General features: G+C 44.7%; 1 protein-coding gene across 3 annotated transcripts; it reads right to left on the minus strand.

The window, feature by feature from the left end:
• Positions 1–32,093: 32,093 nt before the first annotated feature.
• On the minus strand, positions 32,094–38,328 carry LOC132208606 (uncharacterized). 3 transcript variants are annotated; one of them, XR_009444740.1, is made up of 3 exons: positions 38,245–38,328; positions 38,040–38,134; positions 32,094–33,042 (listed from the first exon to the last, which is right to left on the minus strand). XR_009444740.1 is itself a non-coding variant. In XM_059644075.1 (2 exons), exons 1-2 carry the CDS (start codon positions 35,952–35,954, stop codon positions 32,836–32,838), a joined length of 639 nt encoding a protein of 212 aa, XP_059500058.1. In that variant the 5' UTR covers positions 35,955–36,249; the 3' UTR covers positions 32,094–32,835. The 3 variants fall into 3 exon arrangements, 1 of the variants encoding a protein (XP_059500058.1); XR_009444739.1 differs by lacking the exon at positions 38,245–38,328 and having other exon boundaries at positions 38,040–38,232; XM_059644075.1 differs by lacking the exons at positions 38,040–38,134; positions 38,245–38,328 and adding an exon at positions 35,523–36,249.
• Between the last annotated feature and the right edge of the window lie 33,761 nt (positions 38,329–72,089).

A 72,089-nucleotide genomic window follows, 5' to 3' on the forward strand; every position in this document is an offset into this window, starting at 1 on the left:
AGTCACCTCTCATTCTCCTTCATTCTAAAGAGAAAAGCCCCGGATCTCTCAACCTTTCCTCGTTAGACCTTCCTTCTGTTCCAGGCAACATCCTGGTAAATCTCCTCTGAATCTTTTCCAATGATTCCACATCTTTCCTGTAATGAGGCAAGCAGAACTGGACACAATACTCCAGATGTGGCCGAACCATGCTTTTGTACAGCTGGAGCATAAATTCACGGCTCTTGAACGCAATCCCTCTATTAATGAAAGCTAACACACCAAGTGGCTTCTTAACAACTCTATCCACCTGGGTGGCAGCTCTCAGGGAACTGTGGACATGCACCCCAAGATCCCTCTGCTCCTCCACACTGCCAAGTATCTTTCCGTTAACCCTGTACTCTGCTTTCAAATTTGTCCTTCCAAAATAAATCACCTCACACTTTTCAGGGTTATCTTCCATCTGCCATTTCTCATGCCCAGCTCTGCATCCCTTTGTAACCTAGAACAGCCCTCCACACTATCCACAACTCGACCCACCTTCATAGCGTCTGCGAACTTAATAATCCACCCTTCCACTCCTTCAGCCAAACCATTCACAACAATCACAAATAGAAGAGGACCCAGAACAGATCCTTGTGGTACACCACTCGTAACTAAGCACCATGTTGAATATTTTCCATCCACTACCATCCTTTGTCTTCTAAGGGTCAGCCAATTCTGAATCCAATCTGCCACATTTCCCCCGATCCCATGCCCCCTTACTTTCTGCATGAGCCTACCATGGGGAACATTATCAAATGCCTTCCTTAAATGTATGCTTCCCAATGTGCTCCCCTGAAATGACCCCTGCCAAAATGACCCCTAGAATTTTGTGGCATGCAATTTTGAGCCATCCTCATTTCACACTCTCCTCTCCTCCATTTTCTGCCTCCTGCCCAAATCTTCTGCCCAACATGTTTCACAGCCTCCACGTTTTGCCCCTTTTTCCCTCCCCAGAAATGTGTCCTCCACTTTTTCCCGACCATCACAATATTGTACCCCATCTCCAAATCCTGTGCCTCCCCAAAACAATACTGCACTCCCCCCCCATAAGTAATTTGCCCCGACCTGTCAAATATTGTTCCCTCATATTGTTATTTCCCCCATTTCAGTTGCTCTCCACAATATTGCCCCAAAGCTTGCCCTCCATCCCCATTTTGGGACTCCCCGACTTTGCATTCCCTCTGATATTAATCCACTCAACAAATGTTTGCAACCCCGTTCAAATTCCCCATCTTGATTTTTACCCCACAAATATTTTGCTCTTCACAAAATGTTTCAATGCTCAGTTTGTAACTGCCACCCCGCCATAGAGCTTCTCTCCCCTCCCAGTTCCTCACTGACCACAAATCCACTGTATATAAATGGCCCTCTGCATTTCCTTCTGTGGACAATCCCCCCGCCACCTCATCAAGTTGTTGCCCCCACCCTGGGGGCAGAGGTCACAGGGCATAGGGCGAGAGACTCAGGGGCCTTTTCACTGACTGCCTTACAGTACAGCAAGATCCTGGTCCCCAGGCAGACCCTGCCCCCCTCATTGAGACAGGTTCGTTACCTAAAACCCCCCCTTTCAGTTCAGAGAGAGCAGGCCGGGGTGAAACTCAGGTAGGGCAAGGAGCAGGAAGATCAGAGGATGAGACAAGTGATGGGGAGAGAGGGCCATTGACAGAGAGGGGGAGAGAGAACCCAAGAGAAAAGAGGCACAGATAGGCTAAGGGAGAGACAAGCCATGGGGAGTGAGATGTGGGAACAGACAGAGGAAGAGAGAGGGGTGAGAGAGAGAGAGAGAATAAGTGGCATTGAGAGACAGAAGGAGAGTGAAGTCATGGGGAGAGGGGGACAGATAAAGAGAGAGGGATGCAGAAAGAGAGAGGGAGAGAGGAAAACAGGGAGGATCCCACTCCAATAACTATTCACCCCTCTCCACTGTGGCACAAGGTCCAAATCCACCCTAGGGAGACAGACAGAGAGATACAGGCAGACAGAGTGGCACAGCCCCTGGGAGGGAGAGAGACCAATGGGCAGGCAGGCAGATAAACCCAGGGAGGGAGGGAACGTGAGAGAGAGAGAGAGAGAGAAGGGGGTGAGGGGGAAGGAGAGAAAGATCCCAGGGAGTGAAAAGGTGTAGGACAGAAACAGTGTGAGATGAAAAGCTATGGAGAGAGAAACAGAGGGACAGAGAGACCCCAGAGAGAGATAGAAGGACAGATAAGCGAGAAAGAAACATGGACCGAGAGAGAGTGAAACCTGAGGCTGGGAAACAAAGGACAGACGGAGAAAGATAGAGGAGAGAGACAGAGGAACCGAAAGGGAGAAAGAGACAGAGGGAGTAGAGAGAGAAAGATCCCAGGGAGAGACGTGAAGAGAAAACCCAGGGGCAGAAACAGGGCAGGAGAGACAGAAGAAGAGAAATCCCGTTGAGAACAAGAAAAAGGACACAGAGACAGTGGGAGCGAGCGGGGGGAAATAAACTCAGGGAGAGAAACAAAGTAACTTGAAGTGAGAGAAAACCCAAGGATAGAATGGAAAAGCACATAGAGAGGGAGAAATCCTCGGGAGAGAACAAGAAAGGACGAACAGAGAGAGAGAAATCCTGGGGAGAAAATAGGAAAGGATAGGGAAAGAGAGAGAGATAGAGGGACAGACAGAAATCGAGTGAAAGAAGAGCAGACAGAGAGATACCATCGAGAGTAGGTAATGGAGAGACAGTGAGGAGGGCATGCAGATAGAATGACCGTCAGGCAGGAATGGCAAGATCTCACAGGACAGCGAGAGAGTGAAAGTGTAGAGAGAGGTGAATGGGGAAGGTCAGAGTTTTGAAAGGCTGTACGATGGAACAGTTCCTGAAAATTCCAGGAAGGGAGCAAGTGATTCGAAGGAAGGTTATCAGAGGATCAGGGGAGAGTGGATGGGGGAGATATGAAGGATGTGGGGGAGATGGAGACTTATAGAAAGCTGCGAGAGAGACAAGAAGCTGGGAATATGGAGGCAGAGAGGAAGGCAGTGAAATCTGTGGGATCAGACTGTGCAGCAGCCCCATTTTTGTCCCTTTGTCTCCCCCAAGCCCCAGCCCAGGGCTCACCCCCTTGAGGTCCAAACTCCAGAGACTGCCTGAGCCGCATAATTCATTTTCCCTGTGAGCATGTGAGTGTGGAATTGAACGACAAAGACACGGGATGGTTTATTATGATTCTCTCGGTCTCTCTCTCTCTGGTCCCAGCTCCTGTCTGACGATTCCTCACTGCAGAATGATTTGATTCTCTCTGTCTCTGCATCATCCCGAGTTTCAGCTCCTGAATAAAATCTCCTTGGGGGTGGAGGTAAGACAGAGAGAAATGAAAATGGATTAAAATTTTTAAAAAGCACCGAAAGCACAGCAAAATCTCACCGCTTGCTGCCTTCAGCAACCTGAGACATTGCCCACCCAGCACAGCAAGATCCCACTGCTGAACATGCCTGAACATCCACAATCTCTCACACTCCTCACTCCACCCCAACCCCACCCTCCCCACCCAAACACCAGCACAGCTCCTGATTTTAAACCCAGAGAGCGGGGAACAGGAAGATGTCTCAAACTGCCTCAGGACTGTCCCAGTGTTTCTGTTTGAGGGGAAGGGCAGGAGAGATATTTACTCCAGGGCAGGGATTCACACCCCCCACACATCCCTCATCCCCACTCCCAGAATCTGTGTGCCTTACTTTGTCTGCAAGCTTCAGTGTCAGATATCTCCCTGCCTGCCCCAGCACAGAAAGACAGAGAGAGAGACAGAGGTGCCCTGTTTTTTTTTTGGGTGGGGGTTGTGGGGGAAGAGAGAGAGAAAAACAGACAGCCAGAAATTGATCAAATTAAATTGAAATAAAAATAAAAATAAACAGAAACAAAGGCAATCCCACCACTGGCTGACCTCCAACATTTCCCCACTTTATCAGCAGTTTCCCCTGGGGTTTTGAACCCAGAGAAATGGAAGAGATTTTGACTGGGATCAAGGGGCAGATGCTTTCTGACTGCCCCCAGGGTTTATTTCCTGAGATGCTGGGCAGAGACTCAGTGGTGGGGAGTCACTCCCCAGAGCCTGTCCCTCTCCGTCTCCCCATTCAATGTTTAACCCGTCCCCACCAGCTTGTTCTCTGACACTCCAGTGAGGAGTCGCCAAAGAAATGATCAATGTTCCCCTCTGCCCACTCCCATTCACCAGGCACAAACCCCATGCCCACTCCATCTGGGATTGGTGCTGTTTCCACATGAAATATTAATGATGAACCTTCCAAAGTGTCCAGTCATCTGTCTCTCTCCCTCCCCGTCTCTGCCTCTGTCCCTATCCATGGATCCATCTCTGTTGACTTTCTCCTGCTCGAGAATGATCAATGTCCCTCACTCCCCCCATTTCCTCGATGTTTCAATAGCAATGCCCTCTCCTGCCTCACGTTTCCCATGTGTTCCCATCTCCCTGCTGTGCCTTGTGGCCATTTGCATGTCAATGTCACATTTTGGAGGTTGACGGGGTGACGGGAGGTGGGGTGGGTCTCGGCTGAGGTAGTAGGGGTGAGAGAGAGACAACACACCCTCTCACGACACTCACTATCAGGCTATCAGCAGACTCAGCCCAGGGCCCTGTGGATAGCATTGCATCACATGTGAGGGTGACCTGCAGGCTGCAGTGGTGCACAGTAAGATCCCACCGGCAGCTGTGTGTGGGACTGCTGAGGGATTCCCTCAACACCTTGTCGGAGCCCACCCCTCTTCCATAGGCTGCAATGTGTAAACAGGCCTCTCTCCCACTGAACCCACCAACAAATATTACACTCCCCCATTTCAACTTGGAGCTGGCTCAGACTGAACACGGGAGTTAACCCCTCACCACGAACACCTCCCCAGATCCTGTACCTGGCCCCACTAAACATGCCCACCTCTACCTGCTTCAGCTGTATTCCTTTTCCCTCCAACACTCCCATCTTCACCCCAACCCCACCCCCACACTCCCTGCTGTGCAGGATCCCACAAACAGCAAAATGTGAAAATAGCCACACGTTAATGGAGAAGGTTAAGCTCATTCTGAGCACTGATGTAGAGGGAGTGGGGATGGGATGTCAGACCCTGCAGTTTCTGCTCCCTTGTAATGCTAAGCCCTTCCCCTGTCCTGGAGCCCACACTCCCTCACCCCCACCCCTCCCACATATCAGAATAAGGTCCCAGTCAATGGGAACAATTCACTCCACTCACCCCCAAACCTCGCAGACAGGTCGAGAGGGGCCAGGAGGTGGGATTGGGTCATGGGATAGTGGGGCGAGGTCGTGGGATCCTACTCTTCCTTTCCCACATCCTGGCATCCCCATCCTACCCCAAACTCTCCACTAAAATGACAATAAGTCCCAGCAGAGTTTCTCCCAGATATTCCAAGATGAAATGCAGGAGAGAAAACAGTTTGATGGATGGACGGGAGTATCCAGCTCACCCCTCCCCTCCCCTCCCCTATTACCTTCAGCTCGCCAATACACTTCATTCGAGTGGTGCCTGCACCTTCCATTTATTGCTTGCTGCCTCATGGCCCCATCTGAAACACAGAAATGACTCACAAAGCTTCATAGGATTAGGATTCCTGATCTCCCCCCGCCCTCCCCTCTCCCCATCTTCATATACAACACCCAGAAGTGGCTGAAATTGGAATGAACAAGCAACCACACAGCAAGATCCCAACACAGTCTCACTGCATTCCAGTAGAAACATATCACAAACACAGTTCGAAACTAGAGGCTGCAAAGTTTGAGACAGTCATCCCTCTCCCCTCCATGTCTGTGTATCTCTCCGACTTGTCTCTGTCTCATTCTCTCTATCTCAGGCTGTCATCTTATGCAGGTGTTATGAACAATTTTCTCTGCATTTTAAATATTCAGTGACTGGAAACCCCACCCCCGCCTCCCCCAGCCCTTGTATCTATTCCCCACCTCCCGTACATCTCCACCTCCCCAATCCCACTGCCCTCCGATCTCACTCCCACCCCTGCCTTTCTAAGCTTTTCCTCTCCGTCTCCATCTCCCTTTCCCCCCAACACTGTCTCTGAATTATACCTCTGTGTCTGAAATGTTGTCACCCCTGCCATTTAGTAACCCTGGCCTGTCACACTGCGGCATTGACTGTCTAAAATGGTGGGACGTTCTGGAGAGAGTGGTGGGAGTGGGGAAGGCCTAAACAGGGGAATGGCAATGCCGAGAGGGAAAGGGGGAAGAGATAAAGTAAGAGAGAAAGAAAGAGCCAGAATATGGTCAGAGAGAAAGGGAGGAAGACCCCAGACTGAGGAAGGTGCGTGGAGAAGGAAATGGACAGAGTGAGACAGAGAGACAAAGAAAATGTAATAGCAAAGGCTCTGTAAACAACATTTGGACACTGAGCATCTTGTTGCAATGTAGGCCACACTGCAGGTAATTTGATACACAGCAAGATCCCACAGGCAGCAGTGTGGCTGCAGACAGATTGTGTGTCTCACTGATGCTGGTTAAGGGCTCAATTCTGGCTCTAGGCTGACAGAGAGGGACCAATCCTGCTATTTACAAAATTCAAAATGCTTCCTTCTCTCTCTCTCTCTGTCTCCCCTCCACCTCTGATATCTCTCTCTCACTCTGTCTTGCCCACTTCTTTATGTGTCACTCTCTCTCCCTTCTAAATCTCTGATCTTTCTGTCTTTGTTCCTCTCTCACTGGTTCCATTCCCCCTCCCCTCATTTCGCATCTTTTTTCTCTTTCTCTCTCCCAGATTACATATTGTGCACTGTAATCTTTATCATTTAAAAAGACTGTGACATTGATATTTGAGGATATTCTGTTTGATAAACGGGGGCACTGTTTCCCAGCATTCTGTGCCAGTAATGCTGCAGGCCATTGATACACAGTATGATTCCACAGGTCACCCCTTCCTGCTCCAAAATGTGTTGAAATCACAACTTCAGGCAAGAGGCTATCACTTTCTTCGGGACTCTTCTTTTAAAAAGAAAAACACCCCCTCCATCCCAGGATGTAATTTGGTGGATGGCACTTTCTGGAACAAAGTGATTGGAGCTGGGCAGTGAAGAGATATTGGAGACTCCAGTTCTCTTCCCTACAACATGCCCCCTCCCCCAGATCCTGCCTCCCTTTCCCAGCACAGATACAAAGACACATCTTGTCCCTTTATCCCTCGCACCCTCCAGCTCACTCTTTTTGTCTACGTCTGTGTTTTTGTGAAAAATATCACCTTGTATTGCACAATATTTCTAACTCCCCCATTTCAAATAATGATGGGTCATGTTGCTGTGTGTGAGATGTTTCTATTTGTTTGACAAAAAAAGAACAATGAGAGGAAGCTGGAGGGGGTTCAGGAGAGGAGACAGAGAGAGAAAGACAGAGATGCCCTCGCAGTTACTCAGGGGATTGAAGTAAAATAGCCAAATGATGTTTTATTTATGTGATTATCAATTTTTTTTCATCATGGCCTACACACATCACACTATGACGTGAGAATGGGTCTTAGGAGAGAGTTTCACATTGATGGTTTTAATTTCCTCCGTGGGCAGTCCTGTCTGTCAGACACTCACTGGGAGGAGAATTAATATGTTTGTGTCAAATCCCAAAGCCCCGCTTACTTTAACCCCAGGCTTCAAACTCTGGGGTGCAGCCTGTCCAATAGGTCTCAGGATGATGTCCCCCTTTGGAGAAAGTGCTTGTTCTATGTCTTGTGGGCCCCAAACGCTCCCTATTTGGACATTCAAAAAATAACTGATTCCTTTGGAGAAAAAAAAAGAGACAGCATTAGTTGAAAGGCAAAGCAGAGATAGCACAACAAGATCCTGGGTTTTCCCCTCTGTCACACGGACAATCTCTCGGCAACATATGAACACAAACATATTGGGTGACGAGATAACAAAGTGTGGAGCTGGATGAACACAGCAGGCCAAGCAGCATCTTAGGAGCAGGAAAGATGCCGTTTCGGACCTCAACCCTTCATCAGAATAGGGGGAGGGGAAGAGGATTCTGAAATAAATAAGGAGAGAGGGGGGAGGTGGATCAAAAATGGACAGAGGAGAAGATAGGTGGAGAGGAGACAAACAAGTTAAAGAGGTGGGGATGGAGCCAGTAAAGGTGAGTGTAGCTGGGGAGATAGGGAGGTGAAAGGTCAGTCAGGCAAGGATTGAAAGGTCAAGGGTGCGGGATAAGGTTAGTAGGTCAGAAATGGAGGTGCGACTTGAGGTGGGAGGAGGGGACAGGTGAAAGCAAGATCAGGTTGGGGAGGTGGGGACAAGCTGGCTGATTTTGCAATGCGGTAGGGGGAGGGGAGATTTTGAAGCTTGTGAATTCAGACGACATGTCCATCCTGGGCCTCCTGCAGTGCCATAATGATGCCACCTGAAGGTTGCAGGAACAGCAACTCTTATTCTGCTTGGGAACCCCGCAGCTCAATGGTATCAATGTGGATTTCACAAGCTTCACAATCTCCCCTCCCCCTACTACATCCCAAAACCAGCCCAGCTGGCCCCCGCCTCCCTAAACTGTTCTTCCTCTCACCTATCCCCTCTTCCCACCTCAAGCCGCACGCCCATTTCCTACCTACTAACCTCATCCAGCCCCCGGACCTGTCCATCCTTCCCAGACTGACCTATCTCTTCCCTCCCTCCCCATCTACACTCACCTTTACTGGCTCCATCCCAGCCTCTTTAACTTGTCTGTATCCTTTCAACCTATCTTCTCCTTTATCCATCTTCGTTCCGCCTCCCCCCGCACCCTATTTATCTCAGATCCCTCTTTCCCTCCCCCATTTCTGATGAAGAGACGAGGGCCGAAATATCAGCTTTCCTGCTCCAAAGATGCTGCTGTGTTCATCCAGCTTCATACCTTGTTATCTCGGATTCTCCAGCATCTGCAGTTCCTATTATCTCTGATATCGGGTGACGGGTTGAGCTTCCATGCCAGACATTTGTAAAGCTTTGAACTGCTGTTTTAGCTGATTAAAATAGTCATTGCCTGTAACAATGGCAGTGGGACAATTAAAACACAGCAAGATCCTACATGCAGCAGTGAAGGAGCAAAAAGATAATCTGATTTTTCTTCCCTTCTGTAATGCTGGCTCAGTTTAAATATTTCCTGTGATCCCAGAATCTGACATTACAGTTAATTCACAATCTCAAATACTATCCCTGGCTCTCTGATGAAGGGTCTAGGCCCAAAACGTCAGCTTTTGTGCTCCTGAGATGCTGCTTGGCCTGCTGTGTTCATTCGGCTTCACACTTTATTATCTACTATCCCTGGCTCTCCTGTTTGTCCTGCTCTCTCAATTCTTCAAATCTTTCTCTCACTGTCACATTTTATCACGCTGCCCTCCTCCATAACCCACGTTGAACCTCAGGGCCAGAAAGAGACATGATTCATATGGGCCCCTCATGGGATGCAGTGGGAACAGGCATCAGGCCAATATTGTCCCCCTCTGGAAGTTGTTCTTTTTCAAAGCTTTCCTGGCCCCAGACATTTTGGATCTTCACATTGTAGCTTTCCAAATCAGAAATTCCTGGGGATAAAAGAGAAAAGATTAGTTGAAAGGGAGAGCTGGAGCATTTTGCAGCAAAGTTGCACAAGAGGCCAGGCTTATCTACTACCCCACCTCCATGGCATTACAAAACATCATAGCAACATCAAACTACCAAATAAATCATAAGCTGGTAATATAACAGGTTTAAAATAATAATAAACACACATACACACGCACAATCTCAATCAAACAGGGAGAGCTGCTCACTCTCACAGTGTGTCAGGATAAATCTGACACATTTCTCAGTGAATGGTTTGCAGACTCCACCTCTGACACATTGCAATGTTCCTCAGGCTGCTCATTAGTGAGGCCTCTGTGTGATAGAGATGGTAATTCCCAGGGTTGGAGTCTTTTGTTGGATTTTTCTGGTCATTGAGATGTTAATTCTAGGGCAGCAAAGCTTTACCATTCCTTGTTCTTTGAAACCTTTTTAAAGGTGTGTTAGTTCTGTCAGTGCAGTTTGAAAATATTTAACACAGGTCTCATATCGCACCTAAGAGCCTGACCGCAGACACCCCAAGAGACAGGAATGGAAAGATAGTGGGGATATTTGCTGAGGATCTCTCGGGATTTTCTGCTGTCAGTGTGGCTCCCTGAATCAAACTCTCTTTCTCACTCTCTCTCTCTCCTGCCCCTGTCTCTCCCTGGCCTGCACTCCATGCAGCCATTTCAAATTTGACATTCAAAACTTTGTTTCTTCTCCTCCTCCTGAAAATGTCAGTAGAGTTTGAGAATTTAAAGCATTTATCATATCTCTGCCCCTCAAACACCCACATTTTCCCGTCTCTGCTCCCACTTTGCCCCCAGCACAGGACTGTGGAGAACATGGAGCACTTTATACTGGTTTTGTCAGGGGGTGTAGTCAGTAAGGTTCTGAGCTCAAGGTGTCAGCGTACGTGTGTGTGTGTGTGAGTGCATGTGTGTATCTGCATGTCATACAGTCCGACAGCACAACAACAGATTCTTCGGTCCGACCAGTGCATGCCAAACATAATCCCACACTAACCTAGTCTTACCTGCCTGCTCCTGGCCCAAATGATTTTTAAGTGATGTAATTGTACCCACATACACCACATACAGGTTTGCTGTTCCTCCGAGTGCAATACCATGCTGCTGATCACCCTCCTCACTAAAGCCCAGTATTCACTTAAACCTACGCTTCAACCACCAGCAAAATGGCAGCTCTTCTAGAGCTTGCCTCCCTTTCAGATCTGAGGAAGGATCCGAAATGTAACTGATTTCCCTTCACAGATACTGCCAGACCTGCTGAGCAGCAACTTTTCCAGCAACTTCTGCTTTTGTCCCTTTTGTTTGGTCCTGGGCAGTTGCTGGTGACTGAGCCAACTGCTCCCCAAATCCTTCTCACTCACTTCTCAACAGAGCCTTCTGTTGGATGCCGCTGCACTCTTCGCTGACACTAGCTCTCCTCTGCTTCCCTCCTCAGTCGGAGAGAGTAAAATGACTCTTCCCAGGAATCAAAGTGTGGAGCTGGATGAACACAGCAGGCCAGGTAGCATCTCAGGAGCACAAAAGCTGATGTTTCGGGGTCTAGGCCCAAAATGTCAGCTATTGTGCTCCTGAGATGCAGCTTGGCCTGCTGTGTTCATCCAGCCTCACACTTTGTTATCTTGGATTCTCCAGCATCTGCAGTTCCCATTATCACTTCCCAGGAATCACTTCAGTCACTTCTAAGCAACGCCCATGGTCACAGATACACAAAGGGACTGACTAGGTGTGAATCAGAGGCACACACAGGGGATAAACTGTTGTGTGCAACGTTACACACCTTGCAATATTATGACAGACTTAAAATCAGTAATCATGAGTCGTCCATTCTGTGCTAATCTAGATACACTCTGGAAGAACAGCACAGAACAACAACAACATTACACTACAAAGTGGACTGGAATAATCACACGAACACAGGGACACACAGAACAGAAATTATTTCTTACTTAAAGTAAATATAAATTAAGTCCTGGTATCTTTATGATAACTGTGAGTTGCAGTAATTAATGTGAAGGACGAACATAGTGTTACTTTCATGGCGTAATCTTGAATAGTGTCTGGACTTTTCATTCTGCATGAGCAGATTATTTCCAAACCAAATTCAAAGCATGGACATGAACAGCCCAATGGAATAGGAGATGGAAAGAAGAGTATCACAAATTCACATTGGGCAGAGTGAGACAGAGTCAGAGATAAGCAGAGGAAGACCATGAGAGCCAGAGAAAAGATTAGATTCCCTACAGTGTGGAAACAGGTCCTTCGGCCCAACAAGTCCACACCATCCCTTGCAGCATCCCACCCAGACCCATCCCCCTATAACCCACACACCCCTGAACACTATGGGCAATTTAGCATGGCCGACCCACCTAGCCGACACATCTTTGGACTGTGGGAGGAAACCGGAGCACCTGGAGGAAACGTCCCTGGTGCTGTGAGGCTGCAACACTAACCACTGAGCCAGTGTGCAGCATAGCTATAGAGACACACTCACACACACATATAGACACAGGGACAAAGAGGGAGAAACAGAAACAGAGACATAGATAGATAGAATCAGGGACAGAGAGACGGAGAGGGACAGGGACAGAGACAGAGTCACAAATAGACACAGGGACATGTTACAGAGAGAGACAGGCAGTGATTTTAAAACAATCCAAATGAGCAGGTTTAAACTATTCAGACCATTAGATTGCCTTCCTCAGACACACTGAGCCAAATTCATAAGATTGCAAACATTTTTTTTCCTAACGTGCTCAGCCCCATACAGATTGTAAGTGTTCTTACATGCTACAGCTGCACACATCACATTGCCCACATAATTATTGTAATCAGTGAATCTTACTCCAACCAATACACTGTCTGATTATCAATTCACTAAACTGGATTGTGAACCACAGGGAAATGTGGTTAATGTTGATAACTCTGTATTGCTGTTATAATATAGAATGGCACTTTACAGGGAACAATACAGAAAGCTTACCAAAGACTCACTACTACACTGACTGAATGTATCTCCCCTACAGTCCTCAGGTCTCAATGCCTGGCTCCCATTTTTCAGGTGTTCTGGGGAATTGTCAGAATAACAACTGCAGCCTCGTTCCAGCGAAAGGCCTCACTTACCTCAATCCTAATAATCATACTTGAACCCTCAGCACAATCTCCGGCAGAATCTTCAACACAATCACAACATTATAATCACAGTGACAGAGAGAGAGAGTCATAGAAACTCACAGGTACATAAGAGAGAAACCATGATATCCGAAGGGACAGAGAGATAGGCCTCATTGTATTATCAATACTGTCAATGCAGAAACTCAGTTAATGTTCTGGTGACCCAGGTTCAAATCCTGTCACAGCAGGTGGTGGAATTTAAATTCAATAAATAATCCGAAATTATGAAAGTGTAATTATAGTTTTGAAACCAATTTCAATTGTTGTAAAAACACATCTGGTTCTCTAATGTCCATTACTTAGTCTGGCCTATGTATGACTCCAGACCCACAGAAATGTGGTTGACACTTGACTGCTCTCTGTGTAATCAGGGATTGGCAAGAAATACTGGCCAGAGATGGTGATGTGATTAAAAAACAAACAGAGAAAGAATCAGAGACACCACAGTGAGAGAGGCAGGAGACAAATGCATAAGGGGATGGACAGAAAGAAATACAGTACAGACAAGGTCAGAGACTGAAAAATCACAAACACACACAGGGACGGAGAGATATAGAGTCACAAATGGACACAGGCACGGGGGAAGAGATACAGGCAGTGGAGAAAGGGATAGAGCGACAGAATCACATCATGTCACAGGGACAGAGAGAGACACACACACAGAAAGACACAGAGTCGGAGAGAGGGAGAGAATGATTACACTTGTAATTATATCAGCAATTAAACAGTTTATATAGCGAGGGAGGGAGAGACACAGATTTTCACAGGATTTGAGAGAAAGACAGAGAGAGAGGGTGACACAGATAGGCACGGTGTCAGAGAAAATCACAAATACACACAGAGACAGGCCAAAGAGAATCACAGATAGACACACGGAAAGAGAGAGAGAGAGAGAGAAAGAGAGAGAGAATCATAGAGAGACATAGCCTCAGATTGAGTGAGAGAAACAGATAGAAACAGGATCAGAGAGATAGGCAGAGAGGCACTGTGGCTCAGTGGCTAGCATTGCTGCCTCACAGCGACAGGGACCCAAGTCAATCCCACCCTTGGGTGACTGTGTGAAGTTTGCACATGATCTCCAAGTCTGCGGAACTTCCTTCGGGTGCTCAGTTTTCCTTCCACGGTCCAAAGATGTGCAGGGTAAGTGGATTGGTCGTGCTAAATTGTTCAGCAATGTGTATAACAGGTGGGTTATGGAGGGATGGGTTTGAATGGGAGGCTCTGAAGGTTGGTGTGGCCTTGTTGGGCTGAATGGCCTGTTTCCACTCTGTAGGGAATCTACAAATGAAAGAAACAGATATTCGCAGGGACATAGAGAGATTACTGATATATATAGGGACACAAACAGAACCACAGATAGACACATGAGGCAGAGAGAGATTATCACACTTATGAACTGATCACAGAGACATCGAAGCTACATTCAGCAACATGGAGTGAGATTCACAGAAACAGAGACAAACAGATTCAAAGAGAAATGGCATGAGATAGGTAGAGAGAGAGGCAAAGGTAAGATGAAAATGATGACACTGTTATCACAAGGAGAAATGGAGAATGAGACAGACACTCGCTCCCCTTTACCATGAGTACAGGGGGATAGAGTTGCACATCATCTCAAGGTCCATACAGGGATCACTCAGGATTATACAGCATCTCCTCCCAAAAATGATCTTCCACAACAACACCCACTATTCCAAGATTGACTGCTTTCACCCTTTTGGGAACATGCACATCCCTGTTCTCTGCTCCCAGACACAGAGCACACTGACTCCGAACGATATTCCCATTGCAATGCTGTCACTGGGTCTGAATCCATGAAGTGCCACCCTCACAACACTGTGGGTGAGCTACATCTCATGGACTGTAAAGGGTTCACATCCTGACTGATTGTCACTCATATCCCATGAAGGAAGTAGAAGAATATTGGACGCTGGAGAAGGAGAAAGACACAAAGACAAGGAGACACAGATGCCGAAACCTTACCAATGACTCACTGCTACGCTTTCTGAGTGCATCTCCCCCACAGTCTCACTGTGCCCAGTTCCCACTTTTCAGGAATGCTGGGGAATAGTCAGAATAGCAACTGCAGCCTCATTCCAGTGAAAGACCTCATTTACTGCAATCCTGGATAATCGTAGGGGAACTCTCAGCACACAGTCTCCAGCAGATCCTTCAACACAATCACAACATTATAATCACAGGGACAGAGACAGTCACAGAAACACACAGGTACATAAGAGGCAAACCATGAAATCCGAAAGGACCGAGAAATAGGCCTCATCGTATTATCAATGCCACTAACACACAAACTCAGCTGAAGTCCAGAGCACCCAGGTTCAAATCCAGCCACAACTGAGGGTGGAATTTAAGTTCAATAAAGAATTCAGAGCTGAGAATGCAACGATGATGTTGAATCCATTGTCACTGTTTGGGAAAAAGAAAACACTTGATTCAGTAATGCTCGTTGTCTGGTTTGACCTGTCATGGAGTCCAGGCCCACAGCTCTCTGCACAGTCAGTGATGGGCAAGAAATGCAGGCCTGGCCAGAAATGTTTCCATCCCAGATGTGATTAAAATAAATAAACATTGGGGCAGGGAGAATCAGAGACACGGTAGTGAGAGAGACAAGAGAAATATATACATGGGGATAGAAAGAGAGAAACACAGTACAGGTCATGTCAGAAACTGAGGATCACAAATGCACACAAGGACAGAGAGAGACACAAGTCTACTCAGGAAGAGGGAGAGAGAGAGAGAGAGAGAGAGAGCTAGAGATAGACATACACACATGGAAAGACACACACAGATCAACACAGGGATGAGAGAGACCTAGAGGTAGACACAGGCACAGAGAAAGAGACACAAATAGATCAACACAGGGATGACAGAGAGAGTCATAGATAGACACCAAGACACAGAAAGAAGCAGATAGACACGTGCACAGTGAGAGAGGTAGACACCGGGGAGACGGAGTGTCACAGATAGACACAAGGGCAGAGAAATTATGACAGATATGAAATGAGACACAGCGACATTCTGGGCCACAGAGAGGGATTTACAGGAATACACAGGGACAGAGAGTTACGGAGAGATTTACAAAGAACACGGAGTGACAGAGAGAGAGAGAGCACAAGAAACAAACATAAGATGAAGACAATGACAGCTCTACACAGGGAAAGATGGAGAATAAGAGAGACAGTGTATAAAACCTTAATTACTCTAGCCCTTTACCATCAGTTCAGAAGGACAGACCTATGCATCATTTGCAACATCTCTGCAAGTATCATTCAGGGTTATTCAGCACCTCCTTCCAAAAATGATTTCCCAAAACAGCAACCACTATTTCCAAATGGACAACAGCAGTCCATGCCTGGAACATCCCCATGTCCAATCTCTGCTTCCAGACTCAGAGCGCAATGACTTCAAATGATATCCCCATTCTGACCCTGTCACTGGGCTCGAATCCCATCTTCACAACACTGTGGGTGAGCTACACCACATGGTTTGCAGAGGGTTCACTCACCGACCGATAGACACTCATATCCCATGAAGAAACTGGAAGAAGAAGAGAAATAGAAGCATGCAGGAACAAAGGGAGGCTCAAAGATACACCCAGAGACAGAGCAGCGAAATTAGCACAGATTTGGTCTGAAGTTGCTCTGTGGGGTCTGAGGGACACTCGATGGGCCAGCAGTCATTTCCCTTCAGTACCTGCCCTCAGAAAGGTGATGGTGGTTGGTTTCACTGACACAAAGCAGTCCAACTAGATTAGGGAAGGCCAGAGCGTGAGTTAGGAGGGAGTTCCTGGATGAGACACAGTGCCAGGGAAGGAGCAACCATCTTGATCACAGTCAGGATATCGTGCCTCTTGCAGGGACACATGCAGGTGGCTGGCAGATGAATTCCAAATGCTTCTGTCACCTGGTCATTTTCAGTGGTGAGGGGTCATATAGTTGCTGGGAACGAGTGTTGGAATGTTGCTTCCATTGTTATTGCTGTGGGACACAATCCTGACCCTCTGCATTGAAAGAGAGAGAGAGAGAGGATGAATATACTTGTAACTGTCACATCAGTTAGAGAGTTTATGTAGTGAGGGAGGAAGAGATATTTGTAGATATTTGGGGGGGCAGGGTGTGGTAAGGGAGAGAGAGAAATAGGGACAGAAAGGGAGAACACACACACACACACACACACACACACACACACACACACACACACACACACACACAAAACGACTGAGTGAGAGACAGAGGGAGATACAGAGACAGAGGGAAATTGATAGACACAGTGACAGAGAGAGATCATCACACATGAACTGAGACAGACACAGTTTCACAGCTGCATTCAGGGATATGGACAGAAATGTACAGGAACACACAGGGACAGAGAGAGACCAAAAAGATTCACAGAGGGACAGAGAGAGAGCAAGCACAATATAGAGAGCAAGAGTCACAAATGTAAGATGAAGATAATGACAGATTTACGCAGGGACAAATGAAGAATGAGAGCAACATCCTAGACAGGACAGTGAAGACATTTGGACCAGTACGTGATGACCAGCTATGAGTTTGCCATGCTCAGACCAGGGGGTGGTCAGTATCATTTGCAAATTCCCAGAAATCAAAATGATAAAGAGATCCACACAGAGAGAGGGAGAGAGACAGACAGATAGACAGACAGACAGACACATGCAGAATCACAAGTAGACAAAGAAAAACAGAGACACAGATAGGCACAGAGACAGAGACAGACAGTCACAGATTAACATCAGGACCAACACAGACACAGGGCCAGGGGTGTGGGGGGAGATATCGTCACATGGAGACAGGCAAAGAGTGACAGATAAACACAGGTACAGAAACAGAGAGAGATAGAGTCTCAGATGGACACAACAATCAAGATAGAGTTAGATACACATAGGGACAGAGAGAGAAAGAGACAGACACTGTCTGTGTGGAGTTGGCATGTTCTCCCTGTGGCTGCGTGGGTTTCCTCCGGGTGCTCTGGTTCCTCCCATGTGCTGGCTGGGCGGATTGGCCAAGCTAAGTTGCCCACAGTGTTCAGGGATGTGGAGATTAGGTGGGTTGCAGAGAGATGTGTCTGGGTGAGATGCTCTGAGGGTCGGAGTGGAGTTCTTGGGCCGAAGGGCCTGTTTCCATACTGTAGGCATACTCTGAATTCTATGGAAACAGTGCTAAGTGATCTCTGATGGGAATATTGGAAATAATGCACAGCTCTGTCCTTCTGAACAAATGGTGGAGGGGTGGAGTTATAAAGGTGTTACACACAGTGTTAGTCTTATTCTCCATTTCTCCCTGCCTAAGGCTGTCATTATCTTCATCCTACATTTGTGACACTGTCTCTATCTCTCGTTTTCGCTCTGTCCTTCTGTATTCTCTGTGCACCCGCCCGTGCTCTCTGTCCCTGTGTGTTCCTGTGTATGCGTGTCCATAATCCCTAAATGCACTTGTGAATCTTTCTCGATCTCACTTTATATGTGTGATGATCTCTCTCTCTGTCCTTGTCTATCTGTGACAGAGAAAGAGAGAGATGCAGATAGTCACAGGGACAGACAGACAAAGAGAGACAGATAGACACAGTGACAGAGACGGAGTCACAGATAGACAAGAATAGCGAGAGATCATCACACATTTCAAGTGAGATCGAGAAAGATTCACAATTGCATTTTGGGATTATGGAGTGGCACGTGGCTGAACATTACTTTCTGCAGATTAAAATATTCTGTGAATCAGTAATCTCACAGAATTACAGTCAAAGGAGAATGTGAACTTGGCAGATTCATAATGAAACAACCACTTGTATAAAAACAGCTCATAACACAGGTTATGACAAGCAACACAGGTATCATCAGTTTTACAGGTAGAGATCAGAATTGTACAGCAAATCTTACCAGAAAATGCTGATGATGATGTGTGCTAGAAATTTTTCTCCGTGAAGTAACTTTGTGATCTGCCGCTTATTCGCTCAGAAATGATTCTGTGCTTCGACTGTGAAAAGCAGGTGTATAGTTTACTGGCCGCCTGATTTGCAGACAAAGGAAAGCTGATCGAGCAAATTACACTGTTAGTGACAGTCCATCGCACACAACAACAAGAGCTTCTTACAATGAGAACAGAACGGATTCTAGTTAAACAGACGTACATGCCAAAATGAAAATCTGCTGCTTTGACAAACATGCTGCCTGTTTGAACAACATAAACATGTTGCCAATATAGTGAGACATTTGAACTGCCCGATGCAACTGTCATGTCTTTCTCAATTCATAATCACTGTTTCTATGTATTTTTCAAGCTATTATGAGTTGTGTATGTATAATTAGCTCCTGGAACAATCTAGATATTCTGTTGAATAAACACATTTACAACCTGTACATTGCTTAGTCTAATTTTCTAAGTAAAATATAACTTTTTTCAGTCAATCACAGTAACTATCTTTTAAATGGTAGTTTCATAATCACAATAAATTTCTAATTATTCTGAGTGAGGAACACCTTGCAAAGGAAATTATTTTTCATGTCCGCACTGACATTGTGTATTTAACAGTTTCCAGTGCAATCATCCAACTCTGTGTACAAGTATTCCTTAGGTCCATGAAGCTGCAACTAAAGCTCTTTTTCTGACATCCTTGTGGAGTTACACTTAATAGCATAAAATATTACAGGCATCAAATAAGATTGAATTATCAATGCAAAAACTGGTACAATAATCACATATTATTCAGCTCATTCATTGTAGTTAGTTTTTAATGATTTTTTTCACTGTATGATCACATTAATTTCACTGAAATAATTACATTACACTTTTTAGCGCTATACATGTGTAAAATGAATGTTAAGTCATTCATAAGTGGCATCAAAAACTGTTCACATTTTGTTCTTTTTTAGTCCAACAATAAGGGAACATGTTTTCCAAAAATTGGTAAATTCTATCCCAAAGAATCTTCTCCAATAATTTCCCAACTACTGACCTAAGATTCACATTTCTGTAATTTGCTGAAATGGGAAAATCCTGGATGGATTGATAAATGAGTGAATTTGACTGATTGATGAATTTGGGTAAAGGGATGTTTCAGCACATTAATTAATGTTTAATGTTTCAGGTCGCATTGCTCTTCCTCAGAACTGATTCCCATTTTTTGTTTCAGATCCAATGACTTCATTTCACAGGGACAAAGCTTCCAATTTGTATCAGGTTAACTCTTGGCCTCCTCTTTTCTTTAGAAAAGAGTTTTATGCTATTCAGTCTGGCCTGGTAATTACAACCTGCGTTCTGTAAGATTTGTGAATGACCCTTTATTTTCCCGATCCTTGTGAGTGATGCCAGCAGCAGAAATATTTCCTAATCTGCAAGTGATCTTTAGTTACAAATTCACTCTTACCTTCAAATAGACTGTGTAAACCATAAAATGTCTGAGTACCAATCCACAAAAACACAAAGGCAGCATGACAGCCTGAGCTGAATGAACCTGGTGATGTGTGGGCTGTCATGAGGAAAATGTGACCATGATCACAACTGGTTAGAATCTCATCCCTATAGTGCAGAAGAAGGTCATTCGGCCCATCACTGCACTGACTCTCTACTCCCATAACTCAGCATTTACCAGGGTTAACCCATCCACCTAACCTGCACACTAGGGGACAATCTAGCGTGGCTAGTCCACCTAACCTGCACATTTTTGGACTCTGAAAGGATCACAGCTTAGCTATAATGACGCAAATTTGTGAATGAGGGTTACAAAATGCTCAATGTTGAAACAATTTCACTGTTTTTGTTTTAAAAATGATGTGCCTGGAACCTGGTGTGTAGAAAACACGGAAACAAATTGAAACAAGAAATGCAAACAAATAGGGGCAGAGTTCACAGCCTGAAATTGCTCTTCTCAATGGTGAATCCAGAAAGCTGTAAACATGTGTGTTTCAATCTCAACGAACACAAACATGATGGGCCAAATAATACTGGCCAGCCAGCGACACCCACATCTCACAAATACATTTTTAAAGATAGTCTTAGTCTGTGCTGTAATTTTCTGATAGTTTTGTTCTGAAATTTGGAGTTTGTTTCTGATGATGTTTATAATCTCTCAAATTGGGCTAAAGTTTAAAATAAATCAGCTTTGCTTCAAACACATCACTGTAGATTGTTGTATTTGTCCTCAGGGTTGAACAGCACCTGGAGTTCAGAAAGGACAATCTCAGGGTGGGGGAGGGAGGGTGAGGGGGGCAATCGAATGGCAGCAACAGAGCTTCAGTCGGGGCAAATCCTTCAGGGTCACACTGAGGGGGTCAGATGGCACTTTAATCTTTCACGTCTCTCTTCACTGACAACCAAGCCACGGTGTGGGTTAATCCTGCTGTGTGTAAGAAATGTGTCCCAGCTACTGTCTTCCATGGCTCACAGCTCCTTGACACGGAACAGAATCTCGTTTCCAACTGGGTTTAGAGTCAGGGGAAGTACAACGGTGAATGCTGGAAATGTGCTTCAAATCAGAGATTAGCGTAAATCAATGATCCGTTCCTGACTGGAAGTGAATCTGCAGGTTTAGGTTTCTTCAACATTGCTAAAGATAAAACAGTATTTGGCAAACGTACAACATGGAGATCAAAAGCACATGAGCAGTGGGAGCAGGGGTATGAGCAGCCTGTCTCTGCCTCTGTTGTAACCACACAGTATGCACCAGGGTGACGTGAGAGAAGGGTCTGCGTTAGAAATTATACTTCACCTACAGTGAATATACAGGAATGGTTCAAAAATGTTAATTTTCATTATCACTAACCATGTGTAACATTTATTGGTCAGGAAGGTGTGCAGCAGGTGTTGGTGCTGGCTGCGGGAAGGCTTTTCTTTCTGAAGGAGACTTGTCGGGGAAAATTTCGAAATGGCAAATCAAGCCAATCATCACTTCAAAATCTGACAGGATTTCTCAATTTATCAGGACCTGTGTATCATCTGCCTTTGAATGAGGAAAGAGAAATGACTGGGAAAGCACTGAGACAGATGCAACATGAGTGGGTGACAGTAAACTGATGATGAAAAGAGCTTTATGCAGTCACAGTGCCTGAATGACAGTGCTGCAGTCGATGAACTCAGATGTGTTCTGTGTGTAGACAAGTTTTGAATTGATTGCTCAACCTGGAGAAAGACAAGGACATGGTCACCTTGGAGAAACAGTGGAATTGTGGGAAATGTGGGAAGAGATTCAATTACCCATCTCAATTGGAGATTCACTAATTCAGTCACACTGGGGAGAAGCTGTTCCGCTGCCACATGTTTGGGAAGGGATTTACATTACAGTCAATGTTACATTCCCATCAAAGGCCTCACACTGGGGAGAACCTGCTCTGTGAGTGGGAAAGGGATTAATTTTCTGTCCCAGCTGCTGGGGCACGAGCTGGTTCACATTGATGAGAGATAACAAGGTGTCGAGATGGATGAACACTGCAGGCCAAGCAGCATCAGAGGAGCAGGAAGACTACTGTTTTGGGCCTAGACCCTTCTTCAGAAATGGGGGAGGGGAAGGGGGATTAAAGGGGCTGGGATGGAGCCAGGAGAGGTGAATGTAGGTGAGGAGGTAGGGAGGAGATAGGTCAGTCCGGGGTGGACGGACAGGTCAAGGGGGCAGGATGAGGTTAGTAGGTAGGAAATGGAGGTGCAGCTTGAGGTGGGAGGAGGTGATAGGTGGGAGGAAGGACAGGTCAGAGAGCTGGGCTGGTTTTGGGATGCGGTAGGGGGAAGGAGGTTTTGAAGCTTGTGAAATCCACATTAACACCGTTGGGTTGCAGGGTTCCCAAGCAGAGTATGAAGTGCTGCTCCTGCAACCTTTGGGTGGCATCGTTCTGGCACTGCAGGAGGCCCAGGATCGACACGTCATCTGAGGAATGGGAGGGGGAGTGGAAATGGTTTGCGACTGGGTGGTGCAGTTGTTTAGTGTGAACCGAGCGGAGGTGTTCTGCAAAGCAGTCCCCAAGCCTCCATCTTGATTTCCCCAATGTAGAGGAAGCCACAATGGGTACAGCGGATACAGTCTACCACATTAGCAGATGTGCAGGTGAACATCTGATTGAGGTGGAAAGTCTTCTTTGGGCCTGGGATGGAGGTGATGGGGGAAGTGTAAGGACAGGGGTAGCACTTCCTGCTGTTGCAATGAAAAGTTCTGGGTGTGGCGGGGCTGGGGGGAGTGTGGAGTGGACAGGGGGGTCCTGGAGTGAGTGGTCCCTCCGGAAAGCAGATAAGATTGAGGAGGGAAATATGTCTTCGGTGGTGGGGTCAGATTGCAGATGGCGGAAGTGTCGGAGGATAATGTGTTGGATTGGAGGTTGGTGGAGAGGTACGTGAGGACGAGAGAGATTCTGTTTTGATTGTTATTGCCGGGAGGGGATGTGTGGGATGAGTTGCGGGAAATTAGGGAGACATGGTCGAGGGCATTCTCCACCACTGAAGGGGGGGAGTTGAGGTCCTTGAAAAACAAGGACATCTGAGATGTACGAGAGTGGATTGCCTCATCCTGGGAGCAGAAGCGTCGGAGCCGAAAGAATTGGGAATTAGGGATGGCGCTTTTGTAGGAAGGTGGGTGGGAGGAGGTATATTCTAGGTAGCTGTGGGAGTCAGTGGGCTTGAAATGGAAATCGGTTTCCAGGTGGTTGCCAGAGATGAAAACAGAGAGGCCCAGGAAGGAGAGAGAGGTGTCAGAGGTGGTCCAGATGAGCTTAAGTTTGGGGTGTAAGGTGTTAGTGAAGTGGATGAACTGTTTGAGCTCCTCGTGGGAGCACAAGGCAGTGCTGATACAGTCATCAATGTTGCGGAAGAAGAGATGGGGTTTAGGTCTCACATTGATGAGAGGCTGTTTAACTGCTCTGATTGTGAGAACAGCTTTAAAGGATAAACTGGGTCAAACACCAGCTTGTTCACACCGAGAAACAGCTTTGTGCTCTCACTGCTGGAGGTCATTTAGACACTCATGGATCCTCATTAAATATCATTAGATTCACACTGGGGAGAGGCCGCTTCCTTGCTCTCTGTGTACAAAAGCATTCACTCGCCAATCTGACCTAAATTCCTATCAGCCTGTTCACACAGATAACAGCCATTTTGAATGTTCTGAATATACTCTGAATGTAAAAGCAGAGGACACTGCTGAGTCACCAGCAAAGTCACATCGGGGAAGAGGGTGTTCATTTGCTTCATGAGTAGGAAGCAACTTACTCAGTCATGTCACTTACAGACATGTCAGTGAGTTCACAAGCAACTGCAGGGGATGGATTGTGCTGTTGCTGCTGTTAATTACAACAGAGTTCATGCTGAAAGTTGTGTTTTATTTCTGTTGATGTTGTTAATCCCAAATCTGGACTGGAACTTACATACTCTATTGAATCAAAATGTATGAATGTAATTTGAAACAGTGTATCCTCAATTTCTGGAAGATACGATGAGAATAAGTGATGTCCTGTTGATGACTGCTGCATGTTTAGGGCTCTTCTCTTTTCTAACTCGGGATTCTTTCTGTTCCCAAACTTCGGTTACTCCTGTGGACAAGAGAGTGTCTCTCTTCCTCTTGGTATCCAGCAAAGGTCCTGTGATCACTTAAAAACAAAACCCAATCTTTCCGTCACTTTCAGCGTCAAGACCTAATATGTGTCCCACAGCAAACATTATGTAAAGCTGTTGGGAAAATATGGTGCGACTTCAATAATGAAATTCTCAATGTCAAAGACTGAAAAGTCAAATTTTCCACCCAAGATTTTAACAGAGACAAAGAGCTTGGTGGTAAGTAGTGAGACTCCTGTTTGCATGCACTTACACCTCATTATTATCTATTCCCACCTGACTTATTTGCAATTTGATATTCTCCCGTGTGGCAGTGAGAAACATGGTGCTGATGATTTCCAGCATGAAAGTCTGACCAGGTAATTAATCATCCTCGCCTGCTTCTGCATCCTCCATCTCGGCAGCATTCCCCAACATTTCAGGATTCATGCTCCATGAGCAGTGATTTCCTGCATCTTCCTTCTTCTGAGGTTGACATTGGAAATGCACGAGCCTCCCATCATCTCCTGGCACATCCCTGGTTCACTTAGAGAACAGTTCACCACTTCAATATGGAGCATACAGAAAGAACTGGGTGGGAATGTGTGGAAGCTCAGAACTGATAGGGTCGACAGTATCACAAGGAACAAAAAGGAATGAAGGTTTGGGGGAATCACCTTGATTAAAGGGCTGAGATATGACTCAAACTGCAATTGAGGAAACAGTTTCTACCAAACTTGGAGTGGGCAGAGTAAGTGGCTGTTCGTGTCTGAGGACACAGGCTCAGTGAGTAATGTGAGAGCCTTCTGGGGTCAAACTACACTAATCAGACACTCAGAGACTGGGTTAAAGAAATCTGTAATCATGTGTCCTGTATGTGAAACCCATGCAGCGATCAACAGTGTGTGATTCAATTCCTGGCCACAAACAATCTTAGCCATGTCATTGATCATCCCATGTTGATCACAGTCATCGCTGTGAAGCAGAAGTAATCTGAGGTCACCTTAGAATTGTCAACTGCAGGGATCAGAGATTTTTGTGAATGGAATCAAAGGTTATTTGGAGGATACAGGAGCAGACATGATCTGAGTGAATGGCAAAGCAGGCTCAAGGGGCTGAATGGCCTACTTTTCCCAGTATGTATATTTGAGGTTGGCAGGAATGACTTTGTCACCTGGTACCCAGAAGCAGCAGTACAAACACCACCAGCTTAAGCAACTGACCAGGGCTCCTGAGATAGCACATTCCAAAACCATAACTTGATCACCCAGAAAGTCAAGGGCACCAGATACTTGGGAAATAATGGTGTCTACAACTTCCCCTCCAAGCCACACACTGTCCTGACTTGGAAATGCATCATGTTCTTTGACTGTTGTAGGTCAAATTTGTAAGCCTCATTGTTCAATCATCGGTTTCTAACTGGAGAGTAACTAGCATATTTGATTAATTGCAGGATGTCCTCTTCAATTAAATGTTAGGCGCATAATTAATTTTATTACCTTACTTCAGTCAAAATAAGTTTAACTGTTCAGAAGATAGAAGCAGAGAAGATAGAAGGATCAGGAGGGCATTTGGCCCTTTGAGCTTGGTCCACCATTCATCACAAGCATGGCTGATCATTCAAATCAATAGCCTAATCTTGCTTTCTCCCCATAACCTTTGATCTCATTTCCCCCAAGCGCTATATCTAGCTGCCTCTTGAATACATTCATTGTTTTAGCATCAATTACTTCCCGTGGCAATGAATTCCGCAGGCTCACCACTCTTTGGGTGCAGAAATGTCTCCTCATCTCCATCCTAAATCGTCTCCCCCGAATCCTCAGACTGTGACCCCTGATTGAACACATCTACCATCAGGAACACCCTCCCTGCAATTATCCTGTCTCGTCCTGTTCGAATTTTATAAGTCTCCATGAAATCGCCCCTCAAAGAAACTGAGCTTCAGCGAAAACAATCCTAACCCAGTCAATATCTCCTCATATGTCAGTCCTGCCATCACTTGAATTGGCCTGGTAAACCTTCATTTCACTCCCGTGAGAGCAAGAGCACCCGTCCTCAGAAAAGGAGACCAAAACTGCACTGAACATTCTAGCTGTAGCCTCACCAATGCCTGTATAACTGTGACAACACATCCCTGCTCTTGATCAAGTTCGATTGAAATTCATTACCCAAGCCATTTTCCTGGTATCTGAAGACATTTGCTTCTTTCCCATATTAGCCCCAATACCTCAAGCAGTGGCCAGGCTATCAAACACAGTTTTATTGAAATATTCATAGAAAAAGATACAAAAATCTCCAAGAGAAGCTTTCTAATTATTAATCTTACCTAAACTTTCTTTTCACTGAATCTCCATCAGCAAAAAGAGTGAACTTAATCCCTTTCGACTCCTCCACCATTCAATGCAAAGAGGACTGATGCTTATTCCAAATTGCTCGAAGACTTTAACAAAAATCTAACACTGCAGTTTTAAAATGTATAGTTGGTCCTTAGTATCCATAACCTGTTGGAGAAAGTTCTACATTTTAATGCTCCATATTGCTGTCACACTGATATTTCTGTCATCGGCTCAATGCACTCTTCCAATGATGCTAAATGTCAGCTCCAAGAAAGCAGCACACCTTTCAATTCAGCACTTTACAGTTTTCTGGATTCACCATCGAGACTAACAATTAGTGTGTGAATGCTGCCCCCTATTCTGTTCTCTTTGTTTGTTTCAACTTGTTTCTTTGTCAGCTGCATACCTGTCCCAGCCACATCTTTTGTTTCTGTTTCCTTCACAGCCCCAATTCCATTCCCCATGGCCTTGAGAGGCGAATTAATGTTGTGTTCCCTGCTCGTCTAGTGGTTAGGATTTGGTGCTCTCACAGCCCTTTCCCAGGTTCAGTCCTCATTCAGGGATTTGTTGTTCTTGTACAAACTGATAAATCCCAGGAATTCTTCACAGTGACAACAGCATAAACAGTGTAACTCCATCTGAATCACTGTGGGTTTTACTTCAGAGATGAAATCAACACGCTACACCGGGAACAAATCACATATTTGTCCACTCCTGAGTATTTAGCTGCTCCTAAATACTGGCCACAGGACTACATAAGCCCTGCTCATATTGAAACAAGACTAATAGACTAATAACTAGAAAGCTTCTCTTAGGAGCTTGACAGCTTCTTGTCAAAGTTGTTTCCCCTTCTGGGACAATCTTAGAACAGAAAATAGAATCTCAGAACGAGGTTCACACATTTCAGACAGAGCTGAGGAGGAATTTCTTCTCTCTGAGAGTTATGAATTTGTGGCATTCTTGACTGCAGAGAGCTGTCGAGACTGGCACATTAAGTCAGATTTCTAATCAGTAAGGGACTCTAGCGGGGAAAGTCAGGAGAGTGGTGTTGAGAATTACCAGATCATCCATAATCTATTTGAGTAAACCATGACTCAAAGCCTGAAAATACATTTCACTGGAGTGGCTGACCGTGAGTAAAATAACAGAAAGTTCCAGCACAGATAGAAGGGCATACTGAAGCAACTACCTGAGAACAAATGTGTTTCTTTTTTGCCAGTGAAATTCACCTAATCTCAAAGTGGGGGCCACTGAAGTGCAGCAGTGATGGTGATGTTCCTGTTCACACCACAACTCTGCAGCATGTGAGCACTAGCAGGTCAATGGTGTAATGAGTAACACATCTGACTGCAGATCTTAGGTTTGTAGGTTCAACACCTACCTGACTTGTGTGCAGTTTGCAGGTTTCCCATCAGGAAATGCCACTGAGAACATCAGAGTCCTGAAGTTGGGTGTTGGGAATTGAAAGTTGCACATGAGCAGCTTATGGGATGATTTCACCTTCCCTTTCTCTGAGACTGCTGGGACGTTGACTCTGGCATTCTTGATGATATTTACTTATCTGAGACATTGAAAGGATTCTTGTTTCTGCATATCAGGAATTCAAATCTCACCTTCGCTTGAGCATAGTGAGAAAACTGATATGAGAACTAACTCTGTTCTCGTATTTGTAATATACAGGAGAGCTTGTTAAGGACGGAACTTGGTTGTATTTTCTGTTAATTTGATTCAACAGACAGCAAAGTCAGGCATATTGTCTGATGAAGGGTCTCGGCCCAAAATGTCAGCTTTTGTGCTCCTGAGATGCTGCTTGCCTGCTGTGTTCATCCAGCTCCACACTTTGCTATCAGGCATATTGTGTGCTCTGATTAGACTGTGGTGACCCAGGGAGTCCTGGGGATTGAGAATCAGTGCACAACCCCCACCCCCCCCCCCACCCACTGGGAAGGTGATGGCCTAGTGGTATTATCGCTGGACTGTTAACCCAGTGACCCTGAGAATGTTCTGGGGCCTGGGTTTGATTCCCACCGTGGCCCATGGTGGAATTTGAATTCAATAAATATCTGAAATTAAGAAGCGAATGATGACAGTGAATCCATAGCCAATTGTCAGGAAAACCCATCTGGTTGACTACTGTCCTTTTAGGAAGGAAACTGCCATCCTTCCTGGTCTGGCCTACATATGACTCCAAACCCACAGCAATGTGGTTGACTCTAAACTGTTTAGGAATGGACAATAAATGCTGCCGAGTCAGCGACACCCTCATCCTGTGGAAATACATTTCTAAGTGTCTTTTAAACAGTGTAACTGTGCTGACATCCACTACTTCCTCAGAAAGTTCATTCCATGTTAGAAAACGTATTTTTAAAAAATTTTCTCCTCTCACCTTAAAAATATGCCCGCTTGTCTTGAAACCCCCATCCTTGGAAAATGGCACCTACCATTAATCCTGATTTTATAAACCCAATAAGGTCACCCCTCAACATCCAATGCGCCAGAGAAAGCAGTCCCAGCGTATCCAGTCTTCCTCTGTAACTGACATTCCATGCTAGCAACATCCTGGTAAATCTCTTCTGAACCCTCCCTAGTTTAATAACACTCTTTCTTCCTGTTCTTTAGTATCATTCTTTGTTCACTCAAATTTGTACAATCTTCTGACCTACCACTGACCTTTGTAAATGGGTGCAGTGTTTCTTTAAATTTGGAAGTATTCTTAACTTCATTATTTAGTCACTTTCTGACTGGGATACATTGTTGCTAAGATTTGGTAAATGTCTTCTTGAAGGTCTGCCAGTATACCGCTACAGTCAAACCCAGTTTCTCCATACTGTCACACTTTCCTGTATTTAGATTTCAAATGCTGTTCTTAGAAATGTAAGAAAATCCCCAAACCTGCCTTATGTATTTTCATGCCCCTAACCATGGACCAAATAAGATGAGAATACCTATGAGCTGTGACTATCACCTGGAACAAACTGTCCAGGTAACTTTCTCCCTGATATTTTGCAGCATTTGTAATATAACATCTAATTCAATGATTATGGGCTGAGGTTCCTCTAGCCGCAGATGCTTATTGAAGATATATCAGTCTGGGATCACACCAGTCTCCAGGAGTTCCCACATCCTGAAGTCACAACACATCACCTTCCCTACTACCTGATTGGGCTTTAAAAACTAATTATTTTATTTAAAATAAGTAAAATTTACTGCATCTACTTATGTTCTTCTTATTTATTATGGGTGTAATTAAACCAGGGGAGGAAATCCACCAAATAATTATAGAATGGGATTAACTTGGTCACACAGCACCACAAACAAACAAGGAGACAGACAGTTCTGACATTTCAAGAGTGCAAAAGGACTTGTTCAATTTTTCTTCCTTCACATGTACAAATTTTGAAACTTTAAAGCGTTCCTTCCATATTCAACACATTTAAACTGAAGAAAGGTTATTTTAAATAGGTTGAAAATTAACAGTAATTCAGTTAATTCTTCTGCATTCTTCATAGTTCTCATGACCCCACTAAAAACATTATCTCATTGATTTCAGTCTGTTCCTGCACACAATGTGTGGAGAATTCAAAGCAGACAAGGGAGAGGGAAGGAAGAGACTGGAGTGGAGAAATGAAATTGTATAAATGCTCGAATATTTAGATTTCAGCCAACGAGGGCCAAGATTAACAGATTCACTACAAGAACAGGTTTAAAAAAGATCCAGCAGAGCACCAAGGTCCCACGAGCAAACACTGCTGCTGCTGCATGCAGACCTGAGAGTTCAACACAGCAAGGGAAATGAGCAGCAACACTCTCAGGGAACAAAGAGGGCGTTGGGTGAACAGGACCAGAATTCCCTCTCATTTTCATTCCGGTTGTGCAGGCCTCCAGGGATGGTGCACGCTCATGACTTCCAAAACTGGAAGTCAATGCCTCAGTCAGACCACTTAAGCTTGGAGTGACTGCACTCACACAGTTTAGTGGGAATGTCAACAGGAATTGCAGAACACAGATTTTGGGAGATCTCACATTTCCACACGGGTCTGGGGTGAACGTGAGAAGGTGATCAGGAATGCATTGCAATTATCAAGTTTAACATGGGTACAGACAAGGATTTCAGGGTCAGATGAGCTGGGCTGAGGTGGAGATGGCTGGCTTTATGGAAATTAGAATATCTGGTGTGAGTGAAAGGATGGTTTTGTGATTGAAAATTCATCTTCATGTCAAATCTGTGACTGAGACTATGAGCAGTGTAGTTCAGCCTTACTCTCAGGAAAGAGTTACAGGTTCAGATTTTGAGAATGGAATGTGTAGCAGTAACTGAAGAAAATGGATTGTTCTTTCAAACGTTTCCCTGGAGGACATTTCAGCTTTTCCAGTATTAGGTGTGGGATCATTGAATAACAATAGAGGAATAGACAGGGCTGGTGATGAGTTAGAACGGGTAGTTGTCAGTGACCATGTGAAAACTAACAAAATGCTTCTGGATGATGTTTAAAAGTGGCAGCGTGTAGGCGAGAAATAGGAGGGACCGAGAACAGCTCTTTGGTGAACACCAAGTTCAAGTCTTTGCAAATACCATGAAATCTAGGCTTTTCAAAAAAAATTGGGAAGATGAAATTTTAAGGGACAGTGAACTTTAACATTATTAGCAAATATGTTTCGTGAGAATAGGTCAGTGGAACGAACATGGGCCTCATGGGCAAGACAAGCTCTGACAGGAGAGAAACTGGAGAAAGCTGGGGATCCGGGGTCAGGCTAGAAGCACTTGACAAGCAGTTTGACCCAATGAGTTCGAGGAAGGGAGGGGAGCAGCAGAGGCAGCCAATCAGATTGTCTCAATTGTACTGGGGTCTCAGCTCCTTGAACGTCTCACCCGTGTCATGAGAAGAAAGAGGGAGAGCCTTCAAAAGGGACTCACTTGTGTTCGAGCTATGAAAAAGACTCAACACACTGGGTTTAACACTAAGCTAATTCATGTGAGTTTTTATTCTGAATATTTGCATTTAAAACTTCTGGAATTTATTAACACCAGTAGAAAAAAGACAAAATGAGAAAATGAATGTGTCTCGCATCTGATTAACAGGAAATCCAACTCCTGTAGTCACTAATGAACTCACTGGCGTCTCAGAAGGTGAAAGGTCTGAGTGAATCTTCTCATGCTCAGACCAAGTGAACAGCTTCCCTATTGTGTGAACACACTGATGCGCAGTGAGACAGACGATTGCCTGAGGCCAGCCCTGCAACAAGAGCACCTGAATGGTCTTTCCTCTGTGAGTAAATACATTGGTGGAAAATCAGACCCATTTTCCAGAGCAATTTTCCCAGTCTGGGCAGAGGCAACTGATCAGATGGTCTTCATCTCAGTGACAATGGAGCTTTCATACTTCTTGTTAAAGGTGAGGGTGGAGGGGAGTGGGACAGCAATTGAAAGGGAATCCCCTGTGTTAGAGACAATAAGAAGATGAAACATTGTATTTTACACAAAACTGGTTTATTTGATACGTATCTACATTAACATATACCTGAACAGGTGGTTATTAATATCAGCAGAAACAGATCACAATGAACCTGGTTAATTCCTGAACGCGGTTAATAGTAAAGCCCAATCACTGCAGTTTCTTGTGAACTCTCTGGTCACTCAGCAGATATGACACCTGTGTGATTCCCTTCCCACAGCTGGGGCAGGTGAATGGTCACTGCACAGTGTGAATGTGCTGGTGCCTCAGCAGATGGGGTGACTGACTGACTTCCCTCCCACGGTCAGAGCAGGTAAAGGGCTTCTCCCTAATGTGAACGTAATGGTATACAGTGAGCCGAGATGATCACTGAAATGTTGTCCCACAGTCAGGACACCCAAACAGTCTCTTTCAGTGTGAGCACATTGATGGAGCATTAGTTCCCCAGACCTTTCATAGCACTTCCTGCAGACTGGGCATTTAAAAGGTCACTCATCAGTGTGAACTTGCCGGTGTGTCACCAGGTTTGAAGAATTGATAAATCTCTTTCCACACTCTGTGGGGGTGAACAGCCTCTTGCCACACTCTGGTGTGTCAGCAGGGTGGATGATTTGAGTGAGTCTCTCTCCACACTCAGAACAGGTGAATGGCTTCTTCCTGGTGTAACTACGCTGATGATTTTTCAGTACTGATGGATGAAAGAAGTCTTTACCACAATCCCCTCATCTCCATGGCTTCTAATCATTATGAGTGTGTTACATTCTGATAAGCCAGATGATTGATTGAAGCCTTACCCAAAAAAGAACCAGTTTCTCCCCACTGGGAACAGTGCTTTCTCCTTCCATGTCCAATATTCTGTTGTATTCAGGTTGTGATACGTTTGGTAACTCTCTCAGATCCTGAGTGACGTTTGGTTTCAGTTTGTAAACTGCAAAATCTCCTCTTCTGAAAACCATGTTCAGCTGATTTGGATGAAACAAGGAGAGTGAGACAGAAACCATAAAATCAAAATGGTAGGTTATAAAATGTGAACTGGATGAATCTTGTAATTTGCAGAGTAGAAGTTGATAGCAGAACACTAAAAACAATTTCTGACTATTAACAATTCTGTGAGAAAATCAAGTTGGTCAGTCAAAAGCACACGGTCAGGGGATAGGCAGTGGTGAAAGTCTAATTAAGGCACAATTAGCAGATGTAACAGTAAAACACAAAACAGAGCTAAAATGCAGGGACAGAAGTTAGACAATTGCAGACAGAAGATCTAGGACAGTAGAAATGAAATACAGCAATGGTGAACATGAATTCAGAGCCAGATTAAAGGAGTCACATCAGCCCTGGACCATGCAAACTCTCACAGATAACAGAACACAGCAGTACCAACTCAAAATTTGCTGAATAGTCCATTATGCTCAGCTCTGAAACAATTTCACTGCTTCCTATATTACAGTCTCCTGCTGGAACTTGCAACTGGAAATATGTCAGAGCACTGTAAACAGAGGATCCAATTCAACACATTACCCTGTTATCCATGCGTTTTTACTTTTGACCAGTTTGCTGTGTGGGATCTTGTCAAATATCCTCACAAAATCTATGAAAACAATATCCACTTCACTACCCACACTGAGACTCCTTACCAATTTCTCAAAGAATTCAGTCAAATTGCTCAAGTATGACCTTCCCTCATCAAAGCAATGCTGACTATCCCGGACAAGTTCATGCATTTCTAACTGACAGTTTCTCTGATCTCTCAGGATTGATTCTTACAGTTTGCCCACCACCAAAGTAAGAGTGACTGGCCTATAGTTGTATGGCATTTCCTTTGTACTTGTTTTAAACAACAACACCACATTTGCATTCCTCCAGCCCCTTGGCACCTCACCTGAGTCAAGTGAAGATTGAAAATTAATCCTCACAACATCTGCTATTTCCTTCAACACGCCAGGGAACTATCTATCTGGGCCTGGTGACTCATCCACTTTCAATGATTCCAGCTCCTCTAACACTACCTCTCTCTATTTTGTCTTGTATTTCACACTACACCTTTTGGATTACTTTATCCACATCATTCCTTTCTTAGTGTGTGTAGCAGGGGGAGGTGGTGGGGTGGGGAGCAGAGCCCTGCAGTGGGTATGCCTAAACCAAACAGTGCCTCAGACTCTGTCTTGTTTTGCCAGAGGGAAATGAAGCAAAAGTGAGGGAACATCACCCACTTCCCGCTTTGGGAAATGCTTTAAAGTGTTGTCAACAAGTGATATCATCTCCAAATCTGACTTGAAACCAAGACAGCAACTGGAGCTTCTTCTTGATTCATGGTCAGTGATAACTTTTGTCCCTCACTCAGCAACACAAGAAATTGCTGTTTGCCTGCAGCAAGAATAATGTTTCTTTGTTTTGGAGACCAAACTTGCTCATAGATTTCATTGTGGCCTCACAAAACCCAACACAGCTGCTGTAAGACCACCTTGCTGCCATACTCAAACCCTTTTGAAATGAAGGAGAAAGTTCCATTTGCCTTCCTAACTGCTTGCTGCACCTACAAGCTTGTATTGAATGACTGGTGTACAAGCACACCCAGGTCCCTTTGTACATGAACATTTCCAAATTGACCACCACTCGAATTATACTCTGCCATTCTGAATTTGGTACCAAAGTGGATAACTTCACATTGATACTGCATCTGCTATGCATTTGCTACTCACTCAAATCATCTAAATTACTCTGAAGTCTCTTTATGTCCTGCTCACTCACAATCCCCCTTCTTTTGTGTCAACAAACCTAGAAATAGTACATTGGATTCGCACATACAAATCATTGATGTACACTTTGAACACATGAGGTCCAAGGGCACTGATCTTTGTGGTGTCCCAATTGTCAAAGCCTTAGACACTGAAAAAAGATCATTTATTTCTACTGTTTCCTGTCTGCTAACCAATTCACAATCGACACCAGTAAATTCCCAACAATCTTATGAACTTTAATTTTGCACACTAACTTCTTAAGTGGGACTTTATCACCAGCTTTGAGAAAATCCAAATGACCCCATCCACCGGGTTCTATCAGTTACATTTTCAAAAAACACTTTTGCAGATTTGTCTAACATGATTTACCCATCCGAAATTGACAGGCTTCAGGTCCAGTAGAAACGCTGACTTGCCTGGTCCCCAGCATAATAGGCAGTCAAAGATTATAGACATGGTCCATGGCAGCTCTTTCTCCACAGCACCCGAGATGGGCAATAAATGCTGATCCAGGCAGCACTGGCCACATCTCACCAACAAACATTTCATAACAAACAATCTAAGGCCCGCTGTTCAGCCCCATCCTTATTTTCAAATTCCTCCATGGTCTTCCTTCTTTGCCTCCACATGGTCCATACCTTTCCCCACAGACAGAACAGGCAAACCATAAACAGACAGAACAGTCAGAGGCTGATCATGGTCACCTTCTGATTCAGCAATTGCCGCCGGAGGGAGGGGGAGGGGCAGATCCCGAGCAGCTTCTCGCTCTGATTCGAGCCGCCCGCTGGTTGCCCCGGAAACCTTGGCAGCAGGAGGGGAACAATAGGTGGGGGCGGGGCTCCCGTGTCCACGTGCCTGAAACCTGAGACATCACCACGGAGCACAGCAATTCCTATTGGCTGCTTCAGTCCTGGGCTCACAATGCAGATGTTGTCTTTCCAGTGAAACCTCCTCCTCTGTGCAACATCTGGGAGCAAAGCAATGTCTCCTTCCTTTCCATTTCTTTCGTCTTCCTGAGTGGTAGGGTGGGGAAACTGTTCACTTGCAGCAAAGGAAGGGACAGGGAGTGAATCCAGGGAGGGTGCCGACACTGCAAATGTTGGTTCTGGTACGTCTCTTAAATTTACTGTCATCATTTGCTCTCTTAGCTTTACACATTTGTTTTCCTGCTAAAATGGTGGCCTCTTTCCTCATGTTCATGTTTGCATGATTTCTATTAGAGATGATCAAGATTTAGGGGACAGCAAATTGATGAGCAATAAAAGCCAAAATGTGATTTTCGTTCCTCATAATTTGCAGCACCATACATTAGAGCCTCTCATTTGAGGTCTAACTGTGGAGTGAGCAACATGTAGCAAAATTGTCTTACAGCCAAAATCCCCATTTACAATCCAGGACTGTGTCATGGTGTATGTTGATGGGAAAAGGAAATAGCCTTCCTCCCCTGGCTAATCAACTAATCACAAACTGTTTGATTAACAAATGAATTCAAGGACAGGATAACTTGTCCATGTATTGCTATTCACGAATCTAGATCAAATTCCATTTACCACTGATCAGCCTGTCTGTAAACTAAGGCTATCCATCTCATTATTTACCATCTATTACTTTTGCATCATCTGAACTAACTGATCAACCTTCATACATTCAAATCTAAGGCATTTACCTAAAACAAAAATAAGGGCCCAACATTGGCCACTCTGCCACACCAATGTGCACAGATTTGCGGTTAGAAACAAGAAAAAACCCACCTCTCTGCTTCCTGAACCTCAGCCAATTGTGGATCCAATTTGCTAAATTTCAATGGATTCTATGCGCACTTAGCTTTGCTTTCAGTCTCCCAAAAGCCTTGCTGATGTCCAAAGAGATTAAATAAAAGTATTGGGAACAAAAACAAAGTTGCTGGAAAAGCTCAGCACTTCTTGCAGCAACTGCGAAGGAGAAAACAGAGTTAACGTTTTGGGTCCGGTGGCCCTTCAGAAGGGTCCCTTTGTGGTTAGTGGGGAATTAAGAACCTTGCAAGCACCCTGCTATTTCATCCTAACATCACAGGAGACATTTCACTTGACCTTGGATACTGACCTGCATTTAAACCTTCCAGACTACTCAGTACTTCCTCTCTCTCTCTGTGATAGTTTCTTCACATTCTATCACAGACCTTCTCCCTGATTCATCTATTTCACTAGTGAGCACTGACACAAAGTATTCATTTCGACCCAGGCCAACACTCTCTAGTTCTACGCACAGATACCTCTGTGGTCCTTAATGGACCTTACACATTCCCCCTTATCCTTTAACCATATGTCTACCTGTAAAACAACAGAGCATTTTGCTTCATTTCACTTGGCAGTATCAATTCATATTTCCCTTAGAGCTCTCCTTATCTCTCCATTTATGTTCCCTCTTGCACATGTACCTGAAAGTATCTACTTCCTGTGCACTATGGCCAAATCATATCTTATTAAAATCAACCAAGTTAGAACTTTGATTACAGGTCCATCCTTGTCCTTTTCCATAACAATCCCAAATCTTTTCAAAAGAGTTCTGATAACTGCCTGCAAAATTCTCCCCGCTGATACTTCAAGCACTTGTCCGCGTTGGTTGTCTGAAGTTAGGTCCCCTCTTTCCTCATTGGGGTTTCTACATCCTGGCTTCAAAAACTCGATCCGAAACTTGAGCTCTGATTTCTCTCCAAGATGCTGCCAGATCTGCAGAATGTTGTCAACAATTTCTTTTTTGTTTCTGATTTACAGCATCCCAGTTCTTTCCGTGTTTATTTTATACATCTCAATAGTTCCGGAAATGTTATGACCATTTCTAGCTCGACCAGGCTGCCAGGCAGTGAGTTTCAGTTTCCCCCCATTATCTGAGTGAAAAAAATCCGCTCAACTCATCAAAACTTCCCGCCGCTTACCATCAATCCATGTCGCCCGATACTGATTCCACCACTAAGCAGAAAGATTTGTTCTTGTTTTCTCTATTTCCCTCATAAATTTATACATGTCAGTCATGTCCCCCCCTTAGTCTACAACAAAACGGAAGTTGCTGGAAAAGTTCAGCAGGTCTGGCAGCATCTGGGAAGAAGATATAGCGTTTCGGGTCCGATGACCCTTCCTCGGTCTGTTCTGCTGGAAAGAAACTAACCCCAGTCTGTGAGGGCTGTATGGTCCCTGCTGACAACATTAGAATCTGTCCTGCTGGGCAGAACGATCTGTCATTACCTCAAAAACTAAACCGTCTTCTGTGAACCGAAACCAGCGCCGAGATTGACCACAGCCCCGCATCCGCCAGAGCTCCCTGAGTCAGCAGCGTGTAACTGGGGATTGGGAGAAAGGGGATGAGAGAGGGTTGGCGATATGATCTAACACACAGTGACCTACAGTTCACCTACATTACCGGGAAACCGACAGAGTTCTAAACACTCACCAACTCGACTGCAGGGAAACATTCACCAAGAAAAGGCGGAGCAGAGGCTGTTTCTGGACTGAAAAACACCCCCTACCTGTCAATCACAAATTTAGTCCCGCCCACTTCACAGAACTTGCAGTTTCCGGAAACTGAACTCAGACCTGCCCAAAAGCGGGGCGGTCCAAGGCGAGTACCACAGGGAGCCTCGCTGTGCTGTCCCCATTCTCTGACCCAGTTACGTGTCTTTATCCCGCGATTCCCAATCCAGTGACTCCCACTTTTCGCTGTTGACCCTGTATCCCGGTATAACCAACAAATTCCCTCCCCATTCCCCTGGTTATCTTGTAGTGTGTGTGTGTCAGACTGTGTCCCGCCTTGCTAAGTGTCTCTTGCATTTCACTGTTAGTCTTTCAGCTTCGAACCATCAGCAGTGTTTTTTCGTTCTATAATCCTATCACACCGATTAAACATTATTAACAATTCAATTCATTGCTCCATATGTGTTTTATAACTTCCTTGAAATTGTGTTCAATTTTCGAGGGATTTTTCAGTTGGGGGAGGATTTAAATGTAATTGCAATGTAACCTGTTCCTCCGATTCGATCACGGCTGCTGGCACTGATGAAATCCTCACAAAACATCAATGGAAGGACTGCATCCACTGTACATCTGCCAATGTGGTATACTGCATCCACTGTACCCGGTGTGGCTACCTCTACATTGGGGAAACCAAGCGGAGGCTTGGGGACCGCTTTGCAGAATAGCTCCGCTCAGTTCGCAACAAACAACTGCACCTCCCAGTCGCAAACCATTTTCACTCCCCCTCCCATTCTTTAGATGACATGTCCATCATGGGCCTCCTGCAGTGCCACAATGATGCCACCCGAAGATTGCAGGAACAGCAACTCATATTCCGCCTGGGAACCCTGCAGCCTAATGGTATCAATGTGGACTTCACCAGTTTCAAAATCTCCCCTTCCCCCACCGCATCCCTAAACCAGCCCAGTTCATCCCCTCCCCCCACTGCACCACACAACCAGCCCAGCTCTTCCCCTCCACCCACTGCATCCCAAAACCAGTCCAACCTGTCTCTGCCTCCCTAACCTGTTCTTCCTCTCACCCATCCCTTCCTCCCACCCCAAGCCGCACCCCTTTCTACCTACTTACCTCATCCCACCTCCTTGACCTGTCCGTCTTCCCTGGACTGACCTATCCCCTCCCCACCTCCCCACCTATACTCTCCTCTCCACCTATCTTCTTTTCTTTCCATCTTTGGTCCGCCTCCCCCTCTCTCCCTATTTATTCCAGAACCCTCACCCCATCCCCCTCTCTGATGAAGGGTCTAGGCGCGAAACATCAGCTTTTGTGCTCCTGATATGCTGCTTGGCCTGCTGTGTTCATCCAGCCTCACATTTTATTATCAATGGAAGGAAGGTGCGTGGAAGGTGGAAGACAGAAGGAGAACAGATATCATGTGGTCAGTTCAGTTATAGATTTCAATGTTCCTCCAGGCTGTAAAGTGACGAAGTGGCGTAAAAGAAAACAAAAAGAAAACAGAAAGAGATATGCAACCAGACAGCAGATGAGATTAAAAAAAAACTTATTCAAAATTTTAGGGGGTTGATACCCTGCTGATGGAGATAGATCGTTTTCTGCCTTGTATGTCTGGGCATTATTATCGACATCTGATTAAAATATGAACTGGAGCAGAACAACAATTGTAATACACAGAAATAAAGTCAATTTGACAAGCGAGTCGCTAACCCTCCAACTCTGGCAACATCCTTGTCAATCCTCAGCCCTTTCACAACATCCTTCCTATAGCAGTGAGACCAGAACTGCACACCATTCAGTCATGACGGAATGGCACAATTCTGTTCGGATGCATTATGGTCTTGTGATCTGAACACTCAGCAAAACCAGCACAGTTTGAACTGACATATCAAACATGGGGAAAGGCATAGCAGCAAAGTAGTAGACTAATGGTCACTGTTTCAGGTCAATCTCTTCAGAATGAACATTTCCCATTCTGTCGAACATCCTCCCCACTCATCCACAATCACAGCCTGCCTGGACTGGCAATAAGCATTATCTTCTTTTGTGATTACACTTGTCAGGCAGGAGCAGGCTTGGCAGCAGAGCTGGGCTGTGAAGCAACAATCAACTTTATTGAAACAGAGTCAGTAGAAGGTGATCTGCTGTCAGGCAAACTGCAGTGATAAATGCAGACAACAACTTACACTCAAACAGTTGTACTGTTCCTGTCAGTGGCTAAACAACAGTGTTAAAAGGACTTCTGGTAGTTTTTGCAGCCTTGATCTTCAAAGTGTCTGTCTTGGGCCTTCATCTTCTGATTCTGGTTGGTCTCCACTGCACAGACACAGATCTATTTTATCCTGGTTCTTATCTGATTAACTCCCCACTGTGCCCAGTCACAGTTCATATAAGCAACACTGACCTTCGTCAACCTCGTGATCTTCTGCATATTTATGCCTGTGCTGTTTTCCTCTTAACTCAGGGCTGCTACATCTATAATCCTTTATTTCACCAGCACTTCTGTACTCACTGACAAAAGAACTGCAAGAGCTTTCTTTAACTGTTACCTACACAAAACAGTTTCAAATCTGACTTAAAGTCCCAGCATGTCTAACTTGGCATCTTTTTGAACTTTTACTTTTTATGTTTTGTTTATCTACTGTCCTGCATGTCCATGAAGACCTCACCAACCTTTACAGATGCACCATACAAAGCATCCTATCGGGTGCATAATGGCCTGGTGCAACAACTGCTCAGCCCAAGGGCATAAGAAACTGCAGAAAGTTGTGTGCACAGCACGAATCATCACAGAAGCCAAACTCTTATCCAGAGAATAACAGGTGTAGAGCTGGATGAACACAGCAGCCAAGCAGCATCATAGGAGCAGGAAAGCTGACATTTCGGGCCGAGACCCTTCTTCAGAAATGGGGGAGGGAAAGGGAGTTCTGAAATAAATAGGGAGAGAGGGGGAGGCGGATTGAAGATGGATAGAGGAGATGATAGGTGGATAGGAGACAGGTCAAAGAGGCGGGGATGGAGCCTGTAAAAGGTGAGTATAGGTGGGGAGATAGGGAGGAGATAAGTCAGTCCAGGGAGGATGGACAGGGCAAGGGGGCAGGATGAGGTTAGTAGGTAGGAGATGGGGGTGGGGCTTGAGGTGGGAGGCGGGGATAGGCGGGAGGAAGGACAGGTTAGGGAGGCAGGGACGAGCTGGGCTGGTTTTGGGATGCAGTGGTGGGTGGGGAGATTTTGAAGCTGGTGAAGTCCACATTGATACCATTGGGCTGCAGGGTTCCCAAGCAGAATATGAGTTGGTGTTCCTGCAACCTTCGGGTGGCATCGTTGTGGCACTGCGGGAGGCCCAGGATGGACATGTCGTCTGAGGAATGGGAGGGGAGTTAAAATGGTTTGCAACTGGAAGGTGCAGTTGTTTAGTGCGAACCAAGCGTAAGTGTTCTGCAAAGCAGTCCCTAAGCCTCTGCTTGGTTTCCCCAATGTAGAGGAGGCCACAATGGCAACAGCCTCCTATCCATGGACTTCATTTACACTTCTCTTTGCTGCAGAAAGGCAGCCAACATCATCAATGACCCGTCCCATCTCGGTAATGCTCTCATCCAACTTCTTCCATTGGGCAGAAGATTGAACACACCCATCAAGGGGTTCAAGAACAGCTTCTTCTCTGCCATTATTCGACTGATGAATGGACTCTATAACTCCAAATAGTGTTGATCTTGCTTTGCACACCTCCTGTGCAGGCATAACCTTGCATGCCTTGCTCTGTCTATGCACACTTTGATCTGTAAATCATTGTTTGCTATGATCTGCCTGCACCACTCTCAAAAACACTTCACTGTACTTCGGTACACGAGACAACATAAATCAAAATCAAAACATTCTAATGGCAATCGATGATAGCTTTCAATAATCTTCAAAGTCAATGTTGAAACTCATCTTGTTGCTGACTTCATAAAATTGCAGGATGAAACCAGAGCAAGAGTGACCTGGCCCTCCAGATCTGAGCATGGATAAGGGTTAGAAGTGGTTCCAAAAAGGCATTTCAGGTGACTATTCAAAAAGGAAACTGAAAATTTTGTCAAGTGTCCCAAACCCCCGGCCTGTCCAAATTTGTACAGATGCACACTTAATCAATTCCAGTTTGTATTCCACATGCTGCATATTGCTTTGACCTGGTGCTCCTGTAAGTTTCAGCAAAGGTGCAGACAGTCTTCTCAAATCTTTGCTCTCACCGCTCAGATGCTTTTGATCTTCACTCAGAGTTTCAGGTCACCACATGGTCCTGGAAAAGACTCCCACTTCTCCTTGTGCAGGGGCAGACACAGTTATTGTGGGGCAAAGTGCTGTGACGGGAGATAGAGGTGGTATGTTAGGTGCTCCCTTGGTTTTGCAGTGAAAATAGTGAGAAGAGGAGAGCGTTTTATGTGACATTCCTTGCTCCCTGTCTCCTCTTCTGTAGCAGCATCCCAACAATACCATGACTCTGAGGTAGAGGCGATTACTGACATTTTGCAAGCCCATCGATACAAATATTGATCAGCCTGATTAAGGCATCAGAAATCTTCTGTACCTTTGTGGTCATGACTTGTAATGGATTGAGTGCAGAGTAATGCCTTAAGCTCCATGCGACATCCGTACTCTCCAATGACAGTCTCTGAAACCTTTGCCATCATTAAGGCCATATGTGTTTTTTACACTCCTGCAATTCCCCTTTCCAGATATTTTTCTGACCCACCCCACTTACAACACTCCAGGGTTGGAGCTGCTGACAACCCAAACTACGGAATTTCCTCCCTAAACCTCTCTTATTCTTTATGATACATCGTAAAATTGATATCTTTAATCGATGTTTTGCTCATCTGTGAAGCACCTCGAACATAGAACGTAGAACAATGCAGCACAGAACAGACCTTTCGGCCCTCGATGTTGCGCCGACTTGTGAACTAATCTAAGCCCCTTGCCCTATACTACCCCATCATTATTCATATGCTTATCCAAGGACTGTTTAAATGTCCCTAATGTGGCTGAGTTAACTACACTGGCAGGCAGGGTGTTCCATGCCCTTACCACTCTCTGAGTAAAGAACCTGCCTCTGACATCTGTCTTAAATCTAACACCCCTCAATTTGTAGCTATGTCCCCTTGTACAAGCTGAAGTCATCATCCTCGGAAAAAGGCTCTCACTGTCCACCCTATTTAATCCTCCGAACATCTTGTATGTCTCTATTAAATCCCCTCTTAGCCTCCTTCTCTCCAATGAGAGAACAGACCCAAGTCCCTCAGCCTTTCTTCATAGGGCCTATGCTCCAGACCAGGCAACATCCTGGTAAATCTCCTCTGCACCTTTTCCAATGATTCCACATCCTTCCTGTAATGGGGCGACCAGAATTGCACGCAATATTCCAAACGAGGCCACACTAGCATTTTCTACAGTTGCAGCATGACATCATGGCTCCGGAACTCAGTCCCTCTACCAATAAAACCTAATACACCGTAAGCCTTCTTAACAGCACTATCAACCTGGGTGGCAACTTTCAGGGATCTTAGTACATGGGCACCAAGATCCCTCTGCACAGCCACACTACCAAGAATCTTTCCATTGACCCGGTATTCTGCCTTCCTATTATTCTTGCCAAAGTGAATCACCTCACATTTAATCCATATTAAACTCCATTTGCCACCTTCCAGCCCAATTCTGCAGTTTATCCAAGTCTCCCTGCAACCCGCAACATTCTTCCACACTGTCCACCACTCCACTGACTTTAGTGTCATCTGCAAATTTACTAACCCATCCACCTATGCCTGCGTCCAAGTCATTTATAAAAATGACAAACAGCAGTGGTCCCAAAACAAATCCTTGAGGCACACCACTAGTAACTGGACTCCAGGCTGAATATTTTCCATCAACCACCACTCATTGCCTTCTTACAGAACGCCAGTTTCTAATCCAAACTGCTAATTCTCCCTCAATCCCGTGTCTCTGTATTCTCTTCAATAGCCTACCATGTGGAACCTTATCAAAGGCTTTACTGAAGTCCATGTACACCACGTCAACTGCCCTTCCCTCATCCACATGCTTGGTCACCTTCTCAAAAAACTCAATGAGTTTTGGGAGTCACAACCTGCCCTTGACGAATCCATGCTGACTATCTCCAATCAAATTGTTGCTTGCTAGATGATAATAAATCCTATCTCTTATAATCCTTCCCAAAATGTTTCCTATAACAGATGTAAGGCTCACACGTCTATAATTACCTGGGTCAGCCCCACTGCCCTTCTTGAACAAGGGCACATTTGCAATCCTCCAGACCTCTGGTACTGAACCTGTAGATAATGAGGACTCAAAGATCAAGGCCAAAGACTCCGCCACCTCCTCTCTGGCTTCCCAGACAATCCTCAGAAAAATCCCATCTGGCCCAGGGGATTTATCTACTTCACACCTTCTAGAATTGATCACACCTCCTCCTTACTAACCTTAATCCTTTCAATTCTAGTAGCCCGTAACTCAGTCACCTCCTCTACAATATTCTCCTGTTTCTCAGTGAAAACAGATGAGAAATAATCATTTAGCACCTCTCCAATCTCCACAGGGTCCACACACAACTTCCCACTTCTGTCTTTGACTGGCCCTATTCCTCCCCGAGACATCGTCTTATTCCTCACATACCTATAGAACGCTTTAGGGTTCTCCTTTATTCTACCTGCCAATGTCTGCTCATGTCCCTTCCTTGCTCTTCTTAACTCTCTCTTTAAATCCTTACTAGCTAATCTGTAACTCTCCATCGCCTCATCTGAACCATCTTGTCTCATCGTCACATATGCCTCCCTCTTCTGCTTAACAAGAGATACAATTTCTTTCGTAAACCACAGTTCCCTTACCTTATCGCTTCCTCCCTGCCTGACAGGGACATACTTATTAAGGACAGCAATATCTGTTCCATCAACCAGCTCCACATTTCGATTGTCCCCATCCCTTGCATTTTGCTAACCCATTCTATGCCTCCTAAGTCTTGCCTAATCGCATTATAATTGCCCTTCCCCAATCTATAACTCTTGCCCTGTGGCATACTCCTAAACCTTTCCATTGCTACAGTAAACATAACCAAATTATGGTCACTCTGTCCAAAGTGCTCACCTACCACTAAATCAAACACCTGGCCTGGTTCATTACCAAGTACCAGATCCAGTGTGGCCTCCCCTCTTGTCGGCCCTTCGACATACCGAGTCAGGAAACCCTCCTGCACACATTGGACAAAAACTGATGCATTCAACATTCTAGAGTTATAGCATTTCCATTCAATGTCAGGGAAGTTAATATCTGCCATAATGACCACCCTGTTCTTTTCACTCCTGCCCAGAATCATTTTGCCAATCCACTCCTCCACATCCCTGGAACTTTGCGGGGGCCTATAAAAAACTCCCAGCAGTGTGACCTCTCCTCTCCTGTTTCTGATCTCAGCCCATACCACCTCATCAAAAGTTCTTTCAGCCACCGTTGTTCTGTCCTTGGCTAACAAAGCCACACCTCCCCCTCTTTTACCATCTTCCCTGACCTCAATGAAAGATCTAAACCCTGGAACTTGCAACATCCATTCCTGACCCTGCTCTATCCATGTCTCTGAAACAGCCAAAACATCGAGGAAAATGACAGAGTAAAAGTTTCCATAAAATACAAGCTGTTTTGCCGTACATTAGGAGAATCAGGAATGGCCCTTTTTTTACCCATCTCGGGATGAACCCTCACCATCACTCACAGAGCGAATGAACAGCAGGAAAAATCTTCACCACTGACTACCTGCACTCACCTATCACCTTCCCACCTACCTTCCCCAGCCCCCACTCTGTTTATGTCTCAGCTCCCATCCTCCCCCCCCCCCGCCGCCCCATTTCTGAAGAAGGGTCCTGAACCATTAACTTTCCTGCTCCTCTGATGGTGCCTGGCTCGCTGTGTCCCTCCAGCTTCACACTGTGTCATCCTTGACTCCAGCACCTGCAGCTATTGCTGTCTCCCTGTGAGCGATGTCAGCTTTGGTTCAATCGGAGCACGGGGCGGGGCTTGGAGGACCCAATGGAAGCGGCCTATCCTCCAACCAATCAGAGCGAGTGAGATGTTTGTCTGTTTGAAAATCACGTGATCGTCTTTGTCCGGAGACGCAATATCTCTGCGACTGAAGGTTAGCTGCTTGCCGAAAGTACAGTACACGGGACAAAAAGGAAAGCTGCAAAAAAACGGGAGGGAAATACTTGCGGTATTGACTGAGAGGCTTTAATAGCCGTTGATGCATGTCAGAAAACAAATTTTAACATGCCGGCCCCGTGTTTTGCAGCAAACGAAAAAACTGCTGCGGACCTGAGGCTGCGATCGGCAGAGGTAATTGCCACCATCTTTATTAGGGGCAATGATCTTCGGGACTCATGCGGGATCGCCATATTTATAGGTGGCAATCTGCAGTGGAACGCAAGCGCAGCCTTTCTTGTTTGGGAGAGGAGATTAAGACAAGAGAAATGTTTGTTTTTGTTTTTCTGGACTTCTTTCCCAGACTGTGAGACATGGCGTGTATTTCCTGGGAAGGACTTTTGACACTGGCGGAGTACTGGCTTCAGGCAGTATAAATTGCTGCAAGTTATACGTTAGATATTTAATGGAGGAGAAATGCCGAAAACGCGTTCAGAACTGCATGTTCAAAAACAAAGTTGCTGGAAAAGCTCAGTAGGTTTGGTAGCATCTGTGAAAGAAAAAAAAATAACGTTTCGGATCCGCTAACCCTTGCTTAGAACTTCATGTTACCTGTTGCACTCTCACTGTAGGAAGTCCTGCTTTAAATATTATGATCTATTAAAGCATATCCGTTTGCCCAGTATTCATATGATTGGGATCAAATCACTGAAAGTGCTCTGAGTCCCCTTGTGCTCCCTGGTCAAATTTATTAATGTCTGACTTCCTCAGTCTCTAATAATGGGTGTATTTTACCTCTGCATTTTTCTGTGTGGGGGAGCAGGGTGCTTTGAAGAGGAGGATTTATACATAACTAACAGAAACCAAGAGAAATGTTTGCCTTTTCCAGACAATCTTGTTGTGTTTTCTGGATTTCTGTCCAGGGCTGACCGTTATTTGTCTCTTGTGGATTTGCTTTACAGGATATTTATTGAGAATAATTTGCAGACCAGGATCACAAAGCATGTTCTCCATTAAGCGGAGTGATCAGGATCTGAGTATCATTGACACTTAACTGGGAAAGGGAAGAGGTTTAACCATTCTATGCGTGGGAGAATATTCCTGGTAAGTTTGTAACTTGAAAGCAGGATATTCAAATTTTTGGTTTGATCACCCCTGGGATAAGTGTTCAGTTCTATATCCTGCAGCTGAGAAAGGAGATATTGGCCTGAGAGGGGTAGATTTGTCCAAACAACACCTCGTCTCTTTGAAAGAACTGTCATATTTAGTCCCAATCGCCTACTTCATGATTTTAATCCATACATTTTTCATTCTTGAATACCTGCAAACTTCCTTTTAAAATTCCTTATGGGCACAAATTCCAGCACCCCTCCAGGTGGAATCTTCCATTTCCTGACAACTCCATTGATCCTGAAACTGAAGTCTGTGTTGATTCCTGAGGGTTATAAATTACTGCATTTAATGTGAAGATGCTGTTCCCTGAGCTTCCATTGAGCTGCGTTGAAACAGTATGGGAGGCTGAGATCAGAGTGGGTGTGAGCAGACAATGAAAATGAAAAGGCTGCACTGTGAGTACTGCTTGGCTAAGTGAGAGTGCTTTGGAGTTGGGTGAAACAGAAAGTGAAACTGAAAGATTGAGTGTGATGCTCAGTCTCAGTTTGGGCAGTTCAGAAAGTCTCTCAAATTGATATTTGATACCGTAAAGAACTTTCTTACAGTTTTTAAAGTATGTATTAGCTTAAATAAAGTTAGGGGCTTTAGGTTTATAATAGTAATGTTTGAAATGAAGGGGGAGGACCTAGCTTAATTAAATTCTTTTTAAGGCAGAAACTGGTTTAATCTGGAGAGATAATAAAATGTGAGGCTGGATGAACACAGCAGGCCAAGCAGCATCTCAGGAGCACAAAAGCTGACGTTTCGGGCCTAGACCCTTCATCAGAGAGCTCCTGAGATGCTGCTTGGCCTGCTGTGTTCATCCAGCCTCACATTTTATTATCTTGGAATCTCCAGCATCTGCAGTTCCCATTATCTCTAATCTGGAGAGAAGTCATAACAGAAGACATCACATCTGTGGTGTGCTCCTCTTGCACAATAGAACATAGGCTCTTGATGTTGTGTCGACCTGTGAAACCACACTGAAGCCCATTTAACCTACACTATTCCATTATCATCCATATGTTTATCCAATGACCACTTAAATGCCCTTAAACTTGGCGAGTCTACTACTGTTGCAGGCAGGGCATTGCACGCCCTTATTACTCTGAGTAAAGAACCTATGTCTGACATCTGTACGATATCTATGACCCGTCAATCTAATGCTATATCCCCTCGTGCTAGCCAGCTCCATCTGAGGAAAAAGGATCTCAGTGTCCACCCTATCTAATCCTCATATCATCTTGTATGTCTCTATTAGGTCACCTCTGAACCTTCTCTTTAACGAAAACAGCCTAAAGTCCCTCAACCTTTCCTCATAAGACCTTCCCTCGATACCAGGCAACATTCTGGTAAATCTCCTGTGCACCCTTTCCAATGCTTGCACATCCTTCCTGCGATGCGGTGACCAGAACTCCAAGTGCGGCCGCACCAGAGTTTCGTACGGCTGCAATATGACCTCATGGTTCTGAAACTCAATCCCTCGATCAGTAAAAACGAACACATTGTACACCTTCTTAACAACCCTATCAACTTGTGGAAACTTTCAGGGATCTATGTACATGGACACCGAGATCTCTTTGCTCATCCACACTACCAAGAATCTTACCATTAGCCCAGTACTCTGTATTCCTGTTACTCCTTCCAACGTGAATCACCTCACGGTTTTCCGCATTAAACTCCGGGACATTACCAGTGTCCCTATTGGCTATTTGTGCAGGAAGTGTGTCCATCTGCAGCTACTAGTTAACTGCTTTTCAGAGCTTGAGCTGTGGGTGCAGTCAGTATGGAGCATCCATGGTAACTGAGAAGGTTGTGGTCGCATTCTCAACAGATTGGTCACGCAGCAGGTGAAGATTACACAGACAGCAAGGGAATGGGTGACCATCAGACACGTAAAAGGCTCAGAAAGGAAGTGCTAGAGTCATCCCCCTCAAATAGATATACTGTTTTGGGTACTGTTCGGGGGAGGTGGAGGATGTTGGGGTGGCCACTCGGGAAGCAGCATCAGTCGGGTTCATGGCACTCGGAGTGACTCCGCTGCATAGAAGGGGAGGGAAACGATAAATATGACTGTAGAGACAGGGGATTCAATAGAGAGAGACATGAATCCAGGATGGTATGTTGCCTCCCTGGTGCCAGGATTAGCGATGACATGGAGCAGCTTCAGGACATTCTGGAGTGGGAGGGTGAACATCCGATTGTACCAGTGACATAGGAAAACCAAGGGAGGAGGACCTGAAAGCTGAAGATAGGAAGTTAAGAGATACACTAAAATACGAGATCTCAAATGTAGTATTGTCAAGCTTACACCCAGTGCCACATTGTTGTCGGGAGAAGTTTGTGTTGTGTTCAGTTGTACAAGTGACCTTTATTCAGAGCTCTGTTACCGCATGTGTGGGAGAGGTCAGAGTCCACTCCAAACCTGGCTTTCACATGAGGCCTAATTCCCCTCTTAAATACAGCTCAGATTGGAAGAGTGGACAGTGACATTCAGACTTTCCCTGGCTGATTGTGATATTTTTATTCCATTCGCTAGGTGTTATTTACATGCAATATTGTTGTCATTGTTAGCCACACACCCCAAATCAATATACCCAATCCAGTAAGCAAACCATTTTCCTAGGATGGTGACGGCGAGTACGAGGGGGCATAGCTTTAAATTGAGGGGTGAAAGATATAGGACAGATGCCAGAGGTAGTTTCTTTACTCAGAGAGTAGTAAGGAAATGGAACGCTTTGCCTGCAACGGTAGTAGATTCGCCAACTTTAGGTACATTTAGGGTGTCATTGGATAAGCATATGGACGTACATGGAATAGTGTAGGTTAGACGGGCTTGAGATCGGTATGACAGGTCGGCACAACATCAAGGGCCGAAGGGCCTGTACTGTGCTGTAATGTTCTATGTCCTATGTTCAAACAATCGTGGACAACACTATGTTCAGTCCTAAACCCTTCTATAATCTCCTGAGGTTAGCTCGAAAACTACTTCGTCTGTCTTTGGGACCTTACAATGCTTTTGACAGTTATATTCCTCCTCAGACATTTGCCAGCTGCACCACATTTTTTTGCCAAAAACCAAAATGGTATCTTATCACTAAGAACTTTTCCAAATTCTCTACTAACTGTAGTGTGGATTGTTAGGAATTGTGATTAAGTCTTTTAAACTCAACTCTGATATAAAGTGACTACAATTTTGTAATACAGTTGACAAATTGTGGAAAAATCCCTCTCTTACTTCAGCTTAAAAGATCAAACAGTGTTTCTGACTTGCTGCTGCAGTTTACAATCCCAACGATTTGCATTCTGTAAATGATTTTTAAACTGAAGTTTCATTTTCTACTCTAAGCGCTTTCCATTATTACTTTCTTGTTTTAATAAAAAGCATCTATTCCAGTTCCACTGAGTGTGAAATTCAGTCACTTTAGAGCTTTACCAAGCCATGAAACAAAATTTGTTCAGATTTCACAAATAACTAAGGCACGAACCATATCTTCATTTCGGATTTTGTAATCTATCTTTGTCACTCTTCCCTTGATCTTTGGATGTAAGAATTTATTCAAATTATCCGTATCTACATTTCAATTGTTTTATCTCTCTGCAGCCCTGACTTCTCTCTTTATAATCTTCCTTTGCCCCTTCCTATGTTGTTGGTCTTTTCGAGGTTGTGTTTACGCCATTTATTGCTTTTCCTTCCATAATGATACAGTGAGCTGCTTTTATTGCTGACAAACATTTGCTCAAGGAATTCAGCTAACCATTTCATGTTAATTGGTTGTTTGCATTTCTGGTTACAATTACCTAAACAGTTCAGAATGCTGTAGGATCAGACTTTTGCTTCTACTTTTTATTAAGTAACAAACTTGTGATTGTGGCTGAACCAGGCCTTTAAAAACTGCCTCTTGTTAAAATGCTTATGTGTTTTGAACTGTCTGTTTACAGAAACCCAAGTAAATTCCCTAATGTTCCTTCTCAACAGGACTCTTTTATACCCCCCACAGGACCTTTCGTGATCTAATCCCATAACAGTGTGAGCTGCTACAATGCATGTGCTAGTAAAAGCATAAGAGGACAGATGAGATAAGTGCATGGCTGGAGCTATAACTTAAAAGGTTTGGATTCCTGAGGCATTGAGACTGTTTGTTTGTTTCTGGGGAAGGTGGGACATGCACAAGCTTGAACAATTGTCCTGGGCAGAGCTGGGACAGATATTCTTGTTGATGCTTTTGCTAGTTCCACTGGTGAGGATTTAAACTCGTATGACAGGGGAATGGGAACCAAAGTATAGCTTTAGCAGTAAAAGACTCAAATCAGCAAATGGGATTTGAAATTAGTTCATGATGTTGTCGGTGGCTGAAAGATTAAAAGAAAGAAGGATTAATCAAGATCAAATCTCTTTTCATACATCAGTCCTGTGATCCCAGGAATTGGTCTGGTGAACCTTCTTTACGATCATTCAGTAGCCAGGCCATCCTTCCTCTGGAAAGGAGAACAAAGGTGCACATGACTCCAGGTGTGGTCTCACCAAGGCCCTTATAGAAAGATATCCCTCTTCCTGTACTCGAATCCTCTCACAATGAAGGCCGAAATATCATTTGCATTCTTCACTACTTGCTGCTGCCTGTTTCCTAAAAGAGAATAGGAGAGAAACACGGAACTAAATGGGGTCAGACACTCGGGTAACATTGTGTTCAACAATGTCCCCATTGTATCGGTGCTGGCCATCAAGCACCTATTGAAGCTAGGCCCGTTTTCTGGCACTCGGTGTGTAACCTGTATTTTGGTGCAGTGGATGATCATCTCAACACTTCTTCAAGATTGCAATGGTTCCTGCATCTATCACCATTTCAGATGCTGCCAGATCTGCTGAGTATCTCTATCATTTTCTGTTTTTATTTCAGATTTCAGGTATTTTTCTGCATCTTAGTCCTTCAGAAGGATCAGAGGGTATGGAGAGAAAACAGGAATTGGATTCATTTTCAGATGAATAAAATGCCTGCCCTTCATGTCTGTCCAAACTCTATCTCTTTTTGTAGTTTTGGACAAACGCTGACTGTTTCCCTTCCCTGAAGGACATTTAATGAACCAGTTCAGTTTTACTGATAATCCAGCAGTGCCCCTCAGTGTTGCATCCACAATTGATCAGATTAATTTCTGAGTTTGACAATCTTTGTGTGTGTTCTTCTGGTTTCTCTCTCTCTCTCTACTTTTTTTTTCTTCAGTTTGAAATTGTGATTGCATTCAGAGAAATCAAACAAAACCACATCCAGATCTGACACTCAATCTGTTTGTCGTAACCTAATTATCTCAGGATTTTGAACATTAAAGGAAGAAGCACTGTTCACACCAGGGAGAAATGCGTATTGTCTGTGTGTCGAAGATTCTGTGAAGATTCATCTGAAATGCCCAAACACCAGCACGGTCACACTGGGGAGAGACTGTGGTAATGTGGGGATTGTGGGAAGGGATTTATTTACCCATCCCAGCTGGAAATGCACCAATGCAGTCACACTGGGGAGAAACTGTTCATTTGCTCTGATTGTGGGCTGGGATTCACTCAGTCAAGCAACCTGCTGAAACACCAACGAGTTCACAGTGGGGACAGACTGTTCACATGTTCCGAGTATGGGAAGGGATTTGCTCACTCAACCAACCTGCTGAGACACCAGCGAGTTCACTCTGGGGACAGACCATTCACTTGTTCTATGTGTGGAAAGGGATTCACTCAATCATCCCAACTGTTAACACACCAGCAAGTTCACCACAACCACATTTGAAGGATTTTGCCCTTAAATCAAGGAATGAACTTTGATCTTTGGGCTGTTTGTACTGGTGTCATTAGTCCCTGCTCAAAACTTGATCTTCTCTTGGGAAATAAGGTAGGGCAGGTGACTGAGGGGTCAGCAGGGGGGACAATATTTTGGGGCCTATGATTATATCTCTATTAGTTTTAAAATAATTATGGAAAAGGATAGACTTTGGTCGAAGAGTCAAAGTTTTAAATGAGGCCAATTTTGACACTACTATGCTTCTTAAAAGCACAGTAAGACCGCCTATGTGTGGGAATGCACGAGATGGGTGAGATACAAAAAAGTATTTTACATCAGTATTTACTGTGATAAAGGATACAAAAGCTAAAGAACTTAGAGAAATGAATGTGTATCTTGAAAAGTTCCATGTTGTAGAGGAGGTGGTGCTGGATGCCATACAGAGCATAAAGGTGGATAAATCCCCAGGACCTCTTCAGGTGTATTCTCGAACTTTGCGGGAAGCTAGGCTTGCGATTGGGCCCCTTGCTCAGATATTTGCACCATTGACAGTCATAGGTGAGCTGTTACACTGGAGGTTGGCTAATCTGGTGCCATTGTTTAAGAAAGGTGGTAACATAAAACCAGGGAACAATAAACTTTTAGTGAGCCTGATGTCAGTTGTGGGTAAGTTGTTGGAGGGAATTCTGAGGGATAGGATTTACATATATTTGGAAAGCGTGGACTGAATGGGGAATAGTTGACATGGCTTTGTCCATAGGAAATTATGCCTTACTAACTTGATTGAGTTTTTTTGAAGAAGTTAGAAACAAGATTGATGGCAGAGCGGTGGATGTTTTCGATATTCCTCATGGTCGACTGATTAACAAGGTTAGATCACATGGAATCCAGGGAGAGCTGGCCATTTGGAAAGGCCTTTGACCTGCAGTATGCTGCAAGGATTGGTACTTAGTAACTATAACTCCTACATTCACATCCAAATCATCTTTATAAATGACACACCACTGGTCACAGGCCTCCAGTCGACAAAGCAACCCTCCACCAGCACTCCGTCTTCTACCTTCAAGTCAGATCTGTTTCCAAATGACTGGTTCTCTCTGTATTCCATCTGATCTGACCTTGCTAATCAGTCTACTATGAGGAACCTTGTCAAACGCCTTAGTGACATCCATATAGAACACATCCACCTCTTTGCGCTACTCAATCCTCTTTGTTCCTCCATCAAAAAAAATCAAGTCAGTGAGACATGATTTCCCACACACACAGCCATGTTGATTATCCCTAATCAGTCCTTCCCTTTCCAAATATTTCAAGTACTATCCCTCAGGATTCCTAGAACGACTTTCCCACCACTAATATCAGGCTCACTGGCCTATAGTTCCCTGGATTTTACTTAGCACCTTTCTTAAATAGTGGCACCACATTAGCCAACTTCTGGTCCCTCACCTGTGACTATCGATGATACAAATATCTCAGCAAGGGGCCCAGCAATCACTTGCCTAGCTTCCCTCCGAGTTCTCGGATACACCTGATCAGGTCCCAGGAATTTATCCACTTTTATACGTTTTAAGCATCACTACCTCTGTAATATGGATAATTTTCAAGATGTTGCTATTTATTTCCCCACAGTCCATATCTTCCATATCCTTTTCTGTAGTAAATACTGATGCATAATACTTGTTTTATTATATTCCCCATTTCTTGCAATTCCACACATAGGAGGCATTGCTGCTTTTTAAGGGGCCCTATCTCTCCATCGTTATCCTTTTTGTTCTTAATCTATTTGTAGAATCCCACTGGATTTTCCTTAATACTATTTGCCTAAGTTACCTCATGTTCCCTTTTTGCCCTACTAATTTCCCTCTTAAGTATACTATTGTCATTATACTCTTGTAAGCATTCACTCGATCTCTGCTGTCTATACCTGACATGTCCTTCCTCGTTTTTCTTGACCAAAACCTTGATTTCTCTAGTCATCCAGAATTCCCTATACCTACCAGCATTGTCCTTCACCCGAACAGGAGTATACTGTCCCTGAACTCTCGTTATCTCTTTTTTTTGAAGGCTTCCCACTTTCTAACTTTCTGTTTTACCTGCGAACATCTGCCCCAATCAACTTTTGAAAGCTCTTGTGTAATACCATTAAAATTGGCCTTCCTCCAATATAGAGCTTTAACTTTCAGATCCGGTCTACTCTTTTCCATCACTATTTTAAAACTAATAGAATTATGGTCACTGGCCCCAAAGTCCTCCCCTGCTGATACCCTAGTCACCTGTCCTGCTTTATTTGCCAACAGCAGGTCAAGTTTTGCACCTTCTGTAGTCGGTACATCACATACTGAATCAAAACATTTTCCTCTACACTCTCAGCAAACTCCGCTCCATCCAAGCCTTTTAGACCATGGAATTCCCAGTCTGTTTGGAAAGTTAAAATCCCTTCCATCACCACCCTGTTATTCTTCCAGATAACTTCTTTCAAAATTATTTGTCAGATTCCTGCTGACTAATGGGGGTGGCTATAGTATAATCCCAATAAGGTGATCATCCCTTTCTTATTTCTCAGTTCCACCCAAATAACTTCCCTGGATGTATTCTCAGATATATCCTGCCTAAGTAACGCCGTAATGTTATCCTTGCTCAAAAATGCCACTTTTCCCTCCTCTCTTGCTTTGCTTCCCCCTCCCCCTTCGACTTTCTATCCTTTCTATAGGAACTATATCTTAGAACATTAAGCTGGCAGCCCTGTCCACCTCTGAGCCTTGCCTCTGTAATTGCAATGATAACCCAGTTTCATGTTTCCAATCTTGCCCTGAGTTCCTCTGCCTTAGCTGTTAGGCCTCTGGCATTGAAATAAATGGCGTTTAATTTATTAGTCCTTTCGCATTAATCTCAATAACAAATACGTAACTGTAGAGTAGGTTTTGAAAATGATAACGTTTTATTGCTGTAGATCAACACATTCACACTGGGTAAAGACAATCCACCCGCAGTGTGTGAAAAGGGATTCCCTAGTTCATTAGGACGGGTTTTCATAGAATTCGGAGTATTCCTACAGTATGGAAACAGGCCCTTCGGCCCAAGAATTCCACACAAAACCTCAGAGCATCCCACCCAGACACATCTCCCCGTAGCCCACCTAATGTACGCATCACTGAACACTCTGGGCAATTTAGCTTGGCGAATCCACTAACCAGCACGTGGGAGGAAACCAGAGCACCTAGAGGAAACCCACGCAGCCACAGGGAGAATATGCCAACAACCACACACTCGGTTGCCCAAGGGTGGAATCAAATCCAGGTCCCTGGCACTGTGAGGCAGCAGTGCTAACCGCTGAGCCACTGTGGTTAAACACCAATGAGTTCCCAAGAATCTGTAGGAATTTTTGTTGCTCGTATTATCTGTATTCAAGTCATGTTATCTGGGCTTGTTTCTCATGATGTTTGAAAACACCACATGTCTGGTTACCTTGTTGGGAGAAAAAATGATATAAATTTTATTAAAACTACTGTGCATTGGATCTTTATCTCAAAAGCAGACTAATTTATTTTGAAAGGGGAGATGGAGAGCCTATCTCCTCTATCCTCACCTCCAACAAGTGCGAGGAACCTGTGGTTTTTATTTTTCACTCAATGACAGTCAGTACATTTCATATGAGCAACTGGGAACCGAGTCATCCCAAAATGCTTGAAACTTAGTGTACTAATGGTACACTATTACAATAATAACCATTACAATTCTTTTCTGAACCTTTTGAAGTTTTACAACATCCGTCCTTCAGCAGGAAGAGTAGAATTACACACAGCGGTTACACCTAAACTGGAATGGGAACTGCATCCTTGTGGGAGCTGGGGATGGGTTTCCAGTACTGTTGGGGGTCATGTAAAAAGTTTAGCAGTGGGCTGAAATCCAGAGAATGTTCAAAAATAATAATGGCCAAAAAGAGAAGAAACAAGAGAGTCTGGAAGGCATTGTCATTGGGCAATTAAGATATAAGCGAGTTTGCCACGGGTGAATGGTATTTAATGCTTGGAGTCAGATGAATAAGGCAGATGATTTGAGGATACAAATTAGTGGGGTCATAAAGCCATTGCTGTCACTTGGACATGGTTAGCAGCTCAGTATTCCAGGATACAGGGCCTTCATGCAAGGCAGTGGAGGTGGTAAAGGAGGAGGAAATATTGTTATTTTGCTTCGGGAATCTATACAGCAATAAGGACAGGTGACATTTTTGAAAACCCCTTTAAATAAATAAGGAGACAGATTTTGAGAAAGTGTAGAAGTAGCAGGATTATGGTAGCAGAGACTTTCAACTTCCTCAACATTAATGGAGTCGTCATAATGTGAAGGATTTATCAGAATTTTTAAAATACATCCAGGAGAGCATTTTTTCAGCCACTAAGTAGAAGTCCCAACAAGGAAGGGGAAGGTCCTGGACTTGACTTTAGGTTACAAAGTTGAGCAAGTGGTTGAAGTTTCAGTGGGATAGCATTTTGCAGGTAGTTATTATAACTATTCGATTCAGGATTTGTATGGAAAAGGACAAGGATGGGTCTAAAGTCCTAAACTGATGCTGAAGTTATGAAGAAAGTAAATGGAATTTTGGCCTTAACTGCGAGGTGTTAGTGTTTTGAGGATCGGGACATCTTGTAACAACTGTATTGGATGTTGGTGAAGCCATATTGGTTTAGCTACTCGTATTTAAGAAAGGATATGCTGGCGTTGAATGCGGTGCAAAAGAGATTCGCTAAGCTGATTCATGGGATGTAAGGGTCATCAAGAATAGCTGGAGGAAGGGAATTTGCAAAGGGAAAATACTAAATAAACAGGTGGTGCCCAGTGTTGGGCTCATACTCACAACTCTGCACTTAAACAGCGTATGTTCCAACAACTGAGTTAACTTGGCCTTCCACAGTCAATGTTCAAATCCTGCTTTATAAGGTGACAAATGGGTTTTTCACTGACGCCGCTGCAGTCCAAGGAAGTAAAAGGTAACTGCTTTAGAAAATCCCAAGGTTCCAATGTATTCTTCTCATTCACATTGCAATCCATTTTCAGTACTTGCTCCAGGATTTAACATTCAAAATTAATTTCGTGATGTTGTTGCCCTCATCTTTAAGTGCCCTGTATAACTCCAGTCACTCGGTCGAATGGTGAAAAAGTCTGTTTCAATAAACCAATTTTTTTCAGCTACAGTCTAAGAAATGTTCCTTTATTTGCTGAATCTCACACAACATTTTCTTTCTTCTGTGTGTCAACAACTTTTGCCAATTCTCATGTTACGGACTACATTTTCAGAATCTTTTTAACCAGAGGTTTCTGGTGCAGTTGTAAGACTTCATATTAAATGGTACAAAAAACCAAACGGGCTTAAAAGATGAGAAAGGAAATACATTTTTGTATTTTTGCGTGAAGACGGTTCAGTTACTGTGTGCTTGTTTCATATAAAATGGATGATTGAAGTGTTCACAGTGCACTATTTAAATAGCAGATACGAAGACCTTGTGAGCAAGCATTTAAGACATTTGACACATTGAGGGAATTAATTTAGAAACCCAAAATGTCCAGAAAATGTGCTGGATAAATTCAGCAGGTCTGTTATTTTCGCTCTTTTCGATTCAGGATGGGTATGGAAAAGGACAGAAATGGGTCTAAAGTCCTCTGCGGGTGCTGCAAATGATTAAGAGAGAAGATCGAATTTTAGCTTTAATTGCTACATAGTTGTTACAATTTTTAACAATTATGTAGGATGTTAGTGAAGCCATTCCTGCGGAGAGAAAGAAATAGTGCAAATATCTTGAAACTAACATGATTTCACTTGTCTCATTGCCAGACCTCCTATGTTTCTTTCACACTTTCTGTTAAACAGCAAGAAGTTCTTTTCTTGAGAAGAGAAAAGCATGAGAGGTAACCTGAGAGAAATTGGAGACTCTGCAGGGATTTGAGGCAAAAATGGTGTTGAGGTTGAGGTTGTTAGAGATTTAAGAAATGGTAATGCAGTCTCGAGGCCTCTCCTGCTCCATGACTAAAATTTGGTGCAGCGACATCATCATTGAAGACAATAAGGATGACCACGACTTGTCAGTTACTGTGGCTGAACAGTCTTAAGGTGCTGAATTAAGACTCCAGTCTTTTCATTGATGTGGGTTTGAATCCCACTGTTGCGAATGTTCCTTCAGCAACTGGCATTTTCTTCTCAGCAGGATTTTGCGAGTGCAAGAAAAGAGGAGACAATACACATATGACTTGCTGCATGAAGAAAAAAAATATATACTTGAAGTTTTATTAAAGTTATCTTTTCAAGGAGCTACACAGACATGTTTGAGTGTACAGGAGACATAGAAACAAAATGGTACAACAGGGATGAGGAAGAACAGTGCGAGAGAGGGAGGGGAAAACCTATGTTAGCTCATCCTCAGCGTTTATCCAGAACAGCATTCGGTGAGAGTAACTACTGTACAGTCCTGTGGAAAGTAGGTCCCATTCTCACTTTGAGAAAAACTTATCATGCTGTATGGTACTATCACGATGCTAAATTGGATAGTCTTTTAACAGATCTGTTGATGTATCTTTTTAGCACCTGTGATGCACTTTGGGCCAATAACACTAGAAATGAGACAGCAGAGATTTGAATCACTCCAACATTACAGGAAGGTTGAATGTGGGGGACCGGTCTGTGTTACAGTAGTTAAATCTAGAAGTAACAAAGAATGGATAGGGTTTCAGCAGCAGATGAGCTGAGATGTGGATGGAGTCAGGTGATGTTACTGAGATAGAAACAGTTAGTTTGGTGATGATGCAGGAGAAAGCTCATCTTAGTGTGAAGTATTTCATCAGAGTTGTGAACAGTCTGGTTCAGCTTCACACAGTTACTAGACAGAAGGTTGCAGTCAGTGTAGAAGCTGTCTCAGTGTTTAATTGGAGGAAATTGCTGTTCATCCTGCACTGGATTCAAACAAGTCAGGATGATGTGTGACTTGGAGGGGGTCCTCACCGTGATGGTGTTCCATAGATCTTCCACACTGGACATTCACAACAGTGAAGATTAAGGGTTTGTGACATGATGTCAAAGTCCTGATTGAGATGTGGATTTAGTCAATACCTGTATTTCACCTCTTTCTCAACATTCTTTGTCTGTCCACTCACAAAGACGCCAGAGTCTTGTATAAGTCCAGACCAGGTGGCAGCTTCTGTTCCCTGATCGACATTAGTGAATCACTGGCTTTTGTGGTCACTTTTTTTAAAATAGTGTGTCATTAATCCTACGGGGTGGCACGGTGGCTCAGTAGTTAGCACTGCAGCCTCACAGTGCCAGGGACCCGGGTTCGATTCCAGCTTCGGGCAACTGTCTGAGCGGAGTTTGCACATTCTCCCCATGGCTGTGTGGGTTTACTCCAGGTGTTCCGGTTTCCTCCCACAGTCCAAAGATGTGCAGGCTAGGTGGATTGGTGGATTAGCCATGCTAATTTGCCCGGAGTGTTCAGGGGTGTGTGGGTGATAGGGGGATGGGTCTGGGTCCGATGCTTCAAGGGGCAGTGTGGACTTGTTGGGCCAAAGGGCCTGTTTCCACACTGTAGGGAGTCTAATCTAATCAAACTACCAGATTCATTACGAGCTGATTGCATAGGCAGCCTGGTGTTTGTGTGGACTCTCTCTTCATTGCATTGTTCTGTTTTAAATTGATTTCACAGTGTACTCAAAGGGAAACTGACATCAGGCATAATCCCAGGGTCTTATGGACACCTCAGTTTATTGTAAACAGAACATTATCAGATTTTGAACATGTAAGGAGAAAGCATACACGTATTGTGTGTGTGGACACGGTTTTAGTTAATTACCAGGACTGGCACAATGCAAGCCTTGATTGTGGGGAGGGATTCACTTGGTGAACCACAGTCCTGGCATACAAGCTGCTCACACTGACGAGAGACCTTTTAAATGTCCAAACTGTGGGAAGTGCTTTAAATGTTCTGGGCAACTGATGAATCATCAATATGTTCACACTGCTGAGAGACTATTTGTGTGTTTTTTGCAGACATATGTTCAGGTGATCAACTAGCCTCAATATACGCCAGCGAGTTCACGCTGGAGAGAGGCCATTCGTCTGCTCTGAGGGTGGGAAGGGATTCACTCATTTATCTCATTTGCTGACACAGAAGTGAGTTTGTAGGTAGCTATTGGATGTTTGGATTTTGCTTTCAATCACAGTCAGTACTGAACCATTTCAATGGAATCTGTTTCCACTGGTTTATAACTCCAGTTCTCAGTCTTTATATTTAGCATAAGAGCCAAATCAGCTTTCTGTGTGACCTGCAGTATGTTTATTTTTTAATGATATCTCTAATACAAGTTTGTTCTCATTGAACATTTCTTTCCCCTCCCCCATGTATTCTCCATCCTCACCTACAACAACAACTGAGGAGCTCAAAGAGCTTCATTGTCTCACTCATGGTGGCAATCGATCCACTGCCTCTGCTGCTTCCGATAAGGCCAAGGGGCTCCTAAATTTTGCCCTGTGTCTGAGCCCAGAATCTGCATGTTTCTCTCCTACATTGTTATAGCCAGTGTGTTACCAGCCCCTCTCAACTGGCTGCCAACCTTTTCTCCTAACTGTCTCCCTTCCTTGTGTGCTTTTTCATCTGCTTGCCCCAACTTCTGGACCTTCTGTATTCCTTGTGACTGTCAATTTGGACTTTTCTCCTTGACACCTATCATAAGTGTTTTTTTTAAATCTTATCTTAAATTCTAATTGTCATACAAGCAGCCCTGAATGTTTGCACTTCCTTTCCTTTTTGAGTGTACTTGAGCCATCTTCTCTTTGAAAGTAGCCCTTATTATTATTTATACTTTGTCCCATCAACCTGTCACTCCAGTCATTGCTGTCCAGCTTTGACCTTGCCCTTGAAGACAACTTTCCATCAATTGAGTTTTCTCATTCTGAATTAATGCTGGTTATTATCTGACATTATTCTGTACCTTCCTACACGTGATCATGGTCTCCTGAATGGTCTGACACTGACACTTGATCTACTTGGCTCCCATCATTCCCAAGAAGTAGGACCAAACGAGCGCTCTTTCTTTTTGAACTGAATGCACTGTTTTCGGAAATTTATCGTGCATACAATCCAGGAAAACTTACCCTTGCTGCCTCTTACTCTACCAATATTCCAGTCTGTATTTGAAAAACTGAGGTCTCAAATAACACTACAGAACAGGAATAGTCCCTTTAGCCCACAAGCCTCCATTAACGCATGATTTTCTAATCATGAAATCTCTTTCTTTCCCCTGCACAGTTTGTATCTCTCTATTCCCTGCCAATTCACAAATCCATCAAGATGTCTTTTAAGCATTGTGATTGTACCTGCTTATCCCACTTCCTCTGGCAATGCATTCTAGGCACATACTGTCCTGTGTGTAAAAACTTACTTTTCACACTTCCTTTACATTTTTCCCTATTACTTTAAACTTATGTCCCCTACACAAACTGTCATTTCTACTCTAGACTCCAACTATCCATGTCTCTCCCAGTTTTGTAAATTTCTACCGGGTTGCCCCTCAGCCTCTGATGTTCAAAAGAAAATAAACCAATTTTATCCAACATCTCCTCATAACTAATATCCTCCAAACAAGGTGACATCCTGGTAACCTGTTTCTGTACCCTTTGCAAAGCTGATCATCCTTGTGGTGGTTTGGTGAGCAGAATTGTACACAACATTGCAGATGTAGCCTCACTGAAGTTCTAGCGAGCTGCAACATGACCAGTTTTTATACACTTTGCCCTGACCATCTTCTCCACTAGACTTGTCATTTTCAGGGAACTGTGAACCTGTAGACCTAGATACTGCTCTATGATTGTGCTTCTCAGAATTCTACCATTTACTGTGCACTTCCCTCCTTCATTAGACCTTCCAAAATGTATCACCTCACATTTGTCTGGATTAAATGCCACCTGCCATTTTTCCATACAAGCCTCCAGTCAATCTATATCCTGCTGTATCGTCTAGCATTCCTCCTCACTACTCACAGCTCCACAGATCTGTTATTCACATATTTACTAATTTGATCACCTATGTTCTCCTCCAAATATTTTTTATAATAAATATGTTAACGACAGCGGTCTGATTCCTACAGAAAAGCACTGGTTTCAGATCTATAGCTACTCTTCATCTTCTATGACAAAGCCAGTTCTGTACCCAACTCATGGTGTAACCAAGGTCACTTCGACTTCTGTGTCAGCCTGCCACGAGGAACCTTGTCAAAGGCCTTGCTAAAGTTCATGTGGATAACATGCAACGTGGCTTCCTGCAGAAGAGGTCATGTCTCACAAACTGGCTTGTGTTTTTTTTTGTTTTTTTTGAAGTCACGAAGCTGATTGAAGGCAGCGCAGTGGATGTTGTCTGCATGTACTCTACGGAAATATTTGACAAGCTCCCTCATTGTAGGTGGTTCCAGTAGATTAAGTCACATGAGATTGATCCATGGTGCGTTGGTAAATTGGATTGGGTTAGAGGACAGAGGGTGGGTGGCGATGGTGTTTTTTGACTGGAGATCTGTAACCAGGGGTGTTCCACAAGGTTTGTTATTTTTATAAAAGATTTGGATGAAAATCTAAGTTGGTTTGCTAATGCTGTGAAAATTGGTGCAGCTGAGGATAGTGAGTTAGGGTGTCTAAGGACACAGCAGGATGTAGATCAATCGGAAAGTTGGATGGAGAAATGGCAGACGGACTTTAATTCAGAGAAAATTGAGGTAATGCAGTTTGGGAGGCTAAATGCAAGAGGAAAGTATACAGTAAATGGCAGGGCCATTAGGATCATTGGTATAAAGGGGGATCTTGGGGCCTAATTCCAGATAGCTCCCTGAACACAGTTGGATAAGGTGGTAAAGAAGAAAGTTGAGTGCACCAGTGCACTGTCATCAGTGTAGGGTAGAGGCTTAAAGACAAGCTTTATTTTTGTCTTTGTTTTCGGTCTGGATTGAGAGTCAGGCTTGCTGCCTGACCAGGTATACAGGTAAACTTCTTCATTTCAGAGGGGAATGTCAAGGCCAAGAGAAAGAAGAAGAAAATGTGAAACAAAGTTAAGGTTATGACAATAGCCCAGTTTCACTTCATTCTTTACCCTGGCCCTATCAGATGTGACGCTGTTAATCTGTACAATACAGGGCAGTGAAAGGAGCAGTTGGCCCTGCAAGCATTGATGAACAAAACTTGTTTGGTCATCTCCTTTGTCAGCTTTCTTTCTATAAATTGATTTTTATGTTTTCCCTTTCACAAGGCATCTGCTTCTTTCTCCAAACACAAATCTTGAATTCAGAATGACCGTTGGTGCTTTTAAAAAGGGACACTTGTCCAAACCATCAGCAATATATCCAGATTACCAAACTGCAGCCAATTATAGTTGTGTTTACATCAGTTGAAACAGATCTAATATTGTCAGACTTAATTTTGGTAGCAGAATTCAATTCTTTCTTAAAATACGGAAATCTCTTGCTGGGCCATCATTAGTCACCCTGGAGAAGATGCTGGTGAGTTTCCTCCTTGAACTACTGCAGTATAAACGTATTCAGGTTCACTTATTTATCTCTAGTTGAAGGACTGAGTGAATCGCTTCCCACAAATGGAGCAGGTGAATGGCCTTCTCTCGTGTGAACTTGCTGATGAGCAGAGCGAAGATGAACACCTGAAACTACTCCCACAGGAAGTGCAGCTGAACAGCTTTTCTCTGGGATAAACTCGCTGGTGTCTCAGCAAACTGGATGATTGACTGCAGCCCTTCCCACATACAGAGCAGGCGAATGGTTTTCTCCCCCCCCCGCCTTGGCGTGAACTCGCTGGTGTCCAATGAGGGCAGATGCGTGTCTGAACTTCATTCCATAGGAGGTGCAGCCAAATAGTTTCTGCTCAGTATGAATTTGCTGGTGTGATTGAAGGCTGGATGAATGAGGGAATTTCTTCCCATGCACCGAACAATTGAATGGCTTCTCCCCTCCTCGGTGCAAATCCACTGATGTCACATGAGCCAGGATGTCTGTAAATCTCTTCCCGCGCTCTGAACAGGTGAACGGTCTCTCCCCAGTGTGAATTCTCTGATGTGACATGAGTTTGGTTGTTTGATTAAATTCCTTCCCACACACAGAACAGGTAAGTGGCTTCTTCCTGATGTGAATTCATTGATGGATTTCCAGCTGGGATGGGTAATTGAATCTTTTTACTATAGTTCTCACATTTCCATGGTTTCTGCACAGTACTGTCACCTTTGTATCACTTCAGAATGGTTGATCAACTGAAGCCTTGACAGCACATTGCTCGAGCAGAGTATCTCCCCACTGTGAATGGTGTAAATGTTTTCCCAACCTTCTTGATTGATTGGTTCAATTTCTCTCCACAAGAAATATGCTGGAATGCTCCCACATTGGATGTGTAACAGGGTAAATCTTTTATGCAGTCTCCTCACTGCAATATTGTCAGCTGAATATTGTCTGTATCACCTACATACAGGTCAAACATTTCTCCTTCCACATTCAGAGGCTGAAGGGACTCAGCTCCTCATAAATTGCATGAGTCAACCATTCACAGCAGGAAATTTGATTTGTGTTTAATATCTGCAAATACTTCTCTTCTAATATCCTGCAAAAGGAGTTTACAAAAGTCATTTACTGTCATTGCAGGAAAAAATTCAGAACAGACATGTCCAGATCCTAAGGAACATTATTCTTCTCTCTTATTTCTCAATTCTGTAAACTCCTGGCTCTACCCTCCTTCCTCTTTCGACTGAAATCCAGAACTATCCCCCTATCTCTGTCCTCCTCTTCCAGTTTTCTCCCTTTCTCCGTCCTCTTCTCTCTGGATCAAGTTCCCAACTCCAGTCGGCTGACTGAAAATCAAATCAGTGAGTCTGATTCGGGGTTTGAGTCTCCAGTGGCTGTTTGGTGAATCCTCCCCATACACCTCTAGGATTTCCTTCTTAGTTACAGCCTCATCGATTTCTGCCCAAGTGAGACACGGCTTCCCTTTCCGAAAATGGCGGCCAAGTATCTGGGGAGAATTCCCGTCCCCGACCTAACCAAGGTGGCTGTTAGTAATCCTTGGCCTGATACATGGGGGCCCCAGGCCTCCCCTACGAGATTATAAACTGCCCAGGCCATCACCTCCCGCGGTTTCCATTCCTACCCCGTCTCACAAACTCCTGCCTCGAGAGCAGGACAGGGATTTTGTTGCTTGAGCCTGGAGAGCTTCTCAAATTGAGTCCCCTCCTCCAACCTGGCACCACCTGCAGCCTGCTGCAATGCCTGCACTGCGCACTGGGCCTGTGTGATTGGCCTGGAGCTGCCGTCAATGTGAATGTTGGGGCGGGGGGGGGGGGGGGGGGTGCAGATATGAGTGACCAACAAAACACGGGCGATTGTCTAACCAATCGGAGTGAATGACGGGCAAGAATATATGTAGCTCTCGCTCATTGGCTGAAACTCATACCAAGCGTCATAGTTCCGGGGCGGACACGACATATCATACACCCAGTGAACTGAACAACACTGCATGACACCAGGGCAACTGCACCCGGAGTATTCCGTTCAGTATTGTTCTCCTTATCTAAGGAATGATAGTCTGTCTTTGTAGTCACAGTGCTATGGAGACATACCAGACTGATTCCGGGAAGGGGGTTTCTTCATTCAGAGAGGAGTAAATCTGTGGACTTCAACTACCAAAGAAAGTGGTTTAGCAAAATATTGAACGTTGTGAAGAAGGTTTAGATTATTGTTCAGAGGGATAAAGGGATCAAAGGGTGTTGAAAGTGAGAAAGTACTGAGTTGGTGATCAGCAATATCAGCATGAATGGCAGAACAGTCTCAAGGGCGAAAGAGCAATCTGTTCATGAAGAAGGTCTGAGGCTCCGAAAGCTTGTGTTTTCAAATAAACCTGTTGGACTAATAAGCTGGTGTTGTGTGATTTCTGACCTTGTCCACCCTAGTCCAACACCAGCACGTCATGTTCTTATTTTCTAAGACTCTAGATCACTATTCTTAATTTCCCTCCTAGTCATGGATAGGCCCCATTTCTCATTTTATTTTTGTGCCAGATAGGAATGAACAACTGTTGCAGTTCTCCAATATTTTCTTTAAGTGTTTTCACTTGCCTATCCAATTCTATCTCCTTAAGTTATGCTCCCCAATTTATTATGGCCAGCTTGTGTGCCATGCCATTCACGGCTTCCTCTTTTTAAATTCAGGATCTTAGTCTCAGAAGCAACTCTGCCACTCTCCAACTTAGAGCCACAGAGTTGTACAGCATGGAAACAGAATCTTTGGTCCAATGCGTCCAAGCTAACCAGGTATCCTAATTAATGTGGTCCCATTTAATACCATTTGGCCCATACCCCTGCAAACTCTTCCTGTTCACGCACCCATCTAGATACCTTTTAAATGTTGTAATTGTACCAGCCTCTACCACTTCCTGTGGTAGCTCATTCCATACATGTACCACCCTCGACATGAAAAGAAAATGCCCCTTAGGTTCCTTTTACATCTTTCTGCGATCAACTTAAAGCTATGTGCTCCAGTTTTGGACTTCTAGCCTGGGAAAATGACGTTGACTACTCACCTTTGCCACGTCTCTCACGATTTTATAAACATTTACAAGGCCACCCCTCAGCCTCCAATATTTCAGGGAAAATAGCCCCAGCTTATTCAGCCTCTCCCTGTAGCCCAAACCCTCCAACTCCAGTGAAATCCTTTTAAATCTTTTCTGAACCACTTCAAGTGTCTTTACTGACAGCAACATTCCAAAATTGGCCTAACCAATATCCTGTATAGTCACAATATGACACTTCAACACCTATAATGCATTGACCAACAAATGCAAGAATACCAAAGTCTTCCTTCACTGTCCTATCTAACTCTGGTTCCACCTTAAAGGAACTCTTGAACCTGCACCCCAAAGTCTTTGTTCAGCAATGTTTTCCAGGACCTTACCATTAAGTGCATGACTCCTGTCCTGGTGTGCCTTCCCAAAATGCAACACCTCACATTTATCCAAACTTAACTCCACCTGTTACTCCTCAGCCTGTTGGCCAATCTGACAAAGGCCCTGCTGTACTCTGAGATAACATTCTCACTGCGCACTGCACCAGAAATTTTGGTGTCATCCACAAACTTAATAACCATGCCTCCTATGTTCACATCCAAATCATTTACATAAATGACATCAAAGGATGATGTGACTGCACAAGTGCAGAGATCCAGCAGGATGTTGCTTGGGCTGGAGTGATGGGGTTATGAAGAAAAAGTAGAGAGGCTGTGTTGTTTTCCTGGTGGAAGAGGAGGCTGGGTGGGGACCTGATTGAAGTGAACAAAGCTCTGGAGGGCATAGATTGCTTAGATAGGGATAATCATCTCCCCCTAGTACAGAAATCAATAACCGGGGCGGGGGAAACACTTTTAAAATAAGTAGTTGGAGGTTTTAAGTGGATTTGAGGGAAAACAAATTCTTCCAAAAGGAGGTGAGTGACTATCTGTAAGTCACAGCCTGAAAGTGTCAGAGGGAGGGTTCTGGAGTACTGACCACTTACACATTAGCACTATCCCATCACCTCCTTTCCATTTACCCATTGCCATGTAGTTACAATTTTAATTTTAGATGGGTACCGCTCGAGACTTATTTAAAATAAGTTAACAAAATTGTCTTATTTATAGATTCAGACTTGAAAGATGGAAAAAGTAAATATATATACATTGTCTATGAATAGGAAGGGAATAGAGGGATGTAGATCTTGTAGAGAAGACAGTTTTAATATGGAAGGGCAAAATCTGTCAGCGCAAGCTTGGAGGGCTGAAGTGCCTGCGTCTGTGCTGTATTGTTGTTTTGTACTGCACCCTTCTCCAACTGCCGCATCACAGTAAAATTTGTATTGATTGAGGGTTTTCAATGTCACGGCCGTTACCCAGCAGTCCCCGCGCTGGTAAAGGTCCCTGATTAACATTATAGGCGAGCACTGCGCAGGCGTCGTGCCGTTGAGTTCTTTGGAATGTATGCGCTGAGAGTGACGGCGACGGGGGAAGATGCTCTGCTCGTTTGTCACATTCGCAGTCAGTAAAGATTGAAAGTGCGAAGGGAGCGATGGAAACCACTGTGGCCTGAGAGGGGTTTCTAAACACCTCTGGAAGGCAATGAAAACTAAAAATGAATCTAAAGGCCTTTGACCCGGAGATAATGGGAACTGCAGGTGCTGGAGAATCCAAGATAATAAAATGTGAGGCTGGATGAACACAGCAGGACAAGCAGCATCTCAGGAGCACAAAAGCTGACGTTTCGGGCCTAGACCCTTCATCAGAGAGGGGGATGGGGAGAGGGTTCTGGAATAAATAGGGAGAGAGGGGGAGGCGGGCCGAAGATGGAGAGAAAAGAAGATAGGTGGAGAGAGTATAGGTGGGGAGGTAGGGAGGGGATAAGTCAGTCCAGGGAAGACGGACAGTCATGGAGGTGGGATGAGGTTAGTAGGTAGATGGGGGTGCGGCTTGGGGTGGGAGGAAGGGATGGGTGAGAGGAAGAACAGGTTAGGGAGGCAGAGACAGGCTGAACTGGTTTTGGGATGCAGTGGGTGGAGGGAAAGAGCTGGGCTGGTTGTGTGGTGCAGTGGGGGGAGGGGACGAACTGGGCTGGTTTGGGGATGCAGTTGGGGAAGGGGAGATTTTGAAACTGGTGAAGTCCACATTGAAACCATTAGGCTGCAGGGTTCCGAGGCAGAATATGAGTTGCTGTTCCTGCAACCTTCGGGTGGCATCATTGTGGCACTGCAGGAGGCCCATGATGGACATGTCATCTAAAGAATGGGAGGGGGAGTGGAAATGGTTTGCGACTGGGAGGTGCAGTAGTTTGTTGCGAACTGAGCAGAGGTGTTCTGCAAAGCGGTCTCCAAGCCTCCACTTGGTTTCCCCAATGTAGAGGAAGCCACACCGGGTACAGTGGATGCAGTATACCACATTGGCAGATGTGCAGGTGAACCTCTGCTTAATATGGAAAGTCAACTTGGGGCCTGGGATAGGGGTGAGGGAGGAGGTGTGGGGGCAAGTGTAGCATTTCCTGTGGTTGCAGCGGAAGGTGCCGGGTGTGGTGGGGTTGGAGGGGCGTGTGGAGTGGACAAGGGAGTCACGGAGAGAGTGGTCTCTCCAGAATGCAGACAAGGGTGGGGATGGAAAAATGTCTTGGGTGGTGGGGTTGGTTTGTAGATGGCGGACGTGTCGGAGGATGATGCGTTGTATGCCGTGGTCGACCCATTGACTCAACGTGTTCCTGCCCCACCGAACTCATCTCCACCTATCTGGACTCCATTTTTTCGCCTTTGGTCGAGGAACTCCCTCCCTACATCTGTGACACCACCCACGCCCTCCACCTCCTCCAGAACTTCCAATTCCCTGGCCCCCAACACCTCATTTTCAGCATGGCCGTCCAGTCCCTGTACACCTGTATTCCGCATGCAGATGGCCTCAAGGCCCTCCGCTTCTTCTGCCCCACAGGCCCAACCAGTCCTCCTCGACTGACACCTTCATCAGCCTAGCCAAACTCGCCCTCAACCTCAACAACTTCTCTTTCGATTCCTCCCACTTCCTACAGACAAAGTGGGTGGCCATGGGCACCCGCATGGGCCCCAGCTATGCCTGCCTCTTTGTAGGTTACGTGGAACAGTCCCTCTTCCGAACCTACACAGGCCCCAAACCCCACCTCTTCATCCGGTACATTGATGACTGTATCGGCGCCGCCTCTTGCTCCCCAGAGGAGCTCGAACAGTTCATCCACTTCACCAACACCTTCCACCCCAACCTTCAGTTCACCTGGGCCATCTCAATCACATCCCTCACCTTCCTGGACCTCTCAGTCTCCATCTCAGGCAACCAGCTAGTAACAGATGTCCATTTCAAGACTACTGACTCCCACAGCTACCTAGAAGACACCTCCTCCCACCCACCCTCCTGCAAAAATTCCATCCCCTATTCCCAATTCCTCCGCCCCCGCCGCATCTGCTCCCACGATAAGACATTCCACACCCGCACATCCCAGATGTCCAAGTTCTTCAAGGACCGCAACTTTCCCCCAAAGTGGTCGAGAACGCCCTTGACCGCGTCTCCCGCATTTCCCACAACACATCCCTCACACCCCGCCCCCGCCACAACCGCCCCAAGAGGATCCCCCTCGTTCTCACACACCACCCCACCAACGTCTGGATACAACGCATCATCCTCCGACACGTCTGCCACCTACAATCCGACCCCACCACCCAAGACATTTTTCCATCCCCACCCTTGTCTGCTTTCCGGAGAGACCACTCTCTCCGTGACTCCCTTGCTCGCTCCACACTGCCCTCCAACCCCACCACACCCGGCACCTTCCCCTGCAACTGCAGGAAATGCTACACTTGCCCCCACACCTCCTCCCTCACCCCTATCCCAGGCCTCAAGATGACTTTCCATATTAAGCAGATGTTCACCTGCACATCTGCCAATGTGGTATACTGTATCCATTGTACCCGGTGTGGCTTCCTGTACATTGGGGAAACCAAGCAGAGGCTTGAGGACCACTTTGCAGAACACCTCCGCTCGATTCGCAATAAACAACTGCACCTCCCAGTCGCGAACCATTTCAACTCCCCCTCCCATTCTTTAGATGACATGTCCATCATGGGCCTCCTGCAGTGCCACAATGATGCCACACGAAGGTTGCAGGAACAGC

Source organism: Stegostoma tigrinum, unplaced genomic scaffold (assembly GCF_030684315.1).
Source record: "Stegostoma tigrinum isolate sSteTig4 unplaced genomic scaffold, sSteTig4.hap1 scaffold_49, whole genome shotgun sequence".
NCBI classification, from domain to species: Eukaryota; Metazoa; Chordata; class Chondrichthyes; order Orectolobiformes; family Stegostomatidae; genus Stegostoma; species Stegostoma tigrinum.

Excerpts from the sequence above, each read along its gene's own strand:
- LOC132208606 (XM_059644075.1), bottom strand. The coding sequence starts at position 35,954 with ATGATGACAGTAAATTTAAGAGACGTACCAGAACCAACATTTGCAGTG. Across the intron at positions 33,043-35,522 it reads GGCAATTGCTGAATCAGAAG|CTGAACATGGTTTTCAGAAG; the intron begins GTGACCATGATC and ends CATCCAAATCAG.